Source organism: Nothobranchius furzeri, chromosome 12 (genome assembly GCF_043380555.1).
Source record: "Nothobranchius furzeri strain GRZ-AD chromosome 12, NfurGRZ-RIMD1, whole genome shotgun sequence".
In the NCBI taxonomy this organism is placed as follows: domain Eukaryota; kingdom Metazoa; phylum Chordata; class Actinopteri; order Cyprinodontiformes; family Nothobranchiidae; genus Nothobranchius; species Nothobranchius furzeri.
In genome coordinates, this window is record NC_091752.1 from 43496517 (window position 1) to 43557281 (window position 60765).

The 60765-nt window shown below is 42.1% G+C and overlaps 1 protein-coding gene across 3 annotated transcripts; it reads left to right on the forward strand.

The window, feature by feature from the left end:
• Window positions 1–5417: 5417 nt before the first annotated feature.
• On the forward strand, window positions 5418–57561 carry LOC139062135 (uncharacterized). 3 transcript variants are annotated; one of them, XM_070542619.1, is made up of 6 exons: window positions 5418–5539; window positions 33435–33550; window positions 34671–34892; window positions 35209–36296; window positions 36535–36703; window positions 36815–37724. In XM_070542619.1, the coding sequence occupies exons 4-5, from the start codon at window positions 35690–35692 to the stop codon at window positions 36678–36680; spliced, it is 753 nt and encodes a 250-aa protein (XP_070398720.1). In that variant the 5' UTR covers window positions 5418–5539; window positions 33435–33550; window positions 34671–34892; window positions 35209–35689; the 3' UTR covers window positions 36681–36703; window positions 36815–37724. The 3 variants fall into 3 exon arrangements, with proteins under 3 accessions (XP_070398720.1, XP_070398722.1, XP_070398721.1); XM_070542620.1 differs by having other exon boundaries at window positions 5428–5539; window positions 33441–33550; XM_070542621.1 differs by lacking the exons at window positions 33435–33550; window positions 34671–34892; window positions 35209–36296; window positions 36535–36703; window positions 36815–37724 and adding an exon at window positions 56794–57561.
• Window positions 57562–60765: the final 3204 nt, after the last annotated feature.

Consider the following 60765-nt stretch of genomic DNA (forward strand, 5'->3'; position numbering starts at 1 on the left):
TCGGCCGCTTGTATCCGCGATCTCGTTCTTTCGGTCATTACCCAAAGCTCATGACCATAGGTGAGGATTGGGACGTAGATCGACCGGTAAATCGAGAGCCTGGCTTTCTGGCTCAGCTCCCTCTTCCCCACGACAGATCGGCTCAGCGTCCGCATCACTGCAGACGCCGAACCAATCCGCCTGTCGATCTCCCGATCCCTCCTACCCTCACTCGTGAACAAGACCCCGAGATACTTAAACTCCTCCACTTGAGGTAGGACCTCTCCCCCGACCCGGAGGTGGCAAGCCACCCTTTTCCGGTCGAGAACCATGGTCTCAGATTTGGAGGTGCTGATCCTCATCCCAGCCGCTTCACATTCGGCCGCGAACCTACCCAGCAAGAGCTGAAGGTCAGAGCTGGATGAAGCTAGGAGGACCACATCATCCGCAAAAAGCAGAGACGAGATTCTCCTGCCACCAAACTCGACACACTCCACACCACGGCTGCGTCTAGAAATTCTGTCCATAAAAGTGATGAACAGAACCGGTGACAAAGGGCAGCCCTGGCGGAGTCCAACCCTCACTGGGAACAGGTCCGACTTACTACCGGCTATGCGGACCAAACTCACGCTCCTCTGGTAAAGGGACTGAATGGCCCTTAACAGAAAGCCACCCACCCCATACTCCTGGAGCGTCCCCCACAGGGTGCCCCTGGGGACACGGTCATAAGCCTTCTCCAAATCCACAAAACACATGTGGATTGGTTGGGCAAACTCCCATGCCCCCTCCATCACCCTTGCAAGGGTATAGAGCTGGTCCACAGTTCCACGGCCAGGACGAAAACCACATTGCTCCTCCTCTATCTGAGATTCAACTATCGATCGGACCCTCCTCTCCAGTACCTTGGCGTAGACCTTTCCAGGGAGGCTGAGGAGTGTGATCCCCCTATAGTTGGAACACACCCTCAGGTCACCCTTCTTAAAGATGGGGACCACCACCCCGGTCTGCCACTCCCTAGGAACTGCCCCCGATGACCACGCAATGTTGTAGAGACGTGTCAACCATGACAGCCCTACAACATCCATAGCCTTGAGATACCCAGGACGAACCTCATCCGCCCCCGGGGCTCCGCCGCTGTGTAGTTGTTTGACTACCTCAGCAACTTCTGCCCCCGAGATCGGACAGTCCATCCCCAGGCCTCCCAGCTCTGGTTCCTCCTCGGAATGCGCATTGGTGGGATTGAGGAGCTCCTCAAAGTATTCCTTCCACCGTCCGACTATAGCCTCAGTTGACGTCAGCAGCTCCCCATCCCCACTGTAAACAGTGTGAGCGAGTTGCTGCCTTCCTCTCCTGAGGCGCCGGACAGTTTGCCAGAACCTCTTTGGAGCCGATCGATAGTCTTTCTCCATGGCCTCACCAAACTCCTCCCACGCCCGAGATTTTGCCTCGGCAACTGCCACTGCTGCACCCCGCTTGGCTATCCGGTACCTGTCTGCTGCCTCCGGAGACCCACAGACCAGCCACGCCCTGTAGGCCTCCTTCTTCAGCCTGACGGCTCCCCGAACCTCTGGTGTCCACCAGCGGGTACGGGGGTTGCCACCACGACTGGCACCGGCCACCTTACGGCCACAGCTAGCAACAGCCGCCTCGACAATCGCAGAGTGGAACAAGGCCCACTCGGACTCAATGTCCCCCACTGCTCTCGGGACGTGGTCAAAGCTCTGCCGGAGGTGGGAGTTGAAGACCGTCTTGACAGGTTCTTCTGCCAGGCGTTCCCAGCAGACCCTCACTATGCGTTTGGGTCTGCCAGGTCTACGCGGCATGTTCCCTTGCCATCTGATCCAACTCACCACCAGGTGGTGATCAGTTGACAGCTCCGCCCCTCTCTTCACTCGGGTGTCCAAAACATACGGCCGCAGGTCAGATGATACGACTACAAAATCTATCATCGACCTGTGACCTAGGCTGCCCTGGTACCAAGTGTACCGGTGGGCATCCTTATGTTCGAACATGGTGTTCGTTATGGCCAAACTGCGGCTTGCACAGAAGTCCAATAACAAAACACCGCTCGAGTTCAGATTAGGTGGGCCGTTCCTCCCAATCACACCCCTCCAGGTCAAGCTGTCATTGCCCACGTGAGCATTGAAGTCCCCCAGCAGGACAATGGAGTCCCCTGATGGAGCACTATCTAGCACTCGTCCCAGGGACTCCAAAAAGGGTGGGTACTCTGAACTGATATTTGGCCCATAAGCACAAACAACAGTCAGGACCCGTTCCCCGACCCGAAGGCGCAAGGAAGCTACCCTCTTGTCCCCCGGGGTAAACCCCAACACACAGGCAGAGAGTCTCGGAGCTAACAAAAAGCCAACCCCAGCCCTCCGCCTCTCACCCGGAGCAACTCCAGCAAAGTAGAGTGTCCAACCCCTCTCCAGGTCTCGGGTTCCAGAGCCAATGCAATGTGTCGAGGTGAGTCCGACTATATCTAGCCGGTACCGCTCAACCTCTGCCACAAGCTCCGGCTCCTTCCCCGCCAGCGAGGTGACGTTCCATGTCCCAAAAACTAGTTTTCTTGTCCGGGGATTGGACCGCCAAGGCTCCCGCCTTGGTCTGCCACCCGATTCGCATTGCACCGGACCCTTCATGTTCCTCCTGCGGGTGGTGGGTCCACAGTTGGACGAGCCCATGTATCCGGTTCGGGCTGGGCCCGGCCGGGCCCCATGGGCGAAAGCCCGGCCACCAGGCGCTCGCTCACGGGCCCCAACCCCAGGCCTGGCTCCAGGGTGGGACCCCGGTAACCCTCCGGGCCGGGTACTCCGACTCTTCATTTTAACCGCCATGAAAGATCCTTCGAACCGTTCTTTGTCTCACCCTTCACCTAAGACCAATTTGTCATGGGAGACCCTACCAGGGGCACTAAGTGCCCCAGACAACATAGCTCCTAGGATCATTAGGGCACTCAAACTCCTCCACCACGATAAGGTGACGGTTCAAGGAGGAGGAGACGATAAATCAACTAAACAAAAATCACCCAGAAGGTTTATAAAACATTCAGTTTCCTGTCAACTAAGGATGTTCTCCTCTGAGAGTCTGAAAGTCCAAACAGACATCAAGCATGTTGTCAGCTCTAAAGGTTGTGATGAGTAGTGTGTGTGTGTGTGTGTGTGTGTGTGTGTGTGTGTGTGTGTTAGACAAGGTGAATGATACAGTCACGGAAAGGACACTAATGCTGACACACACACCCAGACACACACTTTATCCAGATTTGACAAGGTTAGTTAATCATCTGTCACAGGGACAAGAACGGACAGACTCCCCTCTCTTCCCCCACCCTTCCCTCCATCTTCTCCTCTATTTCCTCTCGTCTCCTCATTCAAGGACATCTGTCCTTTTCCACACATATTAACCTGACTTCACCTGTTTTCTGTCTCTTGTTTCTGTCCCTCCCTCGTGATGCCAGCGGCCTTCCATCATTTTTACTAAGATCCGAGGCCTTCTCCCCTCGCTGGAAGCTGGGACAAAACCGTCTCTCCATCATTCAGTGCTCTAATCGGTCTAACATCATTTTCTCCCAGCCATTTAGCTCAAGGTAAATCTAAAGGATGGAGATAGAAAAAGGATGAATGGCTTAATGCAAAGATGAACAAAAGATAGAAGATAAAGAGTGCAAACTGTAGGAGGAAGTGGTGGTGTTGCAGAGGAGGTAAAGCAGGGAGTGATAATATAAAAACATGTGGATTTATGTATGAAAGAGGCAGACCAGGTATTATTGTAGTCAAATCTATTGTTACCATTGATTTATACATTTTATTGTTATATTTTTGCTTTGATTTTTGTTTGTTCGACAAATTTCTCTTGAACCACAGGATGACTTGCATAAAATAATTTTAGATAACACACCAGCTCCAACATCGGTATCGATCCAATAAGTAAAACCAGACCACTAAAAAGAACCAACCTTTATTTCTTTCAGGTTGCCAGTAGCGCATGTTTCAGGAAGGGCAGGGGAGGAGTTGGCCATGTGGTATTTGTTTGGGCAGGACTGTTTCTCAACATGCATACTTGTCTGAACATGTACACTCACGTTCGTGGGAAACATCTTCAATGATCAGAATCAGAAAAACGTTATCCCCGAGGGGCAATTAAAAAAAATAACAGCAGAGCAGCATGATGTTGGACGTACGAACATTGAATAAATAGGCAATAAGGAAGTAATAAAGCAGCAAGAAGATGGATAAAACAGTAAAGTATGCAAAAATCACTGAGTAAGTGAATAAAGTGACTAAAGTGTCGTCTGTATAAAAGTTAAGTATATGGAGAGCCCAAGGAGAGGGTTTATCGGGGGATGGTCTTATCGTATCTGCTGGAGTTAAAGAGCAGAATGTTTTTGGGGACAAAGGTGGCCCTCCTCCTCGCAGTCTTGCAGGAAATGCAGCGTAGGCATCGCCCAGAGGGGAGCCATTGAAATGCGGGGTGAAGAATGTGAGAGGGGTTGTGGAGGATTTTGGCTGCCTGTCTCAGGGCTTGTTGATAGAAAACCTGAGCAAGGCAGGCCAACGATTTTGGAGCACACTGATGCAGTGTGCTGCAGTCTGTTCCTGTTCTGGAGGCTAAGGGAGTAGAACCAGCAAGTGATGGAGAAGGTCATGATGCTTTCCAGGAAGGCACAGTAAAAAGTCATCATGACTGAGGAGCTGACTCCAAAGGAGTTGAGCTTCCTAAGGAGATATAGCCGTTGGTGGCACTTTCTTAGAATCTCTCCTGTGTTAGCAGAGAATTTCAGGAGGTTGTCAAAGGTGGTTCCCAGATACTTGTACTCCTCCACTACCTCCACTGGGTTCCCATGGATAATGGTGGTTACTGAAGCAGCCGGATCCCTCTGCCTCCTGCAGAAGGTCACCACCATGTCTTTGGTTTTGCTCACATTCAGTTCAAGTTTGGAGCTGTCACACCTATGGGATTAGATTTGTGCCAATAGGATCAAGAAAAACACTTTGGAGAGCAAACAAATTTTAAGACATTGAGAGAAAAAACATTCATTTCAAAAGAAATACTTACGATCTGAATCAGATTCTTAAAATGATAAAAAAAACACTTTGACGGTCAAACAAAAATTAAAAAATTGACAGAACAAAAATATTGACTAAAGGAAAAAAAACATGTTTCAAAAGTAAAACTTACTATCTGAATCAACTTCTTAAAATGAGTAACAAAGTATGTTTCCTTTTTCTGTTTGCCTCTATGTGTTTTTGTTATCAATTTCCTTAGTTTTGTTCTCGCTGCTCAGAGCTTTGCTCTCACTTCCAGATTTGCACTTACACTGTCTGGCTTTCTCATTTGCAATCCCTGAGTTTTTGGTTGCAATTCTGACACAACCCTTTCGGGTGGGCGGGACTTCTGAGAAGTCCTCTCCCATAGGACAGTGGTGTCTCTTGAGTGACAGTTCAGTGACCTGGAAGTAATGTAGCCTCCAAGACATTTTTTTTCCACCTGGTCAACAACATGAATTTTGAGCCCCAAACACGTTATTTCTGCTGTCTGTGGTGTCTACTGAGGATCTAAAGTGAGTATTGATAATATATTTTATCTTTTCTTAGTTAATCTGTAAGTTAAACCACTTTTTAAGTTGGTTTTAACCAGACGTTAGCTCACTAGCTAGCTGCTAAGCAAGCCATTGTGCTAGCCTCAGGACAGTGGTCTATTGTTCCAGAGAGACGTATTAAAAACTCATCTTAACATATTCATTACTGGTTTCATGGAATAAATTATTGCAGTTTATGTTAACAAATTTGCTAATTTTTCTGGAACCTGTGGAACATCAGAGACTTTGCAGCTATTAGAGCTAACCTGTGTACTGCTAACTTGCTACAGAGGAAGCAGCAGAAAGCTGAGCTAACAGGCTGTTTTGCAGGTAAATACTCTTTTAGTGGAACTGCAGGATTTTTATGGTATAACTCAGACAGAATCTACATGAGCTATTGTGGGAAGACATTTAAACTACATTTACATAAGATAATGTATTTCCCAACACTGCTAACTGCAAAGTAGAACACTTTTATTTCAGAAATATAAGCAAAGAAATATAAAGTTGTCCTTTTTGTGAAAAATTGTGTATAGCGTAGGAAAGGTCATGTATGTCAGAGGTCACCAGACAGTACACTGTCAGTCTTTCCCACTTTGCCCGAGAAGCTATGCTTTCCAAACCTCGTCATCCACAATGAAATCCCTGTTCCTTCTTTATCTGCTGCACTCACAAGTCTCCTGGACAAAACGGGATTTTTCTCTAACTTTAATAAAAAGATGACATTCTGACTCATACATTGATTTCCTCACTTTATAGGTTAATTACAATCATAGTCTGTTTTATACAATGAATGTTTGATCTAAGGTGATTTTAATAAACCTTGATTACTTCACAGTAATGAACCCTAACCCTAACCTTAACCCTTGATTGGATCAAACATAACTGTTTATTGCTGAAATGCATTATTTCAGATCTTAAATACACCAAACAAACAGTTATGTCACATATTAATAGCAGTTTATGAACAAATGACTGTTGAATTATATTTATTTCACATATTGGATGAAATAAGCCTTTTGGGGTTTCTTAGAAAAAGATGTGACATCTGAGGACTTCTGATTGGTCCAACGTGGACCCTAAAAGGTTAGACACATGAGCTGCAATAATTCTGATAACTAATTAGATATCACTAAATTCAGCCAAATAATTTTGTAAAGACACTTAATTAGACTCTTAATTACATCTTAGATCATGTTTTATTAAAGTTTAGTTATTGTCTGTGTGATATTACCTTAAAGATGCTTTCCAGATTTTCCTCTTTCAGAAATTATGTATGATTTGTCAGAAATCCGTAAAAGTGATCATCTTATCATGTACTGTGATATAATTCAAGCAATAAGTCTTTTATTTTTTATTTTTTGCTAAGCACGCCCCCTGCCCCGCAGAGCTCCGTGCAATAGGAAACTGAGCGCCGACCAGAACTAACCAATAGTGTTAAACTACCGCTTAGACGCTTCACATTTAAGGAATACCTCGGCTGATGCAGAGCTGATGAACTTTTAACGGACAAGAAAGTCTCTAAAATATAAATATATGAAAACACAACATGACATGAGAATAATACTCGTAAAACAACGTGTCACGTGTTTGTCGGCTACAGAAGCACATTTATAAACAGAAACGTGAAGTCGCCATCTTAAAAAAACAGAGGAACAGCGGTTTTGGGTGATATGCTTGTCAGCCACTAGATGGTGCTATTTGATAAGAGAAATACTCCGGAAAGAAGCTTTAAATAAGCATTAATCTACAGTTACCCTGAATGATCATTAGTTGTAGAAATATCTACTATAAACTATATTTTTGCTTCTGTGTCAAATTATTATAGGAGTTGGTTCCCTGGCATACCAAAATGACCTATTTACATCACCAATTGGATATTAAAGGTTCAATAATATTAATAATCCATATTTTAAGGACTATTATATTTTATTAAATACCTTTATATTTTATTGACAATTTATTAAAAGTAACTAGGAATGTCCCAATTTTTTCATATTTTTCAGTGATCGGAGATCGACAGTTATAAGTTGCAAGTCATGTCGATTTTCCGAAATAGACTATAGGGAGCCTAAGTCTCCAAAGTTTACAGTTGGGGCGCAGGGTAGGATTACAGCTACGTCAGTCTGACTCACTTGACCTGTCAGACTAGCATGTGCTGCAATATGAGTATGCCAGTCTGACAAGGTATGGTGCTTCGAAAGAACACCGGGTTTTTGTGGAAAGAGCCAGTAAGTAAGTAAGTAAGTAAATTTTATTTACATAGCATAGCACTTATCACAGACATAGAATCACAAAGTGTTTCACATAGATCAAAACAAAATCAAACAAAGTCATGAAATCATAATGATCTCAAAACAGAAATAGATTAACATCAGAAAAAAATAAAACACAAAATTATAAAATTCCATAAACAAATTAAAGATACAAAATTTTAGTTAAAAATAAGAAAATAAAATATTTAGGCAAAAGAAGCTTTAAATAAAAGGGTCTTTAGCTGTTTTTTTAAAGGTGTCCAGACTGTCAATGCTACATAAGGATAAAGGAAGATCATTCCAGAGTCGGGGGGTGCAACAGTCTGGAAGGAGCGATCACGTTGACTTTTATATCTGGTCTTTGGAACTTCTAGAAGATTCTGGTGTGTGGACCCTATGGCTCGGGTTGGAGCGTAAGGCTTTAACAGTCGAGTAATATAGGGAGGAACTTGACCATGTGGAGCATTGAAAGTTATAGTCAGGATTCTAAAATGAACTCTAAAGTGTATGGGTAACCAGTGCAGAGACATTAGAATAGGAGTGATGTGTGCTCTTCTGTTTGCTCCAGTTAGGTGCCTTGCTGCAGAATTCTGGACCAACTGAAGGTGGTCAAGTGTTTTTTTTTTGTTTTGTTTTGTTATGTTTATGTTTATTCATTTAGCAGATGCTTTTATCCAAAGCGACTTACAATTTATAACCTATAGGGCATGTTGTGATCTGTGGGGGAAACCGAAGTCCCCGGAGGAAACCCATGCATGCATGGGGAGAACACGCAACTCCACGCAGAAAGGCCGCAGCCAAGCCGAATATCGAACCTGCAACCTTCGTGCTGTGAGGCAACAGTGCTAACCACTGCGCCACCATGCAGCCCATTAAAACATGTGAAGAGTGTGTTACAGTAATCAAGATGGGAGGAGATAAAGGCATGGATAACCATTTCAAGTTCACGTTTTGACACCAACCTTCACAGTTTGGCGATATTTCTTAAGTGATAAATCAGTTTCGAACCAATGTTTTTGTGTGACCTTCAAGAGACATTGATTGGTCAAAAACAACACCCAAATTCCTTAAGTTGATCTTGACGGAAGAGAATAAATGACCAAGTTTTAGACTAATCAGGGGAACCATGCTCTCAGGGGCAATGATCAGACATTTGGTCTTTTCAGAGTTTAACAGAAGGAAGTTTTCATCTAGCCAGCTGGTGATAGCAGATAGACACTAGTAACTCAGTTTGTAGAGCTCAGAATCCTTAAAGGAACAGTACAGTTGAATGTCATCTGCATATAGGTGTTAAGAAATGTTATGAAAAGAATCAGTTATCTGCCCAAGAGGGTGTATGTACAGTAAAAACAACAGTGGACCCAAAACAGAGCCTTGGGGTACCCCACAAAACCGATCGGTAGAATCTGACATGATTTGGTTTATACAAACACTGCAACTTTTGTTAGAAAGGTACGATCTAAACCAGTCTAGAACAGTTCCAAAGATCCCCACCGAGTAGAGCTGAAACAACTAATCGATTATAATCGATTATTAAAAAAGTTAACAACTTTTTTAGTCATCGATTAGTTGTTAATAATCACATTTTACCACATAAAGTCTATTTTTTACCACAATCTGACATCAGTTACAATCTGTTAAATTTGCTGCCAGTGTGTGGCAGTAATGAACCACTGATCAGTGGAGCCGTAGAAGAAGAAACGAGCCAATAAGTGCCCTCAGTTTTCATGACGTAACACGTTACTGACGCGCATCTTGCTGTGAGAGATGGCGGAACAAGAAGAAATACAGAAGAAAAATAGAAGCGACAAAACTGAAGAGACACCCCGGACAAAAACATCACGAGTATGGGAGCACTTCACTCTAGATGCCATGAAAAGACGGGTGACCTGCAAAATATGCAAAAACCATCTAGCATGGCACGGAAGCACGACGTCCCTAAGTGAACATTTGAGACGAAAACATGTGGGGGCTGATGCAGCAGAGGAAGAGCCAGCCCGGTAAGTAACAGAAAATAAACAAGCTAAATATAGTGGTCCATCACTACACGCAGATCAAATTTGGGACTTAGCTGAGTTCGTTATACTGAATGTTAAACATGTTTTTTTGCCACGTCAGTCTACGGTGTTCTACTTCTGATTGACTAAATGCAATCATGAATCTCCTCCGTGTTGTGTATCATGCGCTTGCCAAATTTAGCACGTCTGTTTATAAGAATGTTCTCGTTAAGAGAAAAACGGCACAAACCCATAACTATGTTCCTCATTAAAAACGGGACAACTCCGAGGTGAAAAATATACAGACGAGCTGTGTCCAGGTGAATATAACGCTGCATAGTTGTATGCTTTCAATTTTTAAATACAGGAGAAATTCAGAAAAAGTCATTTTTTTTACTATTAAAAGGCTGTTTTACTATCTAATGCTGTAAAACGCCTCACAACACATTTTTATCATGTTTCTTAAACAGTATTACACAAAACAAACATTTTTCACATTTCTCTAGCTAATTTAAACACTCCCGACTCAAAGTAAAAACCTCATGAGCTTCTTACTTAGAGCTTTTTAATAGTAAAAAAAAATTTGACTTTTTTTCTGAACATCTCCTGTTGCGGGCTATTTTGTAGAACGTAACCCTCAAAATAAATGATCACTGTATATTGTTAATTAATTCAAATAATATAATATTGATTTAGTGTTGTAGTGTGTGTGCTGCTTTATTTTATATGTGTACTTATTTCAGTCTATTTGTGTTTCTTATGCAGAAAAAAACAAGCAACGATGGACAACTACATGGGGAACAAGACACTCATCCCCCAGCAATGCATACCACTTACAAACTCTATTCTAAACTTGCTGGTAAAATACATGAGGCCACTATCCATGGTGGAAGGAGCAGGCTTCCAGCTAATGCTAAAAAAATATTCTGGACTGATATTTTGCACTGTTTAGCTCATTTTACACCGCTGACTGTGTTCATGTGCAATAAAATAGATTGCAATCAACTGCACAATTCTCTTATGTTTTTTTTCTTAACGGAAATGCATTCATCACTTGTATAGGTTAAATAGATAAACAATAACAAACCGATTAATCGAAAAAACAATCGACAGATTAATCGATTACGAAAATAATCGTTAGTTGCAGCCCTACCACCGAGTCACCAAGTCTGATAATTAAGGTGTTGTAATCAGCAGTGTGAAAAGCAGCAGAAAGATCTAACAATACTAACACTGTGAATTCCCCATTGTCTGCAGCCATCATGATGTCACTGGAAATTTATGAAAACCAGATTGGAATTAGTCAAAACTGTTGTGCACTTCCAGAAAAGTAATCCGTTGATCTACCACAACCTTTTCCAATATTTTAGAGAAAAGGGGTAATTTGGAAATGGTTCTGAAATTTTTAGGCTGAGAAGAGTCCAAACGTGGGTTTTTAAGGATAGGTTCAATAACTGCATGTTTGAAAACAGATGGTACAGAGCCAGATTGTAGGGATACATTAATAAAGTCTACAATGCATGGGCCAATTTGGTCAAACAACCTGATGAACAAGATAGTAGGAATGAAATCAGCAGGGTATGAGGTTGTTTTCATGTGTTTCTGAATGAGGCAAACGTCCTGGAAATCTACAGGAGTAAAGACAGACCATGATTGACAGGAAGGTGGTTGGTGGGGGGGAGTAGGAAGTAGATGGGGGTGAAAAACTTGCGCTGATATTTATGATTTTATCCTCAAAGAATGCTAGAAAGTTGTCACAGTCAGACCTTGAGTAAACTGGCATAAGAGGGGTCTGAGGTGAAACAATCAGTCTACGTTTACATGCAGCCAATATCCGGGTTATGATCGGGTTAAGGTCGGTATTCGGGTTTCTGAGTTCATCAGAGTAACCCGATACAAGCATAAATAGAAAGTTACCCCTAACTTGCAAAACCCGATTTAAATGCGGACGTTGGGGTAGCGTCAGGACGTATGGACTACGTCAAGACGCAATATGCGTCATTTCCGGTTCTTCTTGTTCCGGTATCCGTGAAAATAACAACAACAAAAGACATAATGTTCATACTTTTCACCAGACCAATGAAGACAGAGGATTCCTCATCACTCCAAAAGTGTAGTGCTGTGCCGCGACTCACCATGTTGCTCCCAACTTGTTGTTTACTTCCGGTGTTCTGGCGCATACAAGATGTCTCGCTACTCAAAAGACCAAGATTCCTTGCAAACAGAGCATGCGCAGAACACAAGCTATGATGGGGATATCTCGATATGCGTTTACACGACCAAACATTCGGGTTAGAAAAGGGTTACCCCAGGTGTAGTAACCGGGTTTTTAAAAACCGGTTGCATATCTGGGTTTTTGGCGGTGTTTACATGGACCTGCGGAACCGGGTTATTGTGAATATTCGGGTTTTAAAAGGGTTACTGGCTGCATGTAAACGCATTCTAGTTTACAGGTGCTGGCCAGTAAATTAGAATATCATCAAAAGGTTGAAAATATTTCAGTAATTCCATTCAAAACGTGAAACTTGTACATTATATTCATGCAATGCACACAGACCAATGTATTTCTGATGTTTATTACGTTTAATTTTGATATTTATAGGTGACAACCAATGAAAACATCAAATCTGGTATCTCAGAAAATTAGAATATTCTAAAGGCCAATGAAAAAATGTTTGTTTCTCTAATGTTGGCCAACTGAAAAGAATGAACATGAAAAGAATGTGCATGTATAGCACTCAATACTTAGTCGGGGCTCCTTTTGCCTCAATAACTGCAGTAATGCGGCGTGGCATGGACTCGATCAGTCTGTGGCACTGCTCAGGTGTTATGAGAGCCCAGGTTGCTCTGATAGTCGTCTTCAGCTCCTCTGCATTGTTGGGTCTAGCGTATTGCATCCTCCGCTTCACAATACCCCATAGATTTTCTATGGGGTTAAGGTCAGGCGAGTTTGCTGGCCAATCAAGGACAGGGATACCATGGTCCTTGAACCAGGTGCTGGTGGTTTTGGCACTGTGTGCAGGTGCCAAGTCCTGTTGAAAGGTAAAGTCTGCATCCCCATAAAGTTGGTCAGCAGCAGGAAGCATGAAGTGCTCTAAAACTTCCTGGTAGACGGCTGCATTGACCCTGGACCTCAGGAAACAGAGTGGGCCAACACCGGCAGATGACATGGCACCCCACACCATCACTGACGGTGGAAACTTTACACTGGACCTCATGCAACGTGGATTCTGTGCTTCTCCGCTCTTCCTCCAGACTCTGGGTCCTTGATTTCCAAAGGAAATGCAGAACTTGCTTTCATCAGAAAACAAAACTTTTGGACCACTCAGCATCAGTCCAGTCCTTTTTGTCCTTGGCCCAGGCGAGACGCTTCTTGCGCTGTTTCATGTTCAAGAGTGGCTTGACACACGGAATGCGACACCTGAATCCCATGTCTTTCATGAGTCTCCTCGTGGTGGTTCTTGAAGCGCTGACTCCAGCTGCAGTCCACTCTTTGTGGATCTCCCCCACATTTTTGAATGGGTTTGTCGTAGGGCTGTCGCGGTAACCGCAAAAATGAAATATCGCGATATGAAGAAGCCCACCGCGCTGCATCATGCGCCACCGCGATTACTGAACTTGGTTCAACTCAATGATGCATGTTGAGAAGCATGGCTGCACTGGTATCAAAACGAAACGTTACTTCGCTCCTGTGGGAGCGCTTTGGTTTTCAGTACGTCAGCTGCTGCGCAGCCAGAGTCCTTGGCCGAGACAGAGCTGCCACCAGCGGCAAATAAATAAATAAATAAACGCTCGGAGACCTGCTGAAGTCCCGGACAAGCACTGCTTCTGCAGCCGTCCCAAAGAGAGTTTGAGCCGAGCTGGAGCTCACTCGCTACCTGCAGGAGGAATGCATCCACCCTAAAGAAAACCCCCGTGACATGGTGGAGCAACAAACGGGAGATTCCCTTTACTCGCCAGAGTCGCACGCAAGTACGTGTGTGTTAGTGCAACGAGCGCACCATCCGAGAGGGTTTTCAGTGTTGCTGCAAATGTTGCCGCCCCTCTCAGATCCTCTCTCAAACCGTAGTTAACATGCTGGTTTTCCTTGTAGGTAACAAGGACGTGACCGAGCTATAAATCACCGTCATTCGTGTGTGTGAAAGTGAAATGATAGTGCGCCCGCCCCCCGGCGCGCGCGCGCCCGGTACATGTAATTTTTTATGCTTGATTTTAAACTAAACAAAATGGGGACTTGTTTCTTATTTGTTAGATGCTGCAGCCAAATTTGCATTTAAAAGTTTAACCTCCTGAATTTTGTTGTTTTTAAGTTCAGTCGGACTCCGACTGTCGGAGAAACAAGCGTTACTGCGATCTGCGTTGTTACTGCCCTTTGATCTGCATTCAGTAAAGTGTTATTAAAGAAGGCACGGCAATTTTTAACCTTTTTTAAATGTGTAAACATTATGTTTAGATAGTACTGCAATAAAAAAGTGCTGCAATAATATCGCACACCGCAATATTAAGCCACCCTGAATCACCGCAGGGGGAATTCCTCAACCGCGACAGCCCTAGTTTGTCGTCACAATTCTCTGCAGGGTGCGGTTATCCCTAGAGCTTGTACACTTTTTTCTACCACATTTTTTCCGTCCCTTCGCCTGTCTGTTAATGTGCTTGGACACAGAGCTCTGCGAACAGCCAGCTTCTTTAGCAATCACCTTTTGTGTCTTGCCCTCCTTGTGCAAGGTGTCAATGATTGTCTTTTGGACAGCTGTTAAGTCAGAAGTCTTCCCCAGGATTGTGGTGCCTTCAAAACAAGACTGAGGGACCTTTTAAAGGCCTTTGCAGGTGTTTTGAGTAAATCAGCTGATTAGAGTGGCAGCAGGTGTCTTCTATATTCAGCCTTTTCAGAATATTCTTATTTTTTGAGATACCAAATTTGGAGTTTTCATTAGTTGTCACTTATGAATATCAAATTTAAATGTAATGAACATTGGAAATACATTGGTCTGTGTGCATTGCATGAATATAATGTACAAGTTTCACGTTTTGAATGGAATTACTGAAATATTTTCAACCTTTTGATGATATTCTAATTTACTGGCCAGCACCTGTATAGTGTCAAACAGGACTTTAGAGTTATTTTTGTTTACAGCAATCAGCTGAGCAAAGTAAGTAGTCCTGGAATTTTTCACCGCCTCATTCAGAGATGTGATCAGTTCTTTGAAGTGCAGCCTGTGACTTTCTAATATAATGGACTTCCAACGTCTCTCAGCTCTGTGGCATGTCCTTCTGAGACTGTAAATGTTTTAATTATTCCAATGACTTTTCCTCTTGCTAGAAAAAGTGATCTGCTTAACAGGAGCTACTTTATCTAAGATGCTGCAGCATTGTTTATCCAATGACTGGATGCACAAGCTTGGATTGTCACCCTGAATTGAGCTGCTGTCAAATAATCTAGAAAACCCATCCACTGCTGGCTAATTAATGATATGTCTCTTTGATTTTATGTTGTGAGGGACATATTCAACATTTGATAGGACATTAAAGAAAATGCAGCTGTGGTCACTCACATGAACCTCTTCAACATGTAAATGATTGATTTTTAGTCCCAAAGATAAAACAAGATCTAGAGTGTGGCCAATTTTGTGTGTGGGGCCTGAAACGTGCTGTTCTGTTAAGCAGTAAGCAGTGCCCACAGCTGATCTCTGCAGTAAACAATCAATTCATGAGCAAAGCTGCAAGAGTTTCCCAGAGCCCTCCCAGAAAGTTCCATAATCAGCAAAAAATGAACACCCGTTTCTTACCCTGGAGTTTATGTTCTGCTCTGCAGCATCTTCATTTCTCCTTTATTCTGGAGGCAGAACCAACGTTTCCCGTGGAGAAGTTAGTTGCTAAAGAGAGCTAGAGTTACAGTGGGGCAAAAAAGTATTTAGTCAGCCACCGATTGTGCAAGTTCTCCCACTTAAAATGATGACAGAGGTCAGTAATTTTCATCATAGGTACACTTCCACTGTGAGAGACAGAATGTGAAAAAAAATCCATGAATTCACATGGCAGGATTTTTAAAGAATTTATTTGTAAATCAGGGTGGCAAATAAGTATTGGTCACTTCAAACAAGAAAAATCTCTGGCTCTCACAGACCTGTAACGTCTTCTTTAAGAAGTTTTTCTGTCCTCCACTCGTTAGCTGTATTAATGGCACCTGTTTGAACACATTATCTGTATAAAAGACACTTGCCCACAGCCTCAAACAGTCAGACTCCAAACTCCACTATGGCCAAGACCAAAGAGCTTTCGAAGGACACCAGGAAAAGAATTGTAGACCTGAACCAGACTGGGAAGAGTAAATCTACAATAGGCAAGCAGCTTGGTGTGAAAAAATCAACTGTGGAAGCAATTATCAGAAAATGGAAGAAATACAAGACCACTGATAATCTCCCTCGATCTGGGGCTCCACGCAAGATCTCATCCCGTGGGGTCAAAATGATGAGAACGGTGAGCAAGAATCCCAGAACCACACGGGGGGGACCTGGTGAATGACCTGCAGAGAGCTGGGACCACAGTAACAAAGGTCACCATCAGTAACACACTACAACGGCAGGGAATCAAATCCTGCAGTGCCAGACGTGTTCCGCTGCTGAAGCCAGTGCATGTTCAGGCCCATCTGAAGTTTGCCAGAGAGCAAATGGATGATACAGGAGAGGATTGGGAGAATGTCATATGATCAGATGAAACCAAAGTAGAACTTTTTGGTATAAACTCAACTCGTCGTGTTTGGAGGAAGAAGAATACTGAGTTGCATCCCAAGAACAGCATACCTACTGTGAAGCATGGGGGTGGGAACATCATGCTTTGGGGCTGGTTTTCTGCTAAGGGGACAGGACGACTGATCCGTGTTAAGGACAGAATGAATGGGGCCATGTATCGTGAGATTTTGAGCCAAAACCTCCTTCAGGGTTCCCACTCTTTTCTTGAAATAATTTTCCAGGACTTTTCCAGGACATTTTCAAGACTTTTTCAGTGTACAAGTCAAGTTATCATAACTGCGGTTTGCCGATATCCCGATATATTTAGAAACAGATATGATATTGTACCTACCCACACCGTTATTTTGACAATATAGTTGTGGAAAGATTTTTGTCTTTCACAAGCCCACCTGCTTTCCTCTACTTACAATGCAACACAACTAAAAGAGAAGTTATTCTCTACTTTAGTTCATACCAGAGGTGTGACATTGTGGCATCATCAAGTCATCTCCATGTCCTGTTTTTGTTCTGCTCAGCAACTGAACCAGGTTAATCCACTGTGCTGAATGAAATCGTCGTCGTCTTCCTCCGCTTATCCGGGTCTGGGTCACGGGGGCAGCATCCCAACTAGGGAGCTCCAGACCGTCCTCTCCCCAGCCACCTCCACCAGGACCCCAAGGCGTTCCCGGACCAGATTGGAGATGCAACCTCTCCAACGTGTCCTGGGTCGACCCAGGGGCCTCCTGCCGGCAGGACATGCCAGAAACACCTCCCCAGGGAGGCGTCCAGGGGGCATCCTGACCAGATGCCCAAACCACCTCAACTGACTCCTTTCGATCTGGAGGAGCAGCGGTTCTACTCAGAGTCCCTCCCGAATGTCCGAGCTCCTCACCCTATCTCTAAGGCTGAGCCCGGCCACCCTATGGAGGAAACTCATTTCGGTCGCTTGTATCCGCAATCTCGTTCTTTCGGTCATTACCCAAAGCTCATGGCCATAGGTGAGGATTGGGACGTAGACTGACCAGTAAATCGAGAGCCTGGCTTTCTGGCTCAGCTCCCTCTTCACCACGACAGATCGGCTCAACGTCCGCAGCACTGCAGACGCCGAACCAACCCGCCTGTCGATCTCCCGATCCCTCCTACCCTCACTCGTGAACAAAACCCTGAAATACTTAAACTCCTCCACTTGAGGTAGGACCTCTCTCCCGACCCGGAGGTGGCAAGCCACCCTTTGCCGGTCGAGAACCATGGTCTCAGATTTGGAGGTGCTGATCCTCATCCCAGCCGCTTCACACTCGGCCGCGAACCTACCCAGCAAGAGCTGAAGGTCAGAGCTGGATGAAGCTAGGAGGACCACATCATCCACAAAAAGCAAAGACAAGATTCTCCTGCCATCAAACTCGACACACTCCACACCACGGCTGCGCCTAGAAATTCTGTCCATAAAGGTAATGAACAGAACCAGTGACAAAGAGCAGCCCTGGCGGAGTCCAACCCTCATCGGGAACAGGTCCAACTTACTACCGGCTATGCGGACCAAACTCACGCTCCTCTGGTAAAGGGACTGAATGGTCCTTAACAGAAAGCCACCCAACTCATACTCCTGGAGCGTCCCCCACAGAGTGCCCCTGGGGACACAGTCATAAACCTTCTCCAAATCCACAAAACACATGTGGATTGGTTGGGCAAACTCCCATGCCCCTTCATCACCCTTGCAAGGGTATAGAGCTGGTCCACAGTTCCACGACCAGGACGAAAACCACATTGCTCCTCCTCAATCTGAGATTCGACTATCGATCGGACCCTCCTCTCCAGTACTTTTCCAGGGAGGCTGAGGAGTGTGATCCCCCTATAGTTGGAACACACCCTCTGGTCACCCTTCTAAAAGATGGGGGCCACCACCCCAGTCTGCCACTCCACAGGAACTGCCCCCGATGACCACGCAATTTTGCAGAGACATGTCAACCATGACAGTCCTACAACATCCATAGCCTTGAGATACCCAGGATGAATCTCATCCACCCCTGGGGCTCTGCCGCTGTGTAGTTGTTTGACTACCTCAGCAACTTCTGCCCCCAAGATTGGACAGTCCATCCCCATGTCTCCTGGCTCTGGTTCCTCCTCGGAATGCGCGTAGGTGGGATTGAGGAGCTCCTCAAAGTATTCCTTCCACCGTCCGACCATAGCCCCAGTTGATGTCAGCAGCTCCCCATCCCCACTGTAAACAGTGTGAGCGAGTTGCTGTCTTCCTCTCCTGAGGCGTCGGACAGTTTGCCAGAACCTCTTTGGAGCCGATCGATAGTCTTTCTCCATGGCCTGACCAAACTCCTCCCACGCCCGAGATTTTGCCTTGGCAACTGCCACTGCTGCACCCCGCTTGGATATCCGGTACCTATCTGCTGCCTCCGGAGACCCACAGACCAGCCACGCCCTGTAGGCCTCCTTCTTCAGCCTGACGGCTCCCCGAACCTCTGGTGTCCACCAGCGGGTACGGGGGTTACCACCACAACTGGCACCGGCCACCTTGCGACCACAGCTAGCAACAGCCGCCTCAACAATCGCAGAGTGGAAGAAGGCCCGCTCGGAGTCAATGTCCCCCACTGCTCTCGGGACACGGTCAAAGCTCTGCCGGAGGTGGGAGTTGAAGACCGTCTTGACAGGGTCTTCTGCCAGGCGTTCCCAGCAGACCCTCACTATGCATTTGGGTCTGCCAGGTCTACGCAGCATCTTCCCCTGCCATCTGATCCAACTCACCACCAGGTGGTGATCAGTTGACAGCTCCGCTCCTCTCTTCACTCGGGTATCCAAAACATACGGCCGTAGGTCAGATGATAAGACTACAAAGTCTATCATCGACTTGCGACCTAGGCTGCCCTGGTACCAAGTGTACCGATGGGCATCCTTATGTTCGAACATGGTGTTCGTTATGGCCAAACTGCGGCTTGCACAGAAGTCCAATAATGAAACACCACTTGAGTTCAGATCAGGCGGGCCGTCCCTCCCAATCACACCCCTCCAGGCCATGCTGTCATTGCCCAGGTGAGCATTGAAGTCCCCCAGCAGGACAATGGAGTCCCCTGATGGAGCACTATCTAGCACTCGTCCCAGGGATTTCAAAAAGGGTGGGTACTCTGAACTGGTATTTAGCCCATAAGCGCAAACTACAGTCAGGACCCGTTCCCCGACCCAAAGGCACAGGGAAGCTACCCTCTCGTCCACTGGGGTAAACCCCAACACACAGGCAGAGAGTCTTGGGGCTAGCAAAAAGCCAGTTTTGAAAAGTTTTGAATTGGCACCGTCTTCCTGACATCACTCACTCCTGCCTATAAAGGACACAAAGACATATTTGAAAGATTACTACTCTTTATACAATAAATTAGGCCTACTTTTCAAACCTTAGCTCTTTCATATCTTTCATATTCTATGTATTATACTTACTGTACACACCACATTACACTTTACTGCTTATTCCACATAGTTGGATGTTTAACTGCATTTTGTTGTTCCAGTATTGGTCATTTTAGGTTAGTCCAGTCATCCAGAAACAAGATTCAGGATAGATGACAAGGCTAATATCTCCCGCTAACACCACAGACATATTGGACCTGAAAAATATTTTTTTCTACCTCAGAGATAAGTACTTGTAGTTGTTCGCTACCATTTTAGTCTGGACTGTACGTAACATTACTATGATAAACAGGGCTGGACTGGGACAAAAATTCAGCCCGGGCATTTTGACTGGAGACCGGCCCATCACCTGGTTTTTTTTGGAAAAGACATTAAGCCTTACGCTGTTCTGACACACACCAACGTACACTTTCTTGTTGGTAATATTTATGTATCAATCTAATAAACGTAAACCCACACCATCCTTCCTATCCTGGTATTCTAAAAAGTACTTAGTAAAAAGGAAAAAAGACCACTTGATTAAGGTAACACCCCAAACAATCTCTAACACTTGGTAGAAACCCGACATTAAAACAGAGAGAACTATTAATCAATAATGAATATTAATATAAAAAAGACATTTATGGAAATTTTCATAAACTGTTTTATTACCACACCAACTAGGAAATATGTTTACAAATACACGGGAAAGGACAGATAAGGGTGTAAAAGAATGGCATCTGTTGGACCTACTCATATGACCACAGTACTGGTATGTGTTTCACAAAAAATAGATCAATCATATGCAGTAGTACTTACAGCTTCAAAAGTTGCATGGTCTACAGAACATATTGTATTCATAGAGCCTGAAAAAGAGAAAAGAAAGATAGATAACATAAAAAATAAAAACTATTAAGGACAAATTGATTTGTATCACCAAAATACTCACTGTATCTATAAAACGTCCACAGCAGCAACACTGAACATTTAAAAACATGGAAACCTTTAAGAAGTGAAAGGACACACAGCAAAGGGTTAGAAAAAATTGCATTTAACATTTCCAGACAATGACAGTAGTGTATGTTTTCTACAGAGAAATGGCATCATAGTCTATTTAGTACTTACTTAAAATTAACCCTCTCCATGCATACAAAAGAATAACAGATTAAGGCTTAAGAAAACATGTTTATAAATGCCTAAAACCCCAGTCTCATATTTATTCTATGTGCTGTATTAGGTTGTATTTTCTGACCACATGACTTGTTTGAAGTGAAGATACTCTTAGAAACTACACCTATTCTTCTGACTGTAATTTACACAACAACTATAAAGCAGAACTTAATTTTAACTGATAAATTAGGAACATTGCAGTATTGGGAAAAAATAAATAAATAAATCAATTCTAAATTAATTCTAAGAGTCGAATTGGTACACACGTCCAAAATTGGTTCAATTGTTTAATATAGTGTAGCTGTTTTTACAGCAAAATTGGAATTAAAACTCCATGTAGTTGGTTAATGGCAGTTCTGAAAGGGTTAATGAAGTTTTTTATTAAGTGTTGTTATGAGGTGTTGCATCATTGAATTACAGTCATATCATTAAGGTAACTGCTCAAACAAAATATTTTTTTAGGACTGATGATTAAAATGATTCAATTTGAACAGATTGAATTGATTAAGATTGCAATAATGGATTTTAACTCCAGGTAATCAGAATTGATTTGAACTGATTCTTGAAACTTGAATCAAACCAAAGCATTAGTTTGGAATGTTTTGATAATTTTGTTTCTCCCTTACCAGGTTACAAAAGAAGCTTTCTCAGCAGGTCACTCTTCTCAGCTACCTTGTCAATGACCATGTCAGAGTCCATCGACATAAGAATATCCTTCTCAGTAGCCATCAGCATAAACATCTCCAGCCTGTTTGCAGACAGGCTGCTTCGTAGTCTGCTTTTGATGAACTTGAGTGTGGAGAATGTTCTTTCACAGGCAACCTGAGTGAGGGAGAGGGTCAGCAGGTACTTGTATGCCAGCCCAAGGAGATTATAAGCGTCTGACAGCAGGTTGAAGCGCCTGAGAATTTGATAGCAGCACAGTGGGCAATCTTTGCAAGATTTACAGCTTTTGGTCACAATGTCACTGTCTTCTTCCAATTCTTCAGATCTGTCTTTTGCTGTTCTGGTCCTGTAGTCATCTACAAGTGATGTCTTCAGCCTTTCCCACTGTCCAGCAAAACATATCAGTTCTGACTGAAGGTTATTTACCGTAGCACTGCTGTCAAATTTGAGGAGATGTGTGCTGAGGTTCTGAAGTGCAGTTCTAGGAAGAGAACCTGTTCTGATTTGGCTAAACTTTCTGGGGTCCAACCATGCCAGATCCACAAGAAGGGGGCCATGTATGTCAAAACGTCTGTGGATTGCCTCAATAACTGTGTCTAGGATGATGTTGTGCACTTTCACCTCATACGTTTTCTCAGCATTAATTTGCGACTCATCTTCAGACATCTCACCGGCCATGCTTTTTCTCTTCTTGACTCTCTTTTCAGGTAGTGCAGCCTCCACTTCCATGTCTGTGTGTTCCTCCTTCTCCTCGAGTTTCTGATTTGTCTGTTTTACAAATCTGTCTGCAGCTTCCTTCACAGTTGGGAAGTCCCTGGCGATACTTTTGAGGCTATCTTGTGTGACAGTCACCATATGATGGGCGGAGAGAATATCCATACCCTTTGACTGGAGGTACTTTGACAAAGGAGTTGTTTGCTCAAACACTCTAAGAAATATCTGTGCTGTTAACACAGTTTCATGTTTCAAGAGAGACTCTTTAAAGCCTCGGGCTTTGGCACGAACAGCTGGCTTTTCTTTTTCCCTCTTTTCAATAGCTTCCAGTGTGAGGACTACATCAAGGAAGAGGCCATCCTCTGGTTTTCCAAAGTGTCCAAAGATTTTTTGTAGGGCATCATGTTTGGCCCACCACCGTGTTTCACATATTGGACTGAGGCGTCTGTGTCTTGCCTTTTCTTGGGTTTGTTTCTCCCATAGATTAACCCTGTGATAGGACTCCTTGATGAATACAGCTATGTCATTCAGTAAATTAAAGAGGGATCCACTTTCAATGACACTCTGTGTTGTGTCAGCAAGCACAAGATTCAGTATGTGGGCATAGCACCACACATGCACATGAGTTGGAGACTGGGCAGCCATAAGTGCTGAAAAGCCTTTATACTGGCCCTGCATATTTGAAGCCCCGTCTGTTGCATTCCCAATGCACATGGCATGGTCCAGTTTCAGATGCTCTAGAACTCCACAAAGCAAGTTTACAAAGTACTGCCCTGTGAATGCTTCGCACCTCACAATGGAGACAAGCCGCTCCTGCACAGCCTCAGTAACATATCTAATGATTACTGAACACTGATCATACCCTGTGATGTCTTGGGTTGTGTCTAGCTGAATAGAAAACATCCCAGTTTTCTTCACATCACTAGTGATACTCTCTTGAATGAGATGGCCAAGTGCATCAATGACAGAGTTGACAGTTGTTTTGGAAAGTAAGGTGATGAGAGATCCTCTACCTTTTGATCCACTGGACTGATGCGACTTCTTGCTTTTTTCAATGCAGTCATTCAGATGTTCTCTAAGGCATGCATCATATTTGCCTAATAGCACAATCAGTTCCAGAAAGTTACCATGATCAACAGTGTTATCGCTCAAAGTGTATGCAGCCTCATTCTCCACATGCCTATAGCTAAGTCCCCTCTTCCCTAGTACTTTGACCACATCCACTACGCTCCAAAACTTGTCGTCTTTTTTTTACTTGTGCTCTGTGAGCTGACAACTGACTGCCAGCAAACAAGCTGTTGATGTTGCCTTTTGAGCACCTTAAGAAAAAAGCTTCAGCACAGGTCTTGTGTGTAGTGCTCTTTTCATGCTCCTCTGTACGCACATGCACATGTCGCCAGTCACTCATGCCTGTTATAAATGTGCTGGTGTCAGTCCGCCTTGCAAATGCCAGACACACAAAGCAGAACAATAAATGTCGTTCTTTGCAATAAGTAAGCCACTTCCTGCTGGAGCCATCTTTACGGCTGAATACCCTCATCACAACTGCATTGCTGGTGTTCTGCTGTGGGTGGTAATCTAAGAAAGCTTGTAACATGGCGGGTTCAGGGCGAGCAAAGTAATCTATGCCTTGGCTCTCACTCTCCTCCTCTTCCAAGTCTCTCTCCTGCTCTTGGATATCTCTGTCTTGCATTTCACTTTCCTGCTCTTGCATCCCTCTGTCTTGCATCTCATTTTCCTGCTCTTGCGTCTCTCTGTCTTGCGTCTCATTTTCCTGCTCTTGCGTCTCTCTGTCTTGCATCTCACTTTCCTGCTCTTGCATCCCTCTGTCTTGCGTCTCATTTTCCTGCTCTTGCGTCTCTCTCTGTCTTGGATGTCACTCTCCTGTTGACACAATTTATTGAGATTATGAGGACCTCCTTAACAAGGTGATCAGAGACCGGATGACAATTATTAAGGATATTATTATTTAAAGTTCAATAATATCAAGCATAAATAAGAAATAGTATCAATATAACAATATTGTACCAAATACAATATTTTCATGTTGAACCTTTAACTATTTAAGGTTACAAGTTGAGTGGCCCCATACCATAGTTATAACATCAATGCCCAAAACTATTTGTTAATATGTTGTTAATACGAGTTGCAGTATTTATAGCTATCCTGTTAGGTTGTGTAATTGTTGGACGGAATCTTTCACAAAACACATAATTAATACATTTTTTGTGTATGATTTTGTGCATTTAGAATATCTATATTAAAGTCTCCACAAACACTAACTTATGATTATTTGTATTTAATTCTACTGTACATTTCGGAAAATTTGTTCTGAAAAATTATTAATAATTATGAAATATTTTGTTTACAAATGAAATTCTTACCTTCTTAACTAAATATTTAACTTTAAGTTAATATTTATCATCCAAACGAAATATTTAACTTTTGAACTAAATACTTTGATTACAAACTAAATATTTACCTTCTTAAATACATATTTAGCATCCAAACGAAATCTTTATCTATTTAACTAAATATTTTGTTTACAAACCAAATATGTATCTTCTAACCAAAATATTTCACTTTTTAACTAAACATTTCACTTGCAAACTAAGTATACATGTTTTTATAAATGTTAAAAGTTTTACCAAATAGTTTGAAGTTGAAACATTTCTTAATGAATAAACAATGACTTTTAAATATTAATTCCCTTTTAATTTCTCATATGACAGGCTAAATAACTGAAATTGTTAACTTTAACTGTGTAACTTTACAAACAGCATTTCATGGAGGACAATATAAATAGAACTTTGAAGTTCTATGTATGTCCAATTTATAGTCAAATCAAATTAGTGTATATTTGAATAGTCGTAAATCACATCATTGGGAGAAGGTTTTCACAATTATTTCATTTTAAGTAGTACTGCTACAATGCAGAGACATATTTATTAACATTTTTCTAGTCTATTAATAGTTTTTTCAATACTTTCTGCATAACCAGCCCATTAAGAGCATTCATGATCTTTATGTGGCCAAAAATGAAAATGAATTTGACATCCCTGATTTAAGTTCTACACATTTAAAATTAAAATAAGAAATAAAAGTATTTCTGTCTCTCCCCCCTCTACCTGCCCCCAGGCACAGCTGTTAGAGCCTCCCCTGCACAGTCACCAGCCTTCTATCAGCTACGTAAAAAAGAATCCTGGTGACAATTGTTCATAACTTTTCTTCGAGTCATTCATGTAATCTAAAATGTAAACAGTTTCTCCATTAACTGTTCAGCTGCTCGGGTGATTGAGCCTGGACATCTCCTATTTCTTCTCGATGTTTCTCTCTCATCAGATGCAAACTGACACCATGACCAGCAGCTTTTACAGCAAACATCGGCTAATAAACGGATCCGCTGATGATCAAATGCACCTGAGTTTAGATGTCACCCGCTTTTATTGCCAATAAAACAAGAAGAAGAAAAAATGTTGGGGAACGAGGAGACGGCCGGCCGAGCAGCATAAAGACACCACAGCGTTGTCTCTCTCTCTTTTTTTTTTTTTTGTTTCAGGCTAGCTAAACTACAGGACAAATCACGTTCTGTTTCAACTCAAACGGACGATTCGGTTTTTTTAATGGGAAGATTGGAAACCCTAAAAATTAACTGTCAGTAACATAGCAACCGGCCAACAGTAGAAACTCCGTATAATAAACAGTAAGATGAGTTATTACTGACTTTAAAAAGTTAGCAAGCAGGTCGATGACAATAAACTACACCTGAACTTGGATTATATTTGACCCAGATTTCTTACCTGAAATTCGGTTCTGCCACTTGGACGGGCAGCCGGTTCGGGTTTCTCCTCCTCCTCCCTCTTTTCTTCTCCAACCTGTCGCTGGGCTGAGGCTCCATCACCTCCTAAATTGATTTTACTTGAACCTTCACTACCAAACAACTGTGAGATTTTAACACATTTACCAGCATCAGCCTGAAGGGCCAGTTTCTTTTTTATTCGAATTTTCTCCGCTCCTCCTTTCCGTTTTTTGTTCTCCATTTTGTTAAGCTTGTCTGTCTGTTTACTGAGACTCAAACAACTGGCGGGTGCATTAGACCTCTGGCTATTGGTCCAGCCCAGAGTGTATTATGACCAATTGGCCAATCCACAAACTTTTACGAGGCGTCGCGTGGCGCGGCGCGAACAAGTTGTCCGCATTAACTAGAGGCCAGAAAAAAAAAAAAAAAAAAAGACACCGGCCCATGAAAGATGAAAGAGTCGGCCCAGCGGGCAGTTGCCCGCTATGCCCTATGGTCAGTCCAGCGGTGATGATAAATATATAGTTACCACTTAAAATCATTCTAGTTATTAATTTAGCCGTGTTGAATTCAATTTAATTACGTTAACAACTTTGTTCAATGACCATTTCAGTCCAGTTCTCACTGCCACCTGGCTGCGGTCTGTGTAGCTAGCTAAAAACAGTATGAACAGCTGAGGCTCTGTCCTCTGAGCACATACTTAGTATTTTGATAGAATCAAATTCATGACATTTTTATCATTCACATATTTTTGTTTCTGCTGTTGGACGATAGAACCAGTATGAATTACTGAGTGGAGCGCGGGTCCGGTAGACTACCTGCTTTCTGTTGATATCCCGAAGCTCTCCTCAAGTTCACTCGTCTCATCGCATGAGTGAAAAAAACAAAAGCTCTCCGCTGCTCCTTTGTCACTCAACAGAGAGGAGAAAAACCTCTCGCTCTATAAACTGCGATATCGCAATACTCGCGAACCGAGTCGCTACTTTTGGCCCTTCTTTAGAGAAATAAATCTAGGGGTGAAAAATCTGTAAATCTAGCCAAAAAGACAGTTGGAAAAACAGAAGTGGAACTGGAACTGAAGGGGATTATGCAATCTGATTGGTTGGAAGCGTCATGTGGGGCGCTGTGCCAGCTAGATGCAGAAATTAAAGGAGAAGCGCTACAGCCCAATATTGCCCAAAATGTTTAATCCATTTGTTTATCCACAAGGATGGAAAATTATTTTCCAGGACAACTCAAAAATTTCCAGGACATTTTGCAATTCCCCCCATTTTCCATGTGTTTTCCATGACTGGAAAATTGGACTATCATTTTCCAGGTTTTCCAGGACGCGTGGGAACCCTGTCCTTCCATCAGTGAGAGCTTTGAAGATGAAACGTGGCTGGGTCTTCCAACACGACAATGATCCCAAACACACCGCCCAGGCAACAAAGGAGTGGCTCCGTAAGAAGCATTTGAAAGTCCTGGAGTGGCCTAGCCAGTCTCCAGACCTCAACCCCATAGAAAATCTGTGGAGGGAGTTGAAAGTCTGTGTTGCTCGGCGACAGCCCCAAAACATCACTGCTCTCGAGAAGATCTGCATGGAGGAATGGGCCAAAATACCAGCTACTGTGTGTGCAAACCTGGTAAAGACCTATAGTAATCGTTTGACCTCTGTTATTGCCAACAAAGGTTATGTTACAAAGTATTGAGTTGAATTTTTGTTATTGACCAAATACTTATTTTCCACCCTGATTTACAAATAAATTCTTTAAAAATCCTGCCATGTGAATTCATGGATTTTTTTTCACATTCTGTCTCTCACAGTTGAAGTGTACCTATGATGTAAATTACTGACCTCTGTCATCATTTTAAGTAGGAGAACTTGCACAATCGGTGGCTGACTAAATACTTTTTTGCCCCACTGTAGCTGTGCTCACCTTAAGGGCATTAAAACACGCACAGAAGAAAAAACAAAAAAATGAAAAGAGAGTAACGAAGTGAGAGCTGCTGTTGCTGGCTGCAGCCCACCTCGTGCTCTTTGTAACCGAATGCAATCTGTCCTTTTTCGTACTTCAGAGTCCATCTTCACAGTAGCAATTCACCACAAAATAAAGCTACTGGAAATTTTACACTGTACATCCGGTCTCAAAACAGGAAGTAGATTTCATGGAATTTATAACTATAATGGTAGTGCTTATTAATTAAATTAGCCATAGAAAGTTAACTAGAATTACTTCCTAAAAATATATTACAGCTTTATAAATTTCAATAGTAAAGGCAAAATGTTGGATCAGGACTCGAAATCTGATCGAATTTGAAGTTAAAAGATCGGATTGGGATCAGAAGCCTAAAATGCTGAAAGGGACATCCCTAAAAGTAACCACTTACAAAATGTTACATGTGTGTATTTGTGTTTTACTTTTCACATCCCTAAACATGCTAACTAGCTAACCCACTATCAAAATGAAAGCAGCATTGCCTTAAATAGCTTTGCTTTGATAAAAAAAAAAAGAAACTTTTTATCTCATATTACAATGTGAAATACTGGTATTTTATCAACTTTGATCAAAGTAGACCAAACATTACACAAATAATATTGGGTTCATTTTGTTTTCTTATTTAAGAGACAAACTAAACTTTTATTTTTAAATCAGGTAATTTTAATGGGTGTTTACTGAAGCAGGGACAGAAGTTGTGTGGTCACTTTACCACAGTGTGAAATAGGGAAATCCATTAGATATATAGAATATGGGTAAATACCTGTTATCAGCCATAACAGAGGTTTTAAGATTGGATATTGATATCAGTTGTAGATTTTTATAGGATACATCACTATTTGAATTCATTTTCATTCAAGAAGGCCAGTACAGTCTACACATATGACAACAGATTGGTCAAAAGGTTTTATGTAGTGGTAGCGGAGTATTTGCTACATAATGGGACAGCAGTAGCTCAGGAGATAGAGCGGGCTGTGCAGTAATCGGAAAGTTGCAGGTTCGATCCCAGCTCTCACCAGAAAATGCTGCTGTTGTGGCCTTGGTCAAGACACTTAACTAGTATTGCCTGTTGGTGGTGGTCGGAGGGACTGGTGGTGCCAGTGTTCAGCAGGCCCCACCTCTCTCAGTGCACCCCAGGGCATCTGCGGCTACACTGTAGCTCATCCCCACCAGTGTGTGTGAATTGGCACTTTCACACAGAGTAGTTCTAGGAACCATCCTCTTTGAATTTAGTTCCCAGAACTATCCTTCCCAGGGGAATCTTTTAGAGGCCAGCATGACTAAACCACTAGTGACAGTTACATGTTAATTAAGTGCCAGAATAACAACACTACGAAGCTAAGCTAATGGGAAACTCAGGAGGCAGCTGTTCTCCTTACCTGCTTTACTAGTAAAGTATACTTTCGAGGATCAATCAAATCCCAGGTATGACGTCAAGGCTGCTAGAGTACGCAGAGAGAGTCGGGAAATAAAAGAAATCGGGCGGCAAGCGATGCTACATTATGTAGGAAGAAAGTAAAACAGCGCTGCAGATAAACAAGCTGACGTGTAAGTTTCACTTATTAAACATCACAACATGCCTGTGTAGCCGACCCCTCCCTTGTCTCTTTGTATTCAGCGTTGTGTGTCGTGAACCAAGGGGCCAGCAGACAAGAACCACCACAGGGTTGCAGCCAATCAGGCAGGTTTATTCTGTTTAAAACAAGAATACTTTCAGTGCAGCACTTCGGTAACACAGGTCTCCTCACAAACACCTCTCCCAAGCGCAGCTAAGCTCGAACTCCTTATAGTTCTCACTAAAATCATTTCACTATTTTACTGGAGAATCTTAAAATAAAATACAGCACATAAACCAAACAAAAAAATCTGCCTGATCACTTATTTTTTGTGTATAATTTATAGAACAAACTACCATCAAAACTTTGGCACTAAAATATTAACAACCGTGGATACAATATATTTTACAGCCAACCAATGCAAAACTCACTTACATACCTGTTTAAAACAAGAATACTTTCAGTGCAGCACTTCGGTAACACAGGTCTCCTCACAAACACCTTCAATAAAGAACAAAAAGAAACCACAATGGCACAGGAGAGCCTGATAAAGGTTACATGAACTTACAACCACTGCACTGATTAAAAAAAACGCCCAAAAACCCCTAAATGGATGGATAACAACATTAAACAGGCTGTAGAGTTAATTAATGCAAGTTGAAAGTGTTTTCTATAACATTAACACATTCAAATGCGACACAACTCAACTCACTCACCTCTCCCAAGCGCAGCTGAGCGCGAACTGAGGGAAAAGAGCGCCAACACGGAAATGACATCCAGTGGGTTAAGAAAATAAAAGCTTCCCCGCCAAAACAAAATACAATCTGTCTATCAAGAAGATAAATACACACAGAAAGGAACAACTGATTTTGGATGGAATATAAAATTGCTTCTCTTGTTTTACACACCTGTTACACCTGTAAAAAAGATCTGTATATTTTACAGCGAAAGACAATAAAAATACGACAGGAAAAACCTGTTAACCATAAAACAGTTTAAAACTGTTGATTTGATGTGAAATTGCCGTAAATAAAGTAATGTGGAAAAACTGTCATATGTACATTTTTTCTCTGAAAAAAATACACAAACCTACTGTAAATCACTCTTGCATAGTTTTTTTAACGGAAGATTCCAATAAAGTTTAGAACAGGCAAACACATTTTTTTTACATTTATTTATTGAAAAAAAATACAGGTTTTAATTGCTGAATGTAAGCATGGTTGTGCTGGTAATGGATGCATGCTGTAATATGACTTTCCGATTTTTGCATTAATTTTACATAATAATAATAATAATGGATTAGATAGCGGTTTTCAAGAAGCCCAAAGCACTTTACATTAAATCCATTCTTGATCCATAGTACAATTAATACAGCATATTCTTCCTCAAATTTTAATATAAGAGGTACATATGTCCCAAGATCTTCATACTAGAAATGTATTAGGGCAATTTTTGGATGTAGTTTTTGTAAAGAATACGGGATGTAGCTGTTAAATCTACATTCTGTTGAACTCAATACACCATAAGCTTAAAATGTAAAAGCCAACAACTTGAGAGACCTACAGCAATAATTATCTGTTATCTGTTCTATTTATCATATGAAGAAAAAAGATTTTAAAAGCACCTCCTCCCAAAACTAGGCGTTTTCCCCTGAAGTTTAGATCACCGTTTCACATCAAGGCGCCTGATTTCAAACGGGCCAATCAGCGCACTGCATCAGGCTCCACCACAGACAACGTCTGTAGCTCCACACAAGTTTTGCTTTGACTACGGCAGCACGCTATCTTAATTTTCGTGGACGTGTTTCTCATTTTAACGTCTGCTACAGGTCGTCTTCAGTTACTAAGGTAATAAAATAATCCAACTTGGTTTATTTATCGACAGCATTGTGTTGCAGGCAGGGAATGCGCAAATGATAAATTTACGTTAGCTTTAGCTCATTTCTAGCATTAGCGTTACCTACATTAGGCTGAAAAGAGCCTTGCAAAACCAGCAGTGCACGTTTTAAGACGTGTTTTGGAGACGGGTGTATTAATGGAAACCGTCTAATTAGTATAGCTATATTTGAATGCTTTGTCTAAATGCGGCCTGGATTTTCCCCTCCTTGTTTGACATACAGCTGAAGCTTTAAGTTAGCTAGCCTGCAGCTGTGTCATATTGACTATGTATTTTTGCAGCATATGTGGAGAATCGGTTCAGTCCGTGAAAGTGTATGCTTTGCATTGCAGATTGCATCGTAATGAACCCCGGTGTATTTTTAAATGTGTTGAAGTAAGTTGTAAGCAGGTGTTTTCTGGATATGCTGCTTTAAAGTCTCACTTCTACCGCCACCACACTGGTACCGCAACTGTTTCTCAGAATGCTACCTTAATGGGTTTGAATTGCACTGTCTCACTTTGTGAACGCCAATGTGAGGGAACTAAAGCTTTGATTGCTCACTTAAAGGAACACATAGAAGAGGGACGGCATGTAACTTGTCCAGTGAGAGGATGCCAAAGTGTGTTCTCTGTAAAATCTACATTTTTCTCCCATATGTCTAGAAAACACAAACGTTTGGAAGTTGTGATTTGTGGTTTAAGCAAAGATATTCAGTCAGAGAGTCGCAAAGATATTCAGTCAGAGAGTCCATCTACAAGTGCCACCATACAGGAAGGTGCCAGTGTATCAGATACAGAAGACCCTGGTATGGATGTGTCTAATTTCAGTGACCTGTATCTCAGAAATGTATGTATGTTTTACATAAAACTACAGGGACAGCATCTTCTACCAGCATCTACCATTCAAACCATTGTTGAAGAAATACAAAATATACATGAATTGGGACAGATGTATACATTGAATAGACTAAGCTCACTTCTAAAAGATATGTCAGTTTCAGATGAAGACATTATAAAAATCTGTGACACAGTAAAACAATCTGACTTGTTCTCAGCTTGTCATACAGGGCCCATGAGAACTGCTTATTCAAGAGTTCAGTGCTTTAAAGATGTGTTCAAGTATGTTGAACCCAGAAAAGTGTTTTTGGGCAGGGACGAGAACAGGATGGAGAGATTTGCCTATTATGTTCCTCTGCTGAATACTTTGAAGACTATGCTGGAATCAAGTTTTTGGCAAGGTCTCATATCAGTGGATCCTAATAATGTTTCAAGACCAGATGTTCTCAGGGACTGTTGTGATGGAAACGTGTTTGTGTCAAACAAATTTTTTCAGGAAAATCCGCATTGTCTCAAGCTGGTTCTGTACCAGGATGCATTTGAAGTAGTTAACCCACTTGGTTCTGCATAAAAGAAGCACAAGGTTTTGGCTGTGTACTTCTCTCTTCTCATTATCCCCCCCCCCCCCCCCCCCCCCATGCCCGGTCAAATGCTGATCATATGCAGCTAGTCTTACTGTGTAGGGAGAAGGATTTCAAGGAATTTGGCCATGAAAGTGTTTTTTCAGATCTCCTGAATGATTTGAAGGTACTAGAGGAGAATGGGATAACAATGGCAGACAAACCTGTTGTGAAAGGAGCACTCTACTGCATTGCTGGAGACAACCTGGGCTCTCATTGTATTGGGGGTTTTACAGAAAATTTTAGTTCATCAGTGTACTTATGCAGATATTGTCTGTTAACTCGAACTGAGTTTCAGGGTGCTGATCCAGCAGTGTGTGGACCTCAGCGGACCCCAGAAATGTATAGATCTGCCACTGAACAGCTGGAACGAGAAGATGTGTCAGAAGTTCAGGGGATAACGTTCAGGTCTGTATTTAATTCTTTACAAAGTTTTGATGTTTGCACACCTGGCATGCCCCCATGTCTCGGTCATGACATTTTTGAGGCAGTCCTCTCATACGATCTTGCTCTTTACCTTAAGTACTTCATCAACAAAAAGAAATGGTTCACTTACCCAATTCTGAACAGGCGCATCAAGCAATTTAAATACAAATAAACAGATGCTTCATCCAAACCTTGTGAGGTCAGTCCAAAAACATTGAAACTTGATGGACAAGCTGTTCAAAATTGGAACTTCTTGAGACTTTTACCTCTCATAATTGGAGACAGAGTACAGAACTCTCAAGATGATGTGTGGCAGTTAACTTTGCAGCTTAAGGACATTGTTGACCTAATTTGTGCTCAGCAAATTTCCAAGGCTCAGGTTACTTATCTGGATGCTCTCATCCAAGAGTATTTGGAAACCAGAAAGGTGCCGTTTCCTAATATCAACTTAAGACCTAAACACCATTACTTACGGCATTATCCAGGGCTGATCATAAAATTTGGCCCTCTCATCAGGCTGTGGACAATGCGCTTTGAGAGCAAACACAGCTACTTCAAAAGATGTGCAAGGCATCTGAAAATTTTCAAAAATCTGTGCTTGACACTTTCAGAGAGACATCAGATGTTTCAGGCCTTCCTTTCTGCTGGGTCAGTGAGTCCTCCAGCATTGCAAATAAAAGATTGCTCACCATTTTACTCAGAGCTTTACAGTGAGCAAGTTAAAGATGCAGTCCTACATTTTGGCTTTACTGAAAGCAATACAAAGATTTCCAGTTGCGGTTCAGTATAATGGCCTTACTTACAAGAAGGGTCAGTTTATTGTCACTAAGTTTGATCAGTATTAAAGATGAGTCTGCTCTTCATTTTCTCATGAGAGTTTATGATGCAGAATTTATTTCTTGCTACCACATGTACTCTGTAAAAAAATGACACTGGGAGATTAGAGTGCAGACTCATCAGTGAACTGATTGACTTGTGGCCGTTATCATCTTACGTGAAAAACGGACACCAGATTGTTCCACTGAAGCACAGCATCTTGTCAGACTGAATGCCTTGATGTCATTGGGCCAGAGCCAAACTGTTTGTATGTGTGTCTTAACAGATATGGCTGAATCGCAGGTGCTTACCTTAAAGAACATAGGGGATGCAATTGCAGGAGTGCTTCCGAACCTTCCTGATCAACTTCCCAAGTCAGTAGAAGATACTTTGAAAACACTTGGTGCAGAAACCACAGATGACTTGAAGTACGTTACTGAAAATGATCTGCTGCCAGTGCTCAAGCCCATACAAGCCAGAAGACTAGTGGCTGCCTGGACCCAAAATGGTAAGTGTAAAACATTGTCACCACACCAAACGCACAGAGGGCTGTTGAAGTTGGAAATAGTTAGAATATGAATGTTTCTGAGTCTGATGATGTGACCATTACTATTTAACCATGCTTTCGGTGTAAATAAAACTTGATGCTTTGTGGGGCAGTTTAATACATTTTGAGTTTTGAAATGCAATCTATCAGACAAATTGCATTATTAAGTTTTGACCATGCTGTGTAACCTTAATATCTCAAAATGTATCTATGCAGTGCAGAATTTAAGACAACAGAAAAAATGATTTAATGCGTTCATATCTCTTTTTTGATGTAGTTTTAAAGTCTCTGGCACTTCAACACCAATTGCTGTACATTCCTCTCCAGTGGATGTCCTTCTTTCTCCACCCTCAATTTCTTCTTCACCAACATCATCCACCACTACTTCATCACCTTCAGGAATCTTTACACCATTACTACCAAACTGGGTAGAGAGATTTGAGATACCATGGCAGAGGCTCCCTGAGGAGTTGGTACAGAACTTGGAAAGACAGAAAAGACCAAGCGCAAGACAAAGACGAGAAATGGTGAGGATTGTGGTCTCTGAAATGATGAAGATTTGTAAGAATCCAACCAAACATAATACTACAGAGATAGCAAAAAGGATGGTGGCCAAGTATCCCAAGTCTCTTCAGATGTGATTGATGGTGATGTTATTGGACCTGGATATCATTCCCTGGTAAAGCAACTTCAGGCAAGAGTTGAAAATGTCAAGCGACCTGACACACCAAAGATAAAAAAACGCAAAGCAATATCAGATGATGGCAACGACACAGACGAAATACCAGCTGAACAAAAAGCAAGGGTTCAAGACACTTATTAGCTGGGAGCCAAAGCATTTGCTCTCTGAGACTGTGGAGAGTCAACTTGAAAAAAAAGAAGAAACGAAGAAGCTGTTTAAAAAGAATAACTATAGTACAGATGTTGTGAAAGAACTAGTCACGTGCACCTATTACACGCAGCGTAAAGAAATCAATAAAGGGGCGAGCATCCAGAAACTATACCAGGAATGGCCCTTTCTCTTCAATGAAGTTGGTATGATCGCACATTTCCAAGAACTGACTGGTGTGAGTCTGATGGAGACCTTCCTTGCCAATGTAGACAAAAAGGGTGCACGTCTGTTAAAGTTCCTCAAATATGTTGATGCACAAAAGCACAAGCAAGTCCTGAATGCTGTTCTCAAACTACAGACTGAAAGAGGTCAGTCCAGTGGTTGCTTGCAAGAAGTCATTGAGATAATGCTTCTTTTACTGGCTCATTTTGACGAGAAGGAAGAGCTTCTGTTCCACTGCGTTGAGATGACAAGCCTTGCAGAAGATGTTCAGATGAAGAAAGTACCACCAACACCCTTTATCATTGTTTGCGGTAAGCCGAAATAGCAAAATTCAACAGTTTCTTTCTGTTGTAACTGCCACATTCTTGTACTCTTGGCTTGTTTAGTTTCATGTTCTGTTGCTTCCACACTAATACACTGGCTAACACAACCATATAAGTTCAGCTCGTCCTATGATGCATGTAACAAGTATCTCTGTATTTGTATATATGACTGACATTAAAGCTCTTGTTAAAGTTTTTAATTTGTTGTTGTTGTTTTAATTCTCAGGTTCCTCCTGCTTCGCTGCTGAGACATTCATGTTGAGCATTGACAAGAAGATTGTCAACGACCGCATCACAACCTTCACCTCTGCTATCTGCCTAATGTTTGGCAGTTACTACTGCTTTAACATACACTACCCTGTGGAACTATGATCAACACTGGAGTTCCTTCAGTGGTAAAATTTCTTTAATTATAGATTTTTTTTATGCTTATCAAACTTGGATATTTGATATCCCACCTCAGGTTGTTAATTTCGTCATTCTCTCTCGCCCCTTTTTTCATAAAGGTGTTTCTTTTCCATAAATCCTGAGAGAGGCACCAAGGTTGAATCCAAGAAGAAAAAAGTGTTCTCAGTCAATCCCAGAGTCCTCACTCTCATCTCTGACATTGCTGACCATGAGTGGATCTAGTCCTACCCCTCTTGTTTGAGACAAAGTGATAAAGGTATATACTATGTTACATACTCTACCGATGTTCTGTTTTTGAAACAATTGTTGCATTTCTGATTGTGAGTGGGAAGATTTTAACAATGTGAATTTTTACTAAACACAATTTGTAAAAGTACATGTTCTACTTTTGATTCACCGTTTTATATCTGAAAAATGTGTCTGGTAAAAATGTGGTAAACCTGCTATTTTGTTTCTTAGATTTTAATTTTCCCAGTTTAAAGATATTTGTATTCCAATAGTGTAAAAGTATGCTGCAAGTACATTGCTGGCATTTTGTAGTTATCCAAAAATTTGCAGTTGAAGTTCTCAAAACAAGTGTAAAGTTTGTTACCTGATGCAGTTTGAAGATGTGCATTTCAGCTTTACTGTTCAGTTCTGTGTGCAAAATATGTGGGTGTAAACTTGTTTACTGTAATTTCTTCAATTCATTTCAATTATATAAAAAATATTTCATTCTCTATATTTGTATTTGGATAATTAGAAAAGTCAAGATTCTACGTGTACTGACATTTATGTAGTGAGAACAGGACCAAAAACACAGGTGTCTGAATTGTCTGCTAAAGGCAATGTGAAATATGTGTGCTCAACTTAAAGCACTGGTTTTGCACAGTTTGAACAGAACTTGTAAGAATTCTGTGACTCCTTACTGTTACTGTCATGGAGATAACTAGTAACTATTTCTGATTTGTTTAGTATAAATGCAAACGTTTGATGTTCAAAACATCAAAAATGTTAAATAAAATACTTTTTTGGAAATTTAAGGTTGAGTTTTTTGTGTGACATTTAGTAATTTGAATAAAATCATGGTTTGTGTATTAAGCGTACAGAGTAGAACACTTAAAAGCACTCTAGTCTAAAAAAGGTTTTGTATCATCTGATAACATCAAATGAACTGCTAAGCTATCTGAATATTTTACTTGTACTCATAATATTTTTTGGCATTAAATGAAGTAGTTGATCATTGATTCTATCAATTGTACAGTGAAAGGTGATCATATTTCAAGAGTTAAACACTCATGGTAGTTTGTCATGTCATATTAAATTATGAAGTAAAATGGTGTTAATAAATAGCAAAAGTCTTTATTCAAACAGTAAATTATTTCATAAAAGATTAACTCAAAGCAACAGAACTAGCACACATTTAGTCATACTAGTTAAGTGTTTCACTATAATATTTACATGGAAGTTTTATAATCTTTTTTTATAACCATTAAAAAGTAAATTCTGGCAATTTTTACAGAATAAAATTGTATTTTATTATTTTTTTGATAGTTAATTTTACAGGGAAAAAATGTTGTGTTTTGTGGCACGAACTTTATTTTATGTTATTTTCATGTCAATTTTAGGGGGGGAAATTATTTTTTCTTCAAGTTAAAACATTTTCTTCTACAGTAAAATATTGACCCTAGCGCTATTTTTAATCGTAAAATATACAATAACAATACGTTCTTAACGTTAAAGAAAATAATGTTTCACCCGTAATTTTACTGTACATTTCTGGCAACCACAGCTGCCAGCGTTTTACCGTAAAATCTAAATTGTTTTTTACAGTGTAGGTTATAAATTGTAAGTCGTTTTGGATAAAAGCGTCTGCCAAATAAATAAATAAAAAACATAAAATAGATCATATTTAGTGACCAAACTTCATCTAGCTGACATCACTAATAATACTTTTGACTCTCAAAGTCATTTAATTAAAATATGCTTGTTACAAACTCAAGTATTTGTGTGCAAAAAATAACTGTCCACATGTGCATGATATGCTTTGTGCAGGTGTAGTGACAAGTTCACTTCTTTTTATCTGCTAATGTGTTCACTGCAGACAAGAGATCCTCCATGACATGCTTCTGCCAGCTCCTCCTGAGCTGGATGGTCTTTAGACTCCCTCCCTGTGAGCTCACAGAAGAACTTGAGCCACTTTTTCTCCTGTACTGCTTATACTATAAAATTAATGCACACAATGTATCCATCAATCTATTTTCTATACCACTTATTCATGCAGGGTTGCGGGGGGCTGGTGCATTTCTCCAGCAGTCTCCAGGCAAATAGGCAGGGTACACCCAGTACATTGCAGTGTAAGCAAAGTATATACAGTGTCAGTATGTCTATATCAAAGACATTCATTTGTGTGTGTGTGTGTGTGTGTGTGTGTGTGTGTGTGTGTGTCTGTCTGTCTGTCTGTCTGTCTGTCTGTCTGTCTGTCTGTGTGTTTGCAATGGTTATGTTCGCGCACATGGTTCACACGTGTGAAGCTAAATGAGTACACATTAATTAGGTACAAACACATGCTCGTTATCAGCGGCTGTTGTTCCGAGATGTAATCCCAAAAGACTATTTCCTTTTGCAAACTTCCGTGATATCAAGAAAAGAGATGAAACATTTGTAAATGCATTTAGATTGTTTTCTTTACCTGTTCAGTTTCTGCAAGGTGAACTGGCGGCAGCAGGAGTATCCAATCAATCAATCAATCAATCAATCAATCAATCAATACTTTATTAATCCCAGAGGGAAATTAGAGTTTCAGTACACACAATTCAGAGATCAGACATACATGGGCAAGACACATGACAAGAATTGGTGACTGTGGTCATTCGCAACCCTGAGTTGCACTACCTTAATAGAGATAAGAGGGTTACATGAGGATTGGTTCAGGTGGAGGGAAAAAAAAGACACTTCAGAGTTACCCTCCAGCGGGAGGGGAGCTTTGCTCTGCAAAAAAACACTAACCTGGCAAGCCAGACTAAATAAATGTATTATTTATTCCACTGACGGCTCCATTGACGGCTCTCGGTTGTGGGGGTGGTTCTACCGTTGTCTTTCAAATGATCTCCGCATTCCACTGGACAAAGAATGTGACTTACTCTTGTTTCACTCTGTTGCATCATCCCACCCACCAGGCATATAGAGTGCCCTGATTGGCCCACAAAGCAGATAAAATTCTGTGATTTGTTCACTAAGCAGATAGAGCACTATGATTGGCCCACCATTATGGACCAATCACAGCTCTTTATGTGTTTGAAACCCCTCTAGAGAGCTGTGATTGGCTAGCCAGAGTCCTGGTGCATCTGTCTGCATTCCTTCGTGGGGGTTTTAGTTGCTTGCAGCTCAAGACTACCAGGGTGTCAGATTCAGATAACCGGGATGCAGCCCAATCTGTTTCTAAATAAACAAACATGATTCAGAACAGAAAAGATGCAAAAATCCATCAAGGGGCGTAACTCACCAAGCTCCGACATCATGTAAGTTCCTCGGGAAACACAGAAAGAGCTAAAATGGTTCTAGGAACTACAGGGAAAGTTTTCTAGTTCCTAACTGTCAGAACACGCTCAAAAAGGGGCTGGTTCCTAAAAAGGTTCGAGGAACTGCAAAAGTTCGTAAAGTCTGAATGTGCCTCATGTGTGTGAATGGGTGAATGACTGAATGTGTTGTGAAGTGCTTTGGGGGGTTGTAGAACCCTATGAAGGCTTTATACAGGCCATTTACCATTTACATTTCCTGAGATCATTTCTAAGATCATTCAAAAAGTTTGCTACACCATGGTTACATAGCCACAAAGGCCAAATTACATTTGGAGACTCAAATATAGCTGTGACGCAGCTTGTTTTACAGATAATGAGTTAACAGTTGGTAATTTAGTAGCTGAGTCATCTTTATGCAAATATTTCAACCACCCGCTGTTTGTGTGACATATTAAAATTTGTTCATTAACCAAACTCCCCAGAGTCAGAATCAAACATGGAGAAACATTCAGTTTTCATGCTCCTTTAAAGTGAGTTTCACTATGAATAGGGTGACCAGATCCCAACTTGCCAAATGTGGGACAGAGACTACTCAATGTGGGACAATGAAGTTCCAATGTAATGAGAAAACAAACAAAACGTATATTCTGCTTTTTAGCCCTAACATCACTGTTACATATACATAAGATGCTTATTCTTATTATCATATATTTCTTGGATATATTTTATTTAAATTCAACATGAACCAGCATACAGCAAAAGCGTTACTATTTCACAGTTTCTCTCAAGTTAGCACAACATAACTCAGGCTGTTTGGGCCTTCTGTAGTGGCTCTGATCATTTTAATAATATAGATAGGCCACAATAATTTTAAAAAAATGCAGGTTTTAGCAGATTTTCAGTTTTCATTGGATGTTTTCCACAACAGAATGACAGTAAAAGTGCCAGTAATATTTATTAGATCTATTTGTTTGTTTTTAATTAATTTTCCACTAAGATCAGCATCTCATTAAGCAATATCCATACTTTTCTGCAATTTTTTTTTCATTATTCAGAAACAAAACACATTTTTAAACATGACAACAAATCTCTTCTAGATTTTAGGTGAGAAAAATAATAAATAAACTGAAATAAACCGATCAAAGGAGCCCAAAGAGACTGACCTGAAGTGGAAGCAGAGGCTGTATCAAGTGTAATATGATCTAACAAAATATTTCTATACTGGTAAATGCAAAGAGTTTCTCTATTTTCCCAATTTGTGAGGATAGTTTTCTTAGCGATGCATATGGCAGTCGAAACCACGTGAACCAAAGGTAATTCAATCAGGACATCGTCCAGGTTTCCCAGCAAACAAAGAGAGGGGAAAGTTGGGATATGACATTCCAGACACTTTGACAGGTCTTCACATACTCTACCCCGGAATTCCTGGACAGGTGGGCAGGACCACACTGCATGAATGTAATTGTCAGGAACGTTGTTTGTGCTGTGTGTACAGGTGTCAGACAACACAAACCCCATCTTGAACATCCGATGACCTGTATAGTGTACTCTGTGTAGAATTTTGTACCGAATTAATTGTAAATTGGGGTGTCTGATCATTTTAAAAGTTTTTAAACAAGTTTGGGACCAGAAGTTCTGGTCAAAGCTAACTGATAGATCCATCTCCCATTTTTCAAAAGGGATTGCTATTCTATCGTCTATTTTGGACAGTGTCTTATAAACTTTAGACAGTAGTTTGGGGGTTTGAGATTATAGAAGTCTAATACCCTTGGTGGTGTTTGTAATTCTATTTTATTGAGCTTAAATTTTTGTTTTACTACAGATTTAATTTGGTGGTATTCTAAAAAGCTATTCTTATCTATTGCAAATTGGGAGACTATTCTATTAAATGGGATGAAGTCCAATCCTTCATATATGTGTTCCAGGTATAGAATTCCTTTACTTTTCCAGTCTGGAAGGTTCGTCATTTTGGTTATTTTGCAAAATGTCAGGATTATTCCATATGGGTGTGCGTCTGCATGGTACTAGTGAAGACTCCACCATGCTGTCAGAGGTGCTGATACTAATACTTTTGAAGCTTTCATGATTTCTTATGCTTGAGCTAATAAATGGTAAGTCTGAAAGCTCTATCGTATAGATCTAACCAGGACTCACCTAGTGGGTTATCTTGCAACCATCTTGGTATATATTGCAACCCGTTGGCTAAGAAATAATAAAAGTTGAGTAAATCCAGTCCTCCTCTATCTTTGGTCTTCTGAAGCGTTTTCAAGCTAATTTGTGGAGGTTTATCCTGCCAAAGGAATTTAGTGATTGAGGAGTCCAGAGATCTAAAGCAGTCAGCTGGTGGCTTGTTTGGGATCATTGAAAATAAGTAATTTATTCTGGGTAAGACCATCATTTTAATTATAGCAACCCTCCCAATGAGTGATATTGGTAAGGATTTCCATCTTGCAAGATCATCTTCCACTTTCTTTAAAAGTAAAAGTGGGATGATCTTCTTCTTCTTCTTCTTCTTCTTCTTCTTCTTCTTCTTCTTCTTCTTCTTCTTCTTCTTCTGTTGGCAGCCACCTTAATGGAGCATTACTGCCTCCTGGCAGAGATCACTGAGGGTTTAAGTCAGGGAATGAACAGGTGTGGATCTTGAGGTCATCAGACAGTGCTCCAGGTGAACTAAATGCTGCTGATTAGTGCAGGAAGGGCAAAACAACATGTCAGGCAGAATGGGAGGAACATGAATCATTACAGTTATTACAGAAAACGGACACGACTTGCCATAATTACAAGGCAGGATGGCTCGCTGGCTGCTTCCAGGCAAGCAACGTGTTGGAGACACCTGGTTTACAGCTTTAGTCTGACCCTTTTAAAAATAAAAATGACTTTTCTTCCCCACATTAAAAAAAGTATTTGTATTCATCAAGTGGCCATGACATTTACCAAAACTTCAGTGGGATAAGGTGTTCAGAAATCTCCATCATAAGTTGGTTCTAGTTCACCGACGGGTGGAACCAGGTAACAGGCGAAAAACAAAAACAACAAGGTGTTTGTGTTTTCTAGGATGCAAAACTCCAAAGTGAACCTCTACAATGTTTCTTGTCAGCTTGCTCTTGTTCCGAGCATCGACTCGTCTTCCTGTTGAGGAACTTTGTTCTGCAAAGATGGCGCATGAATACACTCAGTGGTGTGAAGGGAGAAGGTGAGGCTTGGTTCTCAGCAGATGGAAGGTTTTTCCAAACAGGCCAGTGAGAGTAAAATTAGCATTTCCACAGTTGTTTCTCCTCTTAACAAGAGCAGCTTCTAAAAGCCACAGAATGAAACACGGCTCTCCTCCTCTGTTGGTGTTTGCTGCAGATGCATTATTCAACACTGCAGCAATGCTGATTCATTTGTTCTTCCAGCTCCTGGATAATCAAACCTGTGCTCAGTCTTTATCTCCTGTCAGCCACATTTCCCCTCTAAATTCTTTAATCCAGTGCTACTTTTTCCACCGGTAAACCCTCTCACAGTCATTTTCTGTCATTTTGATTCAGTTAAGTTTTTTTTTTTCCTTTTTGAATCTAAAACACTTCAGGCACAAATGAAATCGAGAAAGAAGGAAACCAATCTTTTTATTCTCCCTCCCACTGTGCTCTTCCCTCCATATTTAACTGGTTTACTCTCTCACGGTGCTTTAAAGGCAAAGTTCAACAGAACAACAGTAATCAATGTTTAAGTTTCCTCTGACACTAAAACACAAAGTGGGACTAAATCATATTCAGTCAGCTTTCAATTGGGCAAGTTGTCCAACTTAAAAAGATGAGACCTGTAATTTTCATCGTAGGTTTACCTCAGCTATGAGACAACATGAGAAAAACAAATCCAGAAAATCACATTGTCTGATTGTTAAATAATCTATTTGTGGAAAATAATAGTTTGGTCAATAACAAAAGCCCATCTCAGTACTTTGTTGGCAATGACAAAGGTCAAATGTTTTCCATCAATCAATCAATCAAAGCTTTATTTATAAAGCGCCTTCCGCGACCCTGTCGGGAAGCCCAAGGCACTGAACATGGTACATGAGAAAAGTTAAATATGATGAATACATCGAAAATAAAGCAATTCAAATATTACAAAAAAAAAGGTAAAACAATCTAGAAGACAAATGGGTAAAACAAGGGATAAAGAGACCAATGAAAACAGGGAAATAAAATCAACATAAAAGAGGGCCAAATTCAAACACGTTCAGGGAACGCCAAGCGGAGGAGGTGGGTTTTTAGGCGACTCTTAAAGAATGGCAGAGATGGGGACAGCCTAACTGAGGGTGGCAACTGGTTCCAGAGTGACGGTGCTAGGACTGAGAAAGCCCGGTCCTCGCAAGTATGGCACTTAGAACGAGGGACAGCAAGCAGGCCTTTGTCAGAGGAGCGCAGAGCGCGTGATGGGGAATGTTTGTTCAGGAGTGTGGCTAGATTGGGGGGAGCACCACCCTGGAAGAAATTGTAAACAAAAACGAGGAGTTTGAAGTGTGAACGATAGCAAACCGGAAGCCAGTGCAGGGAGGTCAGAACTGGACCTATGTGGTCCCGTTTCCTGGTCCCAGCCAGGAACCTGGCTGCGCTGTTCTGCACAACCTGTAGGCGACGCAGTGATGACTGACACAACCCTGCGTAGAGAGAGTTGCAGTAATCAAGCCTAGAAATTACAAATGCATGCAGTACCCACTCCAGGTGGGCTCTTGACAGCATAGGCTTGATTTTTGCAAGGCGTCTCAGGTGAAAGAAACTGGACCGGATCACAGAGTTGATGTGAGCATCAAATTTAAGTCCAGCGTCAATTTTCACCCCCAGACTGGTAACAACTGGTTTTGAGTAGGGAGAAAACAACATAACGACCCACAGCCCTGCTATTGGGGTGAAAAACAATGAGCTCTGTCTTTCCCTCATTCAGATGCAGAAAGTTGGCCATTAACCAAGACTTCACCTCGTTAATACAGGACACAAAGGATTGGATAGAGTGACCTTTCTCCTGACACAATGGAGAGTAAATCTGGCAATCGTCAGCATAGAGATGGAATGATAGGCCATGTTTACGAAAGATTGACCCCAGAGGTAGCAGATGAATGGCAAACAAAAGAGGACCAAGGATCGATCCCTGTGGGACCCCCCCCAGCGGAGCCCCTCCCAAGAAGAAAAAACATCACCCAGTTTAACGCAGAATGTCCTGTTGTGGAGATATGATCTAAACCAATCCAGAGCTGACCCTTTGATCCCAACCCATCGTTCCAAGCTATCAAGTAGAATTGCGTGGTCGACTGTGTCGTAGGCTGCGGTCAGGTCTAACAACAGAAGCACCACAGATGTACCCTGATCTAGTGATAGATAGATGTCATTTAAGACCCTCAGTAGAGCTGACTCTGTGCTATGGCCAGACCTGAACCCTGATTGAAAAACCTCGAACAGATCAGAGTCAGCTAAATGTGAGACCAGCTGCTGATAAACGACTTTCTCAAGCAGTTTTGATGTAAAAGGCAGGGTAGAGATAGGCCTGTAATTTTCGATCACAGAGACATCAGCACCAGGTTTCTTCAGGGTCGGCCGAACAACTGCTGCTTTCAAAGCAGCTGGGACCACACCTGTGCTGAGGCTCCCATTGATAATCTGACCAAGTGATGGACCAAGGCACGGAAAGGCAGCCTTCCAGAGACGAGGCGGCAGAACGTCAAGTGGAGAGCCAGATGGTTTCTGCCTTGCAACAAGCTTACTCAGCTCAGAATAAGAAACAGTATTGAGGGAGCTCAGGGTGGGTGGTGATGGAGGAACTGGAACAGGGTCAACAGAGTTACCAGAAATAGCTACTCTAATGCCTGATACTTAATGAACAAAGAATTTGTGAAAATCTTCAGCTTCCAGCAGCTGTAGGAGACATGGAGCTAGGCTCCTGATACACCAGAACAGAGTTCAGTTTTTTGAAGAAAATCTTTGGATTCTTGGAGTTTGTTTCAATGATGTCTGCAAAGTAGGCAGTTCTGGCAGCCCTCACAGCATCCTGATAAGCAACCAGAGATGCTAAATAAACTTGAATTGACAAACTGTTCATTTACACCTGCAATAAAATCATCATAAAGACTTTTTCTTTTCAGATTTACAAATTTAACAATTATCCCTAATTTAAATCAACATTTGTATTCTGTGACAAGGTGTCTGCCTCATGGACTAAGGCTGGGAGCTGGTTCCACAGGAGAGGAGCCTGATAACTAAAAGATCTGCCTCCCATCCTAATTTTAGATATTCTGGGAACCACCAGTAAACCTGCAGTCTGAGAGCGAAGTGCTCGGTTAGGAACATATGGAACAATCAGATCACTGATGTATGATGGAGCTTGATTATTAAGAGCTTTATATGTGAGAAGAAGGATCTTAAAATCTATTCTGAATTTAACAGGTAGCCAATGTAGGGAAGCTAACACAGGAGAGATATGATCTCTCTTTTTAATTCTCATCAGAACTGTAGCTGCAGCATTTTGGACAAGCTGAAGACTTTTAACTACATTCTGTGGACTTCCTGAGAGTAATGAATTACAGTAATCCAGTCTTGATGTAATAAATGCATGAACTAGTTTTTCAGCATCACTCCTGGAAAGGATGCTTCTAATCTTAGCAATATTCCGAAGGTGGAAAAAGGAAATCCTACAAACCTGTTTAACCTGGGATTTGAATGACATGTCCTGGTCAAAGATAACACCAAGGTTCCTTACTTTGTTCTCAGAGATTAATGTAATGCCATTCAGGTCAGGTGATTGACTAAGCAATTTCCTTTTCTGCATTTCTGGTCCAAAGATGAGAAGTTCCGTCTTGTCTTGATTTAAAAGCAAAAAGTTTAGAGTCATCCAATTTTTTATGTCCTCAAGACAAGCCTGTAATCTACCCAACCGATTAGGTTAATCAGGGTTAATGGATAAATATAACTGAGTATCGTCAGCATAACAGTGGAAGTTTATCCCATGCTGTCTAATGATTTTACCAATTGGGATCATATACATAGTAAAAAGAATTGGGCCAAGCACTGAACCCTGTGGTACTCCACAAGTAACCCTGGAGTATGAAGACGATTTGTCATGTACATTTACAAAATGAAATCTGTCAGACAGGTAGGATTTAAACCAGCCTAGCGCTGTTTCTTTGATCCCTACAACATGTTCAAGCCTTTCTAAAAGAACATTGTGATCTACTGTGTCAAAAGCAGCACTGAGATCTAACAAGACTAGAACAGACACAAGATTCTTATCTGAGGCCATGAGAATATCATTTGTAGATTTGTATCATCAGTAGCGCACAGGTCACCTGTTACACACACAAGACACAGCCGTAAACAAGTGTGTGTGCGTGCGCGCGTGTGTGTGTGTGTGTGTGTGTGTGTGTGTGTGTGTGTGTGTGTGTGTGTGTGTGTGTGTGTGTTTGTGTGTGTGTGAGAGAGACCGACTCACAGGTGCATCAATGTCATTAGTAAGATTCACAGAAGGTAAAGCCATTGTGAGGTGGATAAACTGTTCTTATTGTGGTCACTGGAGTGTCTCTAACAGCTGAGGTTGTTAGTCAGGATGAAAGAGAAGAAGTTACTTTAGTCTGCAGGACTGATTTCTCTCACTGATTAATAATGGTTTCCATCTCCAGATTCGTAGAAAACACCTGCTTTTTTACTGCTTTGTCAACTCAGGAGCAATAATTCACTAAACCAGGAGGAAGATGGATGATAGAGCAATAAAAGTAGGAGAGTAAAAATAAACAGCCTGGGTTACAGTTGTTTTGAAATAGCAAAGACAAACATGTCAGGCTTTTTAGGATCGTTTATCAGAGTGATGCAAAAGGTTAAGGTCACAGCAGTCATGATGCTTGAGCAATGTCCAACCAGTGTTCCAGCAGGCATGTCACCACTGAGGACATCACTGCTTCTCGCCATGCTCACACACAGAAAACGTCATCAGTGGAGAGCTTCAACAACAGTACAGCACTTCCTGTTTACCAGAGCAGACATGCACTAAACAAGCAGGAAACCCCAGGAAAGAATGAAAACTTTTAACGTTTCCCACTAGTTTCCCTAAAACGTATATAAATACAGTACGTGTATATATATATATATATATATATATATATATATATATATATATATATATATATATATATATATATATATATACACACACACACACACACACACACACACACACTGGCCACTTTATTGGATACAATGTGCTAGTACCGTGGTGGACTCCCTTTTGCCTTCAGAACTGCCTTAATCTTTCGTGGCATTGATTCAACAAAGTACTGGACACATTCCGCAGAGATTTTGGTCCATATTGACATTAGCATCACACAGTTGCTGCAATGTGTTGGCTGCACATTCATGATGTGAATCTCCTGTTGGGGCACATGTGAGTGCCACTCCACTCACATATGGTGGGATATGTGAGTGGAGTGGCACCAGGTGTGGTCTTCTGTTGCTGTAGTCCAGGGATTCCCAAAGTGTGGGGTGCGCGAGCTGCCGCTAGGGGGTGCGCGAGGTGAAAAGTGTAATGGCTGCGGAGCTCAGAGAAGTCTGTCATATGTCCTGTTACTGCAGCATTTGTTATTCCAGTCAGCGTGGCAGCGGATCGCAGATTCAGCCACACCATAAAACAGCAATAAGTCGGTCTGAGGTAAAAGTGAACATCATGGCTATATCTTGTCCCCTATTGACATTTGATTACGCACAAGTAGGTGATCAGCTCAGGTTTACGCAGAGCAGAAGGAAGGAGAGCGCTCTGGTCACACAGGTTAAACGTTCCCACTTTAAGAAAACCGTTAAATTGCATTGTTTATGTGCTACCTGGGCACTCTAAATATTTATTCAAAATGAAATCAAAGGAAATTGTAATGGTATCGAATGCTTATTAATTACTATTTAAAAAATGAAAGTGATAGGGAATTTTTTTAACCCTCTCTGTTTAGCTTGACATCTGATATATATATATATATATATATATATATATATATATATATATATATATATATATATATATATATACAGTTGTGGTCAGAAGTTTACATACACTTGTAAAAAATATAATATAATGGCTCTACTGAGTGTCCCGTTATTTCTAAAACTCTGATTTTTCTCTGATAGAGTGATTGGAACAGATACTTCTTTGTCACAAAAAACATTCATGAAGTTTGGTTCTTTAATGTCTTCATTATGGGTTAACAGAGAAAAGTGATCACATTTGCTGGGTCACAAATATACATACAGCAGTGCTAATATTTGGTTACATGTCTCTTAGCCATTTTCACTTCAATCAGGCGCTTTTGGTAGCCATCCACAAGCTTCTGGCAAGCTTCTGGTTGAATCTTTGACCACTTCTCTTGACAGAATTGGTGAAGTTCAGTTAAATTTCATGGCTTTCTGACATGGACTTGTTTCTTCAGCACTGTCCACATGTTTTCAATGGGGTTTAAGTCAGGACTTTGGGAAGGCCATTCTAAAACCCTTATTCTAGCCTGATTTAGCCATTCCTTTACCACTTTTGATGTGTGTTTGGGGTCATTGTCCTGTTGGAACACCCAACTGCACCCAAGACCCAACCTTCGTACTGATGATTTTAGGTTATGTTGAAGAATGTGAAGGTAATCCTCCTTCTTCATTATCCCATTTACTCTCTGTAAAGCACCAGTTCCATTGGCAGCAAAACAGCCCCACAGCATAATATTCCCACCACCATGCTTGACTGTAGGCATGGTGTTCTTGGGGTTAAAGGCCTCACCTTTTCTCCTCCAAACATATTGCTGGGCATTGTGGCCAAAAAGCTCGATTTTCGTTTCGTCTGACCACAGAACTTTCCTCCATAAGGTCTTATCTTTGTCCATGTGATCAGCAGCAAACTTCAGTCAAGCCTTAAGGTGCCGCTTTTGGAGCAAGGGCTTCCTTCTTGCACGGCAGCCTCTCAGTCCATGGAGATGCAAAACACGTTTGACTGTGGACAATGACACCTGTGTTCCAGCAGCTTCTAATTCTTGGCAGATCTGCTTTTTGGTGATTCTTGGTTCACTCTTTACCCTCCTGACCAATTTTCTCTCAGCAGCAGGTGATAGCTTGCGTTTTCTTCCTGATCTTGGCAGTGATGAAACAGTGCCATGCACCTTATACTTACAAACAATTGTTTGCACTGTTGCTCTTGGGACCTGCAGCTGCTTTGAAATGGCCCCAAGTGACTTTCCTGACTTGTTCAAGTCAATAATTCGCTTTTTCAGATCCATGCTGAGCTCCTTTGACTTTCCCATTGTAGCGTTTGTGGGCTTTTGTATCCAATGAGCCCTATTTACCTGGCCTAAGAGAAGTCACCCGCTGTAGTCACTCATAATCACTCACAAGAAGTTAAGAGGCCATGCTATGAATCTCAGTTCACTGACACGTTTCTAAGTCACCAAAATTGCTAGTTCATGTTGCTGTATGTATATTTGTGACCCAGCAAATGTGATCACTTTTCTCTGTTAACCCATAATAAAGACATTAAAGAACCAAACTTCATGAATGTTTTTTGTGACAAAGAAGTATCTGTTCCAATCACTCTATCAGAGAAAAATCAGAGTTTTAGAAATAACGGGACACTCAGTAGAGCCATTATATTATATTTTTTACAAGTGTATGTAAACTTTTGACCACAACTGTATATATATATATATATATATATATATATATATATATATATATATATAGAGAGAGAGAGAGAGAGAGAGAGAGAGAGAGAGAGAGAGAGAGACATGCCCCGATGTGGGGGCTGGGGGGGGGGGGGGGGGGGGCGTCGACATGGTCGGGACATAGAAGGGGGTGCGCGGCTAAATAAGTTTGGGAACCACTGCTGTAGTCCATCTGCCTCAAGGTTCCACGTGTTGTGTGTTCAGAGATGCTCTTCTGCATACTTTGGTTGCAACGAGTTGTCATTTTAGTTACTGTTTCTTTTCTATCAGCTAGTACCAGTCTGGCCATTCTCCTCTGACCTCTGTCATCAACAAGGCATTTTCGCCCACAGAACTGTTGCTCACTGGATGTTTTACTTTTTTCAGTCCATTCTCTGTAAACTCTAGAGATGGTTGTGTGTGACTATCCCAGAAGATTAGCAGCTTGTGAAATACTCAGACCAGCCTGTCTGGCCCCAACAACCATGCCACGTTCAAAGTCACTTAAATGGCAAGGCCACTTTATTTGTATGATATTTTTCAAACACAAAGGCAATTCAAAATACTTTACAGAAGTAAGAACAGCAAACACAGTAAATCAAAGAAATGTAGCTATTAATTTCAGATTCAACAAACAGATAAAAGTCATAGTCAATAGGTGAGCAGTTGCAGTGCAGAAAGTGCAGCATAAGAAACATGTATTCAAAGGCTTATGAATACATGAAGGTATTAAAAGTTACTAGAGTTGGGGCACATTTGAGGTCATGAGAAAGCTGATTCCATCTGTATGCAGCATAGTAGCTAAAAGCAGCTTCACCCTGTTTGGGTCACACCCGAGGTTCTTCCAGCTGACTGTTTCCTAAGGATCTCAGAGTCCTGCTGGGTGTATTTACCTGAAGGAGATCTGACATGTATTCTGGCCCCATGCCATTTAGTGATTTATAAACTAGTAGAAGTATTTTGAAATGGATTCTGTGGTTTACTGGTAACCAGTGTAGAGATTAAAGGATAGGAGTGATGTTTATGTTTATGTATTTAGCAGATGCTTGGATGTGTTTGGTTCTCTCGGTTCTTGTTAAGACTCTAGCAGCAGCATTCTGGATAAGCTGCAGTTGCTTCACAGCTTTTTGGGAAGACCAGACAAAAGGCCATTGCAGTAGTTCAGCCTGCTGTAGATGAACGCATGAATGAGTTTCTCTAGGTCTTGTAACGATATGAGACACCTGAGTCATGCTATTTGATGAAGATGATAACATACTGATCTATTTATAGCCTTAATGGGACCAGTGAAGCTCAGGTCTGAATCAATTATGACACCAAGGTTTCTAACCTGTATCTTTGGGTATTCCTCAATGTCAAGGCACCTGGCCTTGCGAGGCGATGTCTTGCGAGGCCAGGTGCCTTACTCATGAGGACACTGCCTTTCTTGGTCAAAGAAAACGGTTAAATGGAACTGACTTGCATCACGTGACCCCAGCGGTCACGTAACGTCACGTGACACAGGAGATAACATTATATTTTATACGTTGTAGTTTAAATGTAAATATATAACAAGACTTTTATTTTTTAAATTGTGTATATGTTTGGTAAATAAAAAATATAGGTGAGTTACTACCTGCTAGCCACCGAAGCTGACACTACTAAGCAACTAACCAACCATGGATAACTTTGATCTAAAAAAAAAAAACATTTTAAATTAATTGACTTGTGTCCGAAACCGTGGGAAGGATGCTTGTATGGGCGCATTTTGCGGTCGATGACGTCACAGCGCATCAACTGATCAAGCAGAAAATGGAGAAAACCTTTGCACTTCGGTGGTATGAGGTTGTTCAAGACATGCCATTCATTGCAGAATTCAAAAGTCGATGGCCAGCTCTTTACGGAAAACGAGGCAAGACTTATATCTGTGGCTAATGAATAAAGTGTCATTGGTTCTTGTGTGTAAATCTTATACTTTTTATTGTCCTTGATCAAAAACATTCCCAGGTTTGCGCAGAGTTCACGCGCATTACCACCATTCCGCTCATCCCAAAGTTTATGTCGCAGCTGGACCAGTACTCAGACCAGTTGGCAAGAGTGCTTCGCAAGAAAGGTGGAGAAGTAGGACGAAATATTTAAAACATCATGGCTGCGATTGACCAGGTTTGTGTGCAATTACTTAATAACCGAGATTTGAATCAGTAGCTTCTTTTGCGTTTCACACTCTTATGCTCTGTCTTGGCAAGTGTAGTTCATTGTAATCTTCTTGATTTTTGTAAACATTTGAGAGACCTGTGTCAGAAATCACTTTCTTAAATTGTCCCATTTTCTAAATGCCACTCTCTTGTTTATGCAGGAAGGATGGAAGAGTTGTTTTTAGATCAATAGTAGAATTTTGAAAAATAAAAATAAAAATAAGGATAACTGAGATCTTGATTTACTTTAAAGCTACATAATTGAAGAGTTAGACTTTGTCGTCAAATCTGAGTGCCGAATGACGTATTTCCGCGGATGCGGCGCCCGATACGGCACGTGGCCGAGGCGCGGAAGGGGAGCAGAGTTTCAAGCGTACAACACGCATGCACCGCTCCTCTTCACATCCCTCGATGTGAACGCAGCGTAAAAGGACACAAATGCTTACGGGTGTGCTGGGCTGCAGGAGTCCTGGAGGAGGGGCAAGCAGACACCCATCAGCTGAGGCTGGAGTGTGAGTGAGTGGCGGTAGAGATTGGGCAGCTAGGCTGTGACGCTGCACGTCTGAATTAGCGGAAACATCAAAACAAAACATCAGCGGGTTGGAAATTAGGCGGGCTCGTTTGCATTGGCGCGGGATCGTCGATTTAATCACAATTTTCCACATTAAAACAAATTCACCAGGTTGCCCAACCTCCTCGCTGACCTGCTTCCAGCTTGGTCCTATTTGTTCCTATCTCGGTAGAAGAAGGAGCTGGTGTCGTATAGCTCCGGGTGGTTCGCCACAGCGGTAATGAGTTTCTCCTCAATGTTGCGTGAATGAATGAACTAGCATGCGTTTCTCTGACCCAAGCAGAGAATCACATGACTACATAACCTGGCTCCTGATTGGTTGCCACGGCGCCTACTGAGACGGAAAGTTGAACCTGGCTGAACTTTGGCGGAGGAGGTGAGCAGCAAGAAACAGCGGGTGGACACGGACGAACGGCGCCGTGCGCGCCTGGACCGCGTATGCGGAGCTGCTTCGGAGCGCGTCGGGTGCAGATGTGCGTTTCTTTGCCACTGAGCTGCTCATCCCGCTGCGGTAACACCGCTGCGCGCCTCCACATGGACTTAACATGGACGCCGGACGCAAAAAAATCTAGATTTGAACACACCGTGAGGAAGGCAGGCGGATCCTGGGAGCTGGAGGAGCGCAGCAGAGAGGAGACGGTGTGAGAACCGTTACCTGGAGGATCCTGGACGGGAGGTGGTGTGCAAACCACGGAAGATGTCCAAGACGAGGAGGGAGAGGACAGCGTGGGAGCTGTCAGGAGCAGTGGCTGAACCAGCGAGGAAAAACCGGAGCGCCACAGTGCGGGAACCGCGGTGTGGAAGACGAGCTGCTCAGTGACGATCAACGTGGATGAGGAAGAGAGAAAAACTCTGAGCTGCTCCGAGGCGATCAGGGTGAGGAAGAACAAGAGAGCGATCCAATGCCTGATCTCTGCAGCCGCTCCTCTCTTAAGCTTTCACAGCTTTTGAGGAAAACTGGATCCACCTGCCGATAAGGGCTGCCACGGCCCTGAAATCACACACACAGCAGCAGAACTGACACCTGACATTACCTGGAAAATTATTTACATACTGTACCTTTAATTGTTATACTCAAAGACGGAACTTAAGTTTCAAGATAAAAACAACTGAATGGGGATTACAAGTGGTGCCTGCAGATAAGACCTGGTGACTAGTGGCTTCAACATGTAACCATTAAACACTGCTCTGTGAGCACTCAGCAACATGGCGACCGCTCAACTCACATTTAAGACTTTCTCCACTTCCCGAGTCTCTGAGTGTAAAAGAGCATCAAATGTGTGAAGTTATTTCCAGGTGATCAGAAGTGGATAGAGTTACCGCATTTTAACAAACACAATCAATCCATGCAATATGACAGAGGCCCCTCCTCAGACCCCACTATCGAGTTAAATAATTATCTTGAGTCTCTCCAAAAATAAACTGAAGCCATTTGTCTTGCAAGTCTTGATTTTTCAGCAATATATTCATTCTGTAAGTCTAGGTGCCCAAACTCTCAGGCCAAACGCATAACTGCAGCTTCAATAGTAAGCTTGTTTATGAGGCGCGCATGCTGTACGTGCACACTTCTGAACGAAAAGAACAGATGAGTCAGTCCCGTATCGGTGCAATTTACAGGTTTAGACTGTTCTACACTATTTTAATGAATTAGATAAACAATATACTCTGATGTAGACACGCTAGACAAGCAGCCTAAAATTTTCCAACTATTATATATGGAAAGCCCCTGGCTTGCCTTGAAAACATCAACCATTTTCCCATATTACTATTTTATTAGTTCAAATGATTAGTGTGATTAAAATATCCCACATTGCTTTGATGTGTAAAATAAATTTATAAATTTTTAAATAAATTCTAAAAGTATAAATAAAGCGATATTAGGTAGGGATGTCCTGTTAAGATATCGGAAGGGATTCTATATTGGCCCAAAAACATTATCGGATTATATCGGACGGCATGACAAATTTCTGATCTAAGAAGTCCATTAAGGTTCACATTTTTGCAACCATTGGTTAAGAAAAAGTTGTCATTTTTTTGTCATACTTACTGTTATTGGCTCTTGTTCTCAGATTGAGTAATATCAACTGATCAAGCCTTTCATACATTCAACACTATGAAATAGGTAAAAGTATGTATGATTTGTGCTGAAATCGTATCAGATTGATGTCGGTCAATACTGAAGGCTGCAATATCAGTATAGGAAGTGAAAAAGTTGTATCGGGACATCCCTAATTTTAAGGCAGATTTGGTGTGGTGATCCAGACCGTTCTGTTATAGGACATAGCTCAGACCTCCTGCTCTCCTCATTCTTACAGACTCTTTCACATTTGTGCATTACCAGAATTTTCTTGAACAGCAGCTTTCCCCTTCTCCATTGTGTTTTCCCTCCATCTAGATCATGATAATAACGATGCACATCAGTGCACTGAGCTGGGACTGAACTGGGAACAGGTGTCTCATGATATAACATCCATCATTTTCTGCGATTGTTACGTGCCTTGCCCCTTTTCAGTCACAAGATGGCCTTAGTGGCCTTTGCCTTGCCTGTCTCTCAGTGCCCAGCTGTCTTTGATCAGCGATAATTACTAGACAGCTGTTAAAGGCTGCCCCACAGCCATCAGTTCTCTGAGAAGGTACAGGATAGTTTAGACTCTTCTGGAGTTTAAGCTATTCTCTTCTCCTCGCTTGATCTCTTGGTAAATTTGTTATAGTTAGTCTTCGGTGCTCTCTGTTTTTGGAATTTGGATTTGGATTTAGGATTAGACAATTTGGTAATTTGACGTCGGACCGGCTTTAGACTTTGACCTCGGATCTCCCCTTTTGTATTTATAAATGTATTATTCTCGGTTTTCTTCCCACCCCCTTATGGGGTGGCGCTTTTCGTTTCTCCTTTTTTGTATATAGTATTGGCTTTGGGTTCTTTGTAAATATTTCACTTGTTTCTTGTAATAAATCCTTGTTTTTAAGCAACACTGCACTTTGTTATTGTTGAATCCACACACCACTTTTATTACTCCCCTCCTCATCTCTCCTAGAGAGCCGGGGACGTAATAACTTGGGGGCTCGTCCGGGATTTTTAATTATTTACCATCTTTCCCGACTTATTTTTAGGTGTGTGTAACAATATTAACGTTGTGTTTGTTTCCCTTAGAGGCGGAGCATGGCAACCTTCGACCTGCACACATTTGTGGCGGCTCCTTCGCGCCGGCTTCTGGAGAGTTGTCGCAAAGCCGATCTGCAGCAGGTTGCCGCCCATTTCAATCTCCCCGTTCCGAAGCAGCTCACCAAGGCAGCTCTTCGAAAATTGTTGGTGGACTATCTGGAAACACAGGGGCTCCTCCCTCCGCCATCTACTCCTGATGAGTCTCCACCGCCCTCAGATGAGGAAGAGGGCCGGCTCATCCAGAAGAGAGAGACCCTCGCATCAGCTCCGCCCTCCTCAGCTGACCGATCGCCTCCAGCTTCCATCTCGTCCCGAGCTAGTCCTGCCAGCTCACCGCTCACCGGAGCTCGGCTAAAACTACGCTTGGCTCGTTTAAAAATCGAAGCTGAGGAAAAGACGCTGGAACGGACCCTTCGACATGAAATTGAATTAAAACGTATGGACACCGAGGTTCGCCTCCGGGAGCTCGAGCTACAATTGGCCACTGTGAATGCTACTTCCTCCATGAGCTACCCCCTCGCCGCTGATCACCCAGTGGCCTCGTCTCCGTCTCAGCCTGGACTGTCCCGAGATGCCATGTCTCTTACGGCTGCCACATCGTTGCCGCCCGCCTTCGACATCTCCAAGTGTGTTGCCCTGCTGCCGCCCTTCCGGGAGACTGACGTGGATGGGTATTTCTCTGTTTTCGAGAGGATTGCGGTGACCCTCCAGTGGCCTCGTGAGGTATGGTCGCTACTTTTGCAATGAAGGCTCACAGGTAAGGCCCTTCAGGTTATTTTGGCTCTGTCTCTAACGGACAGTTCTGATTGTGAGTGTGTAAAAACCGCCATGTTAAATGCGTATGAACCGATGGCATGAACTCGTTCCTGAGGCTTATCGTCAGCGTTTTCGCTCTGAAAAACCTCAATCTAACCAGACTTATGTGGAATATGCTCATGAGAAAACCGTACTCTTTGAAAAATGGTGTTCAGCTTCAGGGGTAGACTCCTTAGCTGACCTCAAAGAGCTAATTATGGTGGAGGAGTTTAAAAGACACATGCCTGAGAGGCTCGTTATGTATTTGAATGAACAGAAGGCCTCCACTCTCTCTGTTGTGGCCCAGTTAGCGGATTAATTCTCGCTAACGCATCGGGCTTGGGAGTCAAGAGCTGACCTTGGTCGAAGTAGGAGACCCTCTGATACCTCCTCTAACCCTAGTGACCTTCCGGAGTGTTTTTATTGTCATGAAAGAGGTCATGTGATTCGTGATTGCTTTCATCTCCAGCGTAAAAATCGGAGGAGTGGGAACCCACCTCCGACAAAGCCCGTAGCTGCTTGTGCTAAGAGCTCACACAGTGTAAACAACTGTGAAGCCCCTCTCTTAAGTTTTAAGCCGTTCTTGTCTACTGGATTGGTGTCTCTGATTGGCGATGATATTAACCAGGAAGTGGTGATTTTAAGAGACACCGGAGCTTCTCAAACCCTGATTAAATGGAATGTGTTACCGTTTTCTGTCACCAGCCAGGCTGGTTATTCTGTGTTGTTGCGGGGAATTGAAATGGGTTCAGTTCCGGCGGAGGTGCATCGTATTCATCTCACTTGTCCCCTGATTTCTGGTGACCTAAAAGTAGCTATTCTAGATGAGCTGCCCACTCAAGGAGTAGACCTGATTTTAGGAAATGGCGCTGCTGGTGGACTAGTTTTACCTCCACCTGAGCTTATATCCCCGCCTGAAATCTGTGTTAACTCAGACCTACTGCCTGCCTGTGTCTTAACCCGTGCTCAGCGTAAGAAAGACTCAGAGATCTCACTTGGTGATTCGGTGTTGCTGATGACATCACCCAACCAGGTCCGGCTGTAAAAACGCCTGATCTGGCCTATAAAGGACTTCTAACGGATTATCCCATCTCCTGTAAAACCTTGGCTGAAGCCCAAAAGGCAGATGAATCTCTGAAACCCTATTTTGCGCTAGTTGGTGTGGTTCCGATGTCCCCTGAAGGGCAGGTTTCGTATGTGGTTGAGGGTGATATTGTGTGTCGCCTCTGGACTCCGGCCTCCAAAAAGGGTTCCAATTGGGCCCAAGTTAGTCAGATTGTGGTGCCTGAAATTTTTAGAAATGATATTCTCTCATTGGCTCATGAGTGTGAGTGGGCGGGTCATTTAGGTATAAATAAAACCTATCTGGCCATACTGCGCCACTTCTTCTGGCCGGGTCTGAAACGACACGTTTTGGACTTTTGTCGTAGCTGTGCTACTTGTCAGGTCGTAGGAAACCCGAATCAAACTATTTGACCGGTTCCATTACACCCGACCCCTGTGGTTTCAACCCCCTTTGACCACATTGCCATAGACTGTGTGGGGCCTCTTCCTCCCTCTAAGTCAGGCCGTAAATATTTATTAACCATCATGTGTTCGGCCACTCGTTTTCCAGAAGCTGTTCCTTTGTCCTCCATCACTACCAAAAACGTGATAAGAGCTCTAACCGGATTCTTCTCTGTTTTTGGGTTGCCCACCGTCATACAATCGGACCAAGGGACCAACTTCACCTCTCGGGTCTTTGCCCAGGTTACAAAATCCTTGAACATAAAGCACGTCACTTCATCTAGTTATCATCCTGAAAGTCAGGGTGTCCTCGAGAGGTGGCATCAGACGCTAAACACCATGTTCAGAAAACATTGTTTCTCCTCCGGTCATTCGTGGGAAGAAGGTCTTCCGTTTGCGTTATTTGCTGCTAGGGATGCGGTGCAGGATTCCACCGGTTTTAGCCCAAATCAGCTGGTGTTCGGTCATGCCCCTAGGGGCCCCTTGAAGACTCTGAAAGAACAATTTCTTTGGACCGTTCCGTCTGCTACTACTAGTCTTCTGTCCTATGTGAGCTCCTTCCAGAAAAGACTCCAGGCAGCTAATCAGTTAGCACAACAACACCTCAGAACTGCTAAGAACTCCATGAAGAGGCGTTTTGACAGAAAGTCTAGGTCCCGTGTTCTACAAGTAGGAGATCAAGTACTACTCCTAAATCCTACTGTTGGTTCCTCGCTGTCTCCTAAGATTGAGGGTCCCTTCGAAGTATTGTCCAAACTGGTGGAACGTAATTATGTCATGAAAACCCCTCTGATGCGTAGAAAGACCAAAGTGTGCCACATCAACAGGCTTAAGTTATTTTGTAGTAGGGACGCAAACCCATCTATGTCTGGTGTTGTAGCCACCGCAGTTGTTTCGCAGCCACCCGATCTAGTAATGCCCTCTCCTCCTCTTGCCATGGGTCCTCATGTTACTCCTCATCTGAGAAATTCGGAAACTCTTAAGAATCTTTCGCACTTCTTAGAACATCTCTCTCCAGCACAACAGGTAGAAGTACAAGACTTAATCCACTCATTTCCTGAGTTATTTTCAGATATTCCTTCCCAGACTCATCTCATCACCCGTGACATCACCCATTCTGACCCTACGCCTGTAAGGATGCACCCCTACTGCGCCAGTCCTCATAAGCGTGAGGTGATGAAGCAGGAGGTAAATTACTTACTCATGAACAGCCTAGAAAACCATGCACCAGCTCATGGAGTTCTCCCTGCTTGTTCGAGAATAAACCTGATAGCACTTGTAGATTTGTCACAGATTACCATAAACTAAACACCGCCACTGTTCCTGACTTGTTCCCGTAACCTAGGATTGACGACTGTGTCGATAGTGTGGGAGCAGCAACCTTTGTTTCTAAACTGGACCTTTTAAAAGGTTACTGGCATGTCCCTTTAACCCCGTTTGCCTCTAAGGTCTCGGCTTTTGTAACTCCGGATAATCTCTTGCAGTACACTCCCTTACCAAAAAGAAGTACACTGAAGTATACTTGAAGTATACTAAAAATGAATACAGTATACTTCCAAGTTTACTTTCAATGTACTTATCAGAAGTATAGTTATCCGAGTACATTTTTTAAATACTACTAAGTATACTTTAATACATACTTACATTAAAGTTTACTTA

Bases quoted from the DNA above. Each gene is read 5' to 3' on its own strand.
- LOC139062135 (XM_070542619.1), top strand. From the start codon at position 35,690: ATGATGGCAACGACACAGACGAAATACCAGCTGAACAAAAAGCAAGGG. The intron at 36,297-36,534 runs GTAAGCCGAAAT...TTTAATTCTCAG, and splicing joins ACCCTTTATCATTGTTTGCG to GTTCCTCCTGCTTCGCTGCT.